Consider the following 72,089-nt stretch of genomic DNA (forward strand, 5'->3'; position numbering starts at 1 on the left):
TGTTTGTTGAGGTTGATATGACCCCTTGACTAAAGCCTAACCTTGATTGAGCCTCTTGATTGTGTATAGTGTGTGCTAATTGATTGATTGTGATTGTTTGTGCTTACTTTGCATATTGTTCTTGCATACTGCTTTTGCATGTTGTTGCATATTGCTTTTGCATTTTCTCTTTGCTTTTCTTGAGGAGTCAGATGTAAGACCATTGATTGGCCATCTGTTTCCTGTTCCTATTGGGGAGCTAGATTTAAGACCATTTATTGGCACTCCATTTCCTTTGCTATTTTGTTTTTGTGGAGTCAGGTGTAAGACCATGGATTGGCTACCTGTTTCCTATTTTGTTTCTTTTTGTGGAGTCAGGTGTAAGACCATTGATTGGCTACCTGTTTCCTATTTCATGTTGCTTTGTGGAGTTGGACGTAAGACCATTTATTGGCCATCCGTTTCCATCTTTATCTCTTTTTGAACCTAGCTTGTTTGCTTTGCTTGTTGCCTTTTCCAAAGGAATCACTTGGATCATCTACATATGATCTCAATAGGTGAACTCCTAAGAAGTTTTGCTCTTCATCCTCCCACCTTTTTGTTCTTTAAACCTCCATTTGCATGTTAACCCAAACCAGAAAACTATTGTGCAAACATTTTCACCTGTTTTCAAAACTAGAAACCTAGGCCCTAGGCCTTTGATTTTCAAACTTCATTTTTATGATACTTCTTGTGAATTGAATTCTAATCATACTTTGACTTCTTTTTGTGAATAATTCTAATTGACTAATTCCACTCATTCAATTGTTTTGTGGCTTTGTCCATTCTTTAATCAAGTTTTCATACATTAGCCATAGATCTTAGTTATCTTAGTGGTTGATGTGAATCTCACCTTTTGTCCTTAGTGATTGAATTGTAAGACTTCCTTGCTTCTTATAGGGCATTGGTCCCTCACTAGCAAGTTGAAGCTGTTCTCACATGGTGGACTTGTGGTTGTATAGGTTGAGTTTTCTCCCGTGGATAACGAAAGACCTTAGGGCTTTTGTTTTAAAATCAATTCACCCATGTTTTGGAAATCTTTTAGCCGAACTACGAGGTTTTGATCCTGTAAGGGTACGTAGGCAATGGATCTTTCCATCCAAACACAAAAATAATAAAACTTGCACATTCTTTTCTCATCCCTTCATTCATGTTTGCACAATAAATATTTCATAACAATATCTTTTGCAACAATTTGTGAAAAGGGTTCCCTAGGAATACCTAGGATGCTTTGGGTGCCTAACACCTTCCCTTTGCATAATTACCCCCTTACCCAGATCTCTGTACCCCTTTTATTAGTTTTCTTTGCAAAACTTCTTAGGATTTTGTTCGCTTTTTAGCCATTCCTTTGGATAAATAAAAGTGCGGTGGCGAGTCTACCTTGTATGATTTACCTCGGATCTAATCAATATTTCCGATGGTGACGAATACACCGCTACACATAGGTCATGGGAATAGGATCAAAAGTGACCCTTTTTCCTATCATAGCTTGTGCTGGTTTGATTGTTGTTTCGAGGCTGGTAGGCCTACTATTGAGGACGATGTTGTTGTTGTTGATACTGTTGATGTTGTTGTTGTTGGTTCTAATTATGATGCTGATAATGTTGATTCTCTCTGAAAACAGGTGCTATGTGAGCCACTTGGTGTTGGTTACTGGCTGGACGCACAATCTTCCTCTTCACAGAGGGTCTTCTAGATTTAATATGGTAGGTCACAGCATGTGCCTCACCATCTTTCTTCTTAGCAAACGCCCCAGAATGTTTGGCAGAAGAGCCTTCTTCTCTAGTCAGGCGCCCTTCCCTGACTCCTTCTTCTAGACACATCCCCATATTCACCATCTCGGTGAAGTCAAAAGAAGTGCTAGCAATCATCCGCTCGTAGTAGAATGAGCTTAAAGTCTTGAGAAAGATCTTCGTCATCTCCTTCTCTTCGAGTGGGGGCACGATTTGTGCAGCCAATTCTCGCCATCTCTGGGCGTACTCCTTAAATGTTTCCTTATCCTTCTAAGACATGGCTCTCAATTGGTCCCTATCGGGAGCCATATTGTATTTGTATTGGTTGACGAAGGCTTCACCAAGGTCGTTGAAGGAGCGGATGTCTGCACTCCCTTTGGGTGGTTCTTAACCGAGATTCCATGCTCGTGACTCACAACAAACCCGTGATTCATGGTTGATCCTTTCAGACATCCTTAATATCAGTGGAACCTGGGTGTTGATAAGGTGTAAACCATAATCCACCAAAATGGATGACTGATATTAAGGAGGTTTGACTCGTTCGTATATCGTTAATATCAATGGAACTTGGGTGTCGATAAGGTGAAAACCATAATCCACCAAAATGGATGATTGATATTAAGGATAATACGAGCTATCCCATGACCTTTGTCTGGTGTGATTTGCTTGATCCTTGAGTGTGATTGTTGCATTCATGCATTCATGCATTCATCCGCATCCATGTCATCAGAAAAAGAAAATTTTCAAGGAACTTAAGGGGTTTATTTGAAAAAATTTCAGATATGGAAAGATCAAAAAGGCATACAAAGAAGTACAGCTTCAGACAACCCGATCTGAAAGAGTTAAGGAATCTGACATCTTATGTATTAGATCCCTTGGGTTTCAAAGCTCGTTTTGGGAAGCTTCTGCCTCTGCTGACTACTCAGGTTGACAAAGGGTTGATGGGTACTCTAGTTCAGTTCTATGATCCTCTGTATCACTGCTTCTCTTTTCCAGACTTTCAGCTGTTGCCTACCCTGGAGGAGTATGCGCATCTGGTGGGTATTCCGACTCTGGATCAGGTGCCGTTCAGTGGCTTGGAGAGTATTCCTACTTCTCGAGAGATCGCAGATTTGTTGCACATGGATGAATCCTTGGTTAAAGCTCATATGACAACCAAAGGTGGAATTCAAGGTCTCCCTTCTGAGTTCCTCATTGCTCAAGCTACCGTTTATGGGAAGGCCATGAGTGAGGATGACTTTGAAGCCATATTTGTGCTTCTCATCTATGGGTTGGTATTGGTCCCCAACATCGACAATTTTGTGGATGTTAATGCTATTAGGATCTTCTCTGTTCTTAATCCCGTTCCGACTTTGTTGGGTGATACCTATGTCTCTTTGCATCTGAGGAATGCGAAGGGTGGTGGCGCTATTGTGTGTTGTTTGCCTCTGTTGTATAAGTGGTTTATTTCTCACTTACCTCAGACACTTACTTTCAAGGAGAACAAGGGATGTCTACGGTGGTCTGCGAGGCTTATGTCTCTCACTAATGATGATATCTCTTGGTATGATCGTGCATATGACGGTGTCCAGATTATTGATTCTTGTGGTGAATTCTCCAATGTGCCTCTTCTTGGTACATGTGGTGGGATTAGCTACAACCCTATCTTAGCACGTCGTCAGCTTGGGTTCCCCCTAAAGGATAAACCTAATAACATTCTGTTAGAAGGTGTGTTCTTTCAGGAGGGTAAAGATCCCCAAGGCCTGAAAGCCAGGATGGTCTGCGCTTGGCGCAAGATTCACAAGAAGGGTAGAAGTGAGATGGGTCCGAAGAACTGCATAGCTATGGAACCGTATACTACTTGGGTGAGGAAGAGAGCATCTGAGTATCTCATGCCTTATGATTATCCGAGACCTACACCTTTGGTTGTGGTTGGGCCTTCAACCCTCCCTAATCAAGGCGTAGAGGAGTTGAGAGACGAAGACCTTTCACGTGCCTGGATCCATGAAAGAGAAGAGTTGCTTCAGCAAATCAAGTAGAAAGATGCTATGATCGAGTTTCTCGAGCATCAGGTCATTGACGATCCTGATGATACATGGACGGCTCTACTTTCTCAGTCTTCTAAGTTCTGGAAAAGGAGGTATGACAGACTCGCCAAAGAGAAGGCGGATATGGAAGCAGCATATGAGAGAGAGGTGAAGAGGCTTCGAGCAGCTTATCTTCCGGCATCCCGAGCTTCTAGGGATCCATAGGATGTTTATTTTCCTTCTCTCTTGTAATGATTGACAATGTTGTACTTCTTTTCTCAAATATATTTGATGAGATATTTTCCATATGCGATTAAATGCTTAATATTCAAAATTGTTTTTGCAAATAATACCCTAAAAGTTCCTTCGAAAATAAAAACAAATCATATGCACGAGCATTGCATGCACCATTTGCATAAGCAGGTTTTGTTCCGGTCTTCTTGTCTGTGGCCTAACTCTGTGCTCTTCATTTATTTTGAAGACAAGCTGACTCATCGGTATTACACCAGAGCCAACTCTGCAAGATTGATGGATCATCTCGAGCAAGAGAATCGTGAGCTAAAAGAGGAAGTCGCTAGACTGAGCGTTCTGATGGAACAATTCCTAGCTGCTCAGAATCAACCGTCTCCAACACCTGCAACTCCTCCCCAGAGGACTGTTATTTCTGAGGTTGTTTCCTCAACAGTGCCAGCTGCCAATGCCCATTTCGTGCCAAGAGCCATGCCATCCGGGTTTCCGTGGGGTATGCCTCCTGGTTTTATGCCTGATATTCCCGCACCAACTTTTGCCTCTCTGCCGGCATCTAGCCTGGTCATTGTTGTGCCTCCTCCTGTCGTGCATACCGTTCCCAGGGTAGACGACACCATCTATCATTCTGAGCCGTCTGAGGGCCCAGATGTTAATGAGAAGATGGATGCAATGAATGACCAATTTCTTGAACTCCGCAAGGAATTGAAGACCCTTCGAGGAAAGGATTTGTTCGGCAAGTCTGCAGCCGAGCTCTGTTTAGTTCCCGGTGTGAAAATACCTGTCAAATTCAAGGTCCCAGACTTTGAGAAGTATAAGGGGAACACCTGCCCGCTCAGTCACCGGGTTATGTATGCCAGGAAAATGTCTACTCAAACGGATAATGATCAGCTGCTGATTCATTATTTCCAGGACAGCTTATCTGGTGTTGCACTAAGATGGTAAATGAGTTTGGATAGTGCAAACATTCGTTCCTTTAATGATCTTGGCGGAGCTTTCGTCAAGCAATACAAGTACAACATGGATATGGCTCCCGATCGGGATCAGCTCAGAGCCATGTCCCAGAAGGACAAAGAGACATTTAAAGAGTACGCCCAGAGGTGGCGAGAGCTGGCAGCTCAGATTACTCCTCCGCTGGAAGAGAAAGAGATAACCAAGATCTTTCTGAAGACCTTGAGTTCATTTTATTATGAGCGGATGATTGCTAGCGCTCCTTCTGATTTCACCGAGATGGTGAACATGGGGATGCGTCTAGAGGAGGGAGTCCGGGAAGGACGTTTGACCAAAGATGAAGGCTCTTCTAGCAAGCGATATGGGGCGTTTGCGAAGAAGAAAGATGGGGAGGCACATGTTGTGCAATCCCATATCAAACCAAGAAGACCCTCTGTTAGGAGGAAGCCTGTGCGTTCAGCCGGTAATCAGCACCAGGTGGCTCATATAGCACTTGTATTCAGAGATAACCAGCAATATCATCAGCAGCATAATAATCAGCAACTAACTCAACAATATCAACAACAACATCGTCCTCAGCAACAGGCTTACCAGCCTCGCAACAACGGTAATCAAGCTAATACGAGTTATGAGAGGAAGAAGATCACTTTCGATCCGATTCCGATGTCATATGCGGAGTTGTATCCCTCATTGATAGAGCGGAAATTGATTACTCCCAGGGACCCACCGGTTGTACTTGCTAACCCTCAGTGGTGGTATAAGCCTGATCAACATCGTATTTATCATTCGGGTGCTCCCGGCCATAATGTGGACAACTGCTTTTCGTTGAAGACTAAGGTTCAAGACCTTATGAGGTGCAGAACTTTGTGCTTTGAGGACGTTGGTCCCGATGTTAAGAAGAACCCATTGCCCAAGCATGGGAAGTCTGTTAACATGGTCCAGGGTTGCCCTGGCAAATACAAGGTCAAATATGTTAGCCATATTCGACAGTCACTTGTTGAGTTGCACCGGTTGCTGTGTCAGTACAGTCATCTAGAGCATGATCATGATAAGTGTCGTATCTGCTCGGTTAATAGATTGGGTTGTCGCCTAGTGCGAAAAGATCTGCAGGAATTGCTGGATGAGGGGACCATTGAAATCCTTCAAAATAGAAATGTTGATGAAGATGAACCTGAGGTGAATGTGATTTCTCCGGTGTTCAGGATCCCTGGGCCTGTTGTCATTCGATATGATGGTAGCAAGCAAAAGGTTTCTCCTGCCCTGATTATCAAGCCTGCTGGCCCTGTGCCTTATTCTTCTGACAAAGCAATTCCATTCCGCTATAATGCCGTCGCTGTTGAAGATGGGAAAGAAGTGCCCTTGCCTTCTCCCTCTGTTGTGAACAAAGCTGATGTGAGCGGGTTGACCCATAGTGGTCGCATGTTTTCACCTCCGAAGCCTCAGGCTGTAGCTGACTCTGTTGCGCGTTCGGTTGGGAATGTTGTTAATCCTCCGAATCCGGCACTTGTTGTTAAACCCTCCTCTGTACAAAAGACTCCTACTTCTTCTGTTGGCCCTAGTGGCATTGTGAATGAAGACTGTGATGAGATGTTGAGGCTCATCAAGAAGAGTGAGTACAACGTTGTAGACCAGCTTCTACAAATACCGTCCAAAATCTCTGTGTTATCTTTGCTTCTGAATTCAGAACCGCATAGAGAGGCTCTGCAGAAAGTTTTGGACGTGGCTTATGTTGATCATGATGTCACTATAGAACAGTTTGACAGCATTGTTGCGAACATTACTGCTTGCAACACTTTGAGTTTCTGTGACGCTGATCTCCCTGAGGAGGGAAGAGACCACAACATGGCTTTACATATATCCATGAATTGCAAGAGCGACGCCATGTCCAACGTGCTGGTGGACACAGGGTCATCTTTGAATGTATTGCCGAAATCCACTCTCTCTAGATTGTCATATCAAGGGCCTCCCATAAGGCAGAGTGGAGTTGTTGTGAAAGCTTTTGATGGGTCGCGTAAGACCGTGATTGGGGAAGTAGATCTCCCAATCAAGATTGGACCAAGTGATTTCCAGATCACCTTTCAGGTTATGGATATTCACCCATCATATAGCTGTCTCCTTGGTAGACCATGGATTCACGAGGCTGGCGCCGTGACATCCACCCTACACTAGAAGCTGAAATTTGTTAAGAACAAGAAACTGGTTGTGGTAGGGGGAGAAAAGGCTCTCCTGGTTAGCCACCTGTCTTCTTTCTCATACATTGATGCTGAGGATGAAGTTGGAACTCCTTTCCAAGCTTTATCTATAGCAGAGCCTGTTGAGAAGAGAACTCATTCATTTGCTTCCTATCGAGATGCGAAACTGGCCATTTAATATGGTGCAGTTGATAGTTTAGGAAAAACGATCGAGCTTGAAGATAACAAATCCCGGGCTGGCATTGGCTATTCATCTGGGGTCTTCAACGACAAAGGGCTGTTCACGAGTGGAGGTTTCATCCATGCCGATCAAGCTGAGGAAGCTGCTGCTATTTTGGAAGAGGATGCAGAGGATACTGACAACTTTGTCATCCCTGGCGGGGTCTGTCACAATTGGGTCGTTGTGGATGTTCCTACAGTCATTCATAAGTCAGCGTAATATGTTCACTTTGTTTAAAAACCCTTCTCCCATGCCAAAAGGAGAAGTGATGACATTGTTGGCAACATTTATACAATGATATTTCATTCAATAAATTCATGTTAAATGTTTGTTTTTCCATTTTGTTTTCACTTTTTGCTTTTTTGCATGAAATTGGTGATCACAAAAAACCCTAAAAACAAGAATAAAAGCAATCTTTTCATCTGCATAATGATTGTCTTGTGTGTTTTCTAAAAAGCTTTTATATCAAATCATTATGCAGGTTGATTCTTAAACCCATTGAACATAATGATCCAACGCCATCTCCCAATTTTGAATTCCCTGTATTCGAGGCAGAGGAAGATGATGTTGAAGAGATTCCTGATGAAATTACCCGTCTGCTTGAGCACGAAGAGAAGATCATTTAGCCGCATCTTGAGAATTTGGAAACAGTCAACTTGGGGTCTGAAGATTGTGTTCGAATAGTGAAGATTGGGGCACTCCTTGAAGAGTCTGTTAAGAAGGGGTTGATCAGTTTGCTACGAGAATATTCCGATATCTTCGCTTGGTCGTATGAAGACATGCCGGGTCTAGATACAAATATTGTGCAACATTTCCTGCCTCTGAAGCCTGAGTGTGTGCCTGTGAAGCAGAAGCTCAGAAGAACTCATCCCGATATGGCAGTGAAGATCAAGGAGGAAGTTCAGAATCAAATTGATGTGGGGTTTCTGGTGACTTCTACGTATCCTCTATGGGTGGCCAATATCGTGCATGTGCCTAAGAAAGACGGAAAAGTCCGTATGTGTGTTGATTATAGAGATTTGAATAAAGTTAGTCCGAAAGATGATTTCCCTCTACCACACATTGATATGTTGGGAGACATTACAACTAAATTCAAAGTCTTCTCGTTTATGGACGGATTTTCCGGATATAACCAAATCAAAATGGAACCCGAGGATATGGAGAAGACAACATTCATCACATCATGGGGAACATTCTGTTATCGAGTGATGCCCTTCGGTTTGAAGAACGCTGGAGCCACGTATCAACGAGCTATGACTACTTTGTTTCATGATATTGTAAGACCCCAATTTTGTCCCTAAGATCCCTCATGGCATCATATCATATCATATCATTGCCTCAAGGATCATTGTGCACCTTGCCTTCTTCCCTGTGGGTGGGCTATCTTTTGAGAGTGGTTCTTGATCACCAAGCATGTTTTACATATGTATATCATTGCTTTTCATTTGTTTACTAACCAAAAGTACAAAAATATGTCATCTAACCTTGTTACTTGCAGATGAAGCAACACTAGGTCAAACCAGTCAAAGGCATTCATTGAGCCATAGATGGTGGCCATTCTTGAGAATTTGGGCACCATGATCATTCATAAGAAGTTCATATGAGTTGTGACATCATTTGGAATCAAGATCTCAAGTGATAAAGGCTTGAATTTCATCAGAGCATAGCCAGGTCAACTGAAACCCTAGAAAAGTCAACACAAGTCAACTGTGCATTTAATCATGGATTTGAAAGTGGGAGATGGTTAAAGAGGCCTCACTCATGTCCATACAAGTCTCATATAACATTCCAAACATCAACATTGAAGAATTTGAAGTCAGATGAAAACTTTCCAAAAATAGTAAGTGACCTGTAATTTCAAACTGCCAAAAATAGAAAGGTTTTCTCCTCAAGATTACATGACCAAGCAAGCTTCAAATGAAATTTTGCCCAACATTAAAGTTGAAGATCTTGCTCTCACCTTTCCAAAAAGTCCAAGAACATCCATTTCTCATGTGTGGTTAAGAAATTATGATCAAATCATGGCCAAGCAAATTTGAACTTCAAGAAGGCATAACTTTTGAACCAAAAGGCCAATTGAAGTGGTTCTTTTTGGAACATTTCTCTCTTGAACTCTACTATCCAAATCATGCATTACATTTCATAAATTCTCATCACAAAAATATTGGCATTTTCACTTGAATTTCATTTGAATTTTGGAGGGAAATTTCCAATTTGAAAAATATGCATTGCCTTTACATTTTTCCAATGGCATTTGGTTCTAAGCAGCATTTGCAAGTGAATTGGCACAAAAATCGTGCACTGTAGCATTGCCATGCACATGTAAGGGTGATTTTGCCATTTTGCATCAACACTTGAATTTCACTAATCCATTTGCATTTGGCTTAATTGTGATTAGGAGCTTCATTAACAGATGGTATATATAGCTAATCATAACAGAAAATCACAACAACAACTTCATAATTGCAGATCTGAAAATTTTCTCCACTTTGCTCTCAAACTTTTTCTTCAATTTTCTTCATAAACATTGCTTGGTTCGTGGTTTGTTCATCATCTACAAGCATCATTGAAGACTGTTGAAGCAAGATCTTGAAGAATTCATCAAGAATTGTGGACTGTTGAAGCTTATGCATATCCATGGCAGTTGAAGTTTCTGGATAAATCAAGCATTGTTGAGCTATTCTTTCTCATCCATTCATTCATCTAAGCTTTGAGGAGGATCTGTTTCAGCTTTTCCAGACTTGAATTGCACGATTCCACTTCTGTTTCTCCAGCAAGGTTAGAATTCGATGCTCATAATTCTTGAAATTGATGTATGCATCTTGTAGATCTCTCATTGGTGGTTATGCTGAGCTTTAGATCTCTTAATTTCATGCCGAATTGAAGTAGTTATGTGGATTTTAAGTTTGACATGTTAAACTTCTTTTGCTCGATCCATTCATATTGTTGAGAATTAGGTCAAATTAATACTGGATTATTGGTGTGTGATGTAAGATGAATCCATTGGTATGCGTATGGTGAATTTCTGTGCATGATTGTTCTTGATGATGATGAACACGATGAACATGATGAATGTTCTAGGTTTTCTGTTTCCAGAATTCTTTTGATCTTGCCTGGCCCTGTTTGCATGTGTTTAAGTGTTATTGTCCATGTACTGGACCACGTGTATTGCTTCGCCTTGCCACGCGAGATTAATGAAATGGCGCGTTTCATATAATAAGCGCCAAGTTTAAATACATGCACGGTTCGATTCTGGTTGTGAACAATTCCAATATATGCCTTGCCTTTTATTCCATTTTCTATCCATGTTCATGCCATGCCTTTCTACATGTTTTTTTATTTTTTCTCTTCATTTAAAAATCCATAACTCCATGAATACTCATCCAAATCACATGAGATTTTTTGTACCTTGTTCCTCATGATGTCTACTTTTTTATGGATATTTTTCCAGAATTTGTGCTCGGTTGGAATTTTAATTTGCCTAGGGTTTGTTCATTCATATGCTATCTTGTACCTTGCTTGCCATTTTAATTGTGAAATGATGATGGTTGATCCAATGAATGTGAAAATTGACATTCTTAAACTAGACATCCTAATTGACATTTTGGTATTGAGTTTGCATTTTTCTCATTTCTGGTTGTTGAGATATGATCTGATTAATGTAGGTGTGACAATGTGTGTCACACCTTTGCTTGCTTGATTTGCTGATTTTCTTTACCATGCCAAATAAATGCCAAATCATCTGAATTTTTGTGTGATACTTGATATACATGTTAGGTTTGACCATGAGTGTTTGTGGAAGTTTTGGATCCATTTCTGATTTGTTTGAGATTTTCTTTGCTGGTTGGTCATGTTTGGACTTTTGATGAGTGTTGAACCTCAATGATTTGGGAAATACTTATGCTTTATCAGATGGACTTGAAATTTTGCACATTGATTGTTGACATGTCGAAGTTTATTGTGGCTTTGGTTTGAGTCATTTATCACTTGTCATTTCTGTTTTAGGATTGCCTTAAGTTGATGTATCAATTTGTGCCTCCTTTGAGCTTGTTTGTGCTTACCTTGACTTAGTGAATTTCTTTGACATGCTTATACTTGTCCAAATGCCTTGATTTTTGGTGTGTTGATCATTTGATGTGTCCTGTTTAGCCATGATTTTTCTTGGAATTTATTGAGCCATTTTTGAATTGATATAGAATTGTTCATTCTGTTGCTCCAATGTGCTTCCAACTTGCATACTTTGACATGATTTGTTTGTGAAATAAAATTGGTTTATGCTATTGATATGAGACCTTTTGGATGATGTTCTCAATTGATTAATCTTGATTATTGTCAATTTTCATGTTCTTTTTTGGATTATTTCTTTTTCTTTGACCCTAGGCTTTGTCCTAGTGGTTTGCTTCTCATGTTTGAGCTTGTTTTCAGGTTAAGAAGTACATGACCTTAAGGAGATTAATTCACATTGCTTGAGTTGGTTTATTTGATTGATAATGACTAACCTTGACTTGTTTTGTAGGATGCTTTTAGCTCATTTGAGTTGATCTTGTGCCTTGCACATTGTGGCCTTACTTGTTTGATTGTGTATTATCTGTTGACTGTTGGATTATCTGTTTAACTTTTTGAATTGAGTACTGATTGGGTTGGATTGTTTTCAGGTACATTAGTTGCTTAAGTTCATTTTGAACTTGCTTTTGCTTGGTTGCTTAACCAATTAGGTATAACTTCTCTTCTTCATGTAGTCTGGAAGACCTGGCCTGTTATTTGGTCAGGCACCTGTCTGAAGTCCTCCTTAAGAGGCAATGCTTGTGTTTGCTTATATTTGTCCCCAAGCAGGAAAAGTCCTTTGATAAGGAAATTGGTAGATAAAAGAGATGTGTAGTCCATCTCCTACTATTCAGTGTGTCATCCCTTTGCTCACATTACATGTTGTAGCATTGTGGATATTAACCCAAGATCTATAGAGTCATTAACTTGTGGAGAGAGTTCCAACTTTCTGAACTCCCACACCTTCTATCATTTGAAGCTCTCCCTGACCAGGGATAAGAGCCATGAGGCACACCCCTCATATCCTTTTCATCTGCTTCACCTTAACTCTCAATGTTAAGGTTAAGAGCACCATCTACCCCATTCCAGTTGACTTTAAAGTCTAACCTTGTTTGAGCCTAATTGCTTGTGTATAGCGTGTGCTAATTGACTTTGTTTGATTGATTGCTTGATTCATCTGTACATGTTTGCTTGTGTGCTTTGTGCATTTATCATCATTAATTGCTCATTATTGCATGATCATCATTTCATATCTTTGTGACATCTTTGTTTGTCCATTGAGGAATCAATTGTAAGTCCATTCATTGGCCATTGTTCCTATGATTTGGAAGGGATTGAGTGTAAGACCATTCATTGGCAACTTGTATCCTCTTTGCTTATTGCTTCTGTTTGCTTGTTGTATGTGAGGATTCAATTGTAAGTCCATGCTGTTGGCATTTGTATTCCTATGATCATCCTTTGGAGATTGGTATAAGTCCAGATAGATTGGCATCTGATATCCATGTTTTGTTTTGCCTTGGGAGATTGGAGTAAGCCCATATATTGGCATCTGACATCCCTGTTTGTTTTGGTCCTTTGGAGATTGGTATAAGTCCAGATAGATTGGCATCTGATATCCATGTTTTGTTTTGCCTTGGGAGATTGGAGTAAGCCCATATATTGGCATCTGACATCCCTGTTTGTTTTGGTTCTTTGGAGATTGGTATAAGTCCAGTTGATTGCCATCCGATATCCACCCCTTTTGTTTTGTTTTTCTTTAGGAGATTAGTATAACTCCATTGATTGGCATCTGATATCCTTGTTTGTTTTAGGAGATTGGTGTAAATCCATTGATTGGTATCCGGTATCCACCTTTGTTTATGAGATTGGTGTAAGTCCATTGATTGGCATCCGGTATCCATTTGCTCGTTTACTTGTTATTGCTCATTGCCTATTCCAAAGGACATACTTGAATCATCTTCTATATGATCTCAAGAGGTGAACCTCTAAGAAGTTTTACACTCCTTCATCCACATCTTTTTGGTCCAAAATCCCTTTTCACTTGTTGCTTTTAAAACTTGAGATAGTATTGTGCAAACATCTTCATGTCATTTTCACATTAGAAACCTGGACCTTAAGTCCTTGATTTTCAAACTTCACTTTTGATAATACTTCTTTCTGAATTGAATCTTAATCATACTTTGACCATCTTTTGTAAATACTCATAATCAATTAACTTCACCCATTCAATTGTTTTGTGGCTTTGTCCATTCTTGATAAGCTTTCATACATTAGCCATAAGTTTGATTTATCCTAGTTGGTTGATATTAATCTCACCTTTTGTCCTTAGTGATTGAATTGTAAGTCTTCCTTGCTTATTATAGGGTTAACCCCTCACTAGCAAGTTGAAGCTTTTCTCATATGGTGGACTTGTTGTTTGTATAAGGTTGAGTTTTCTCCCATGGGTAACGTAAGACCTTAGGGCTTGTGTTTAAAAATGAATTCACTAACTTTTGGAAATCTTTTAGCCGAACTACGGCGTTTTGATCCTTTACCTTTTTATGGAAAGGTACGTAGGCAACGGGTTCATCCGTTCAAACACAAAAATAATAAATTGTACATTCTTTTCTCATCATCCCAATCATGTTTGCACAATAAATATTTCATAACAAATAACATTTTCATTCAACAAGTGTGAAAAGGGCTCCCTAGGAGTACCTAGGACATTTTGGGTGCCTAACACCTTCCCATTGCGTAATTTACCCCTTACCCCGATCTCTGATCTTTTCATTAGTTTTCTATGTGTAAAACTTCTTAGGCTTTTGTTCGCTTTTTAGCCATTCCTTTGGATAAATAAAAGTGCGGTGGCGACTCGATTTCTTTGTATGCTTTGCTTTTGGTTTAATCAATAAATCATAAAGTGACGAATACACCGCTACAGAAAAGTGGCGACTCTGCTGGGGAGGAGATCCTTGGTGGTATTGCCTACTTTTCACCCTTGTTGTGTGATATTGTTATTTGTTATATGACATATTTTTGTACAATTTGGGATTACTGTATTGATTGTAATGTTTGAATTGCTTGATATACAATTGCTGTTTGCTTGGTGATCTCTGTGAGATGAGTTCTATACCCGAACTCGAGTGCACTCTAGGATAGGAGAATGGCATAGTCTTGTTGACTGGTGTGGAGTATTCCTTAGCCAGTTGACTTGCGAGTCCATTCACTTGGTGGAGGTCATGTTGGATTAATAATGTCACACAGGTTATTTGTGGTTAGGCATTATTCTTTCAATCATGTGCCGTAGAAGCCAAGGACCGTAGTTTACCAAGCCCATCTTGGCCTATTTTTAGGACGTAGTGCGGAGGTCGTCCAGATGTCAGTTCTGATGCGATTGTTACGCGATACTACACTCATAAGAGTCTCTCTTGAGAATATTTTTGGAATACGAGTATTCGTTCCTCCGATAATATCCGAAAGATGGGACGATGATTATGGGAACCTCTGGTAGAACATGTCTGGCAGGTTTAAACCCTAGTACACTCCCTTTGGGTGGTTCTTAACCGAGACTCCATGCTCGTGACTCTCAGCAAACCCATGATTCATGGTTGAGTCGTTCAGACAACCTTAATATCAATGGAACCTGGGTGTTGATCAGGTGTAAAACCAAAATCCACCAAAACGGATGGTTGATATTAAGGATGTTTGAGCCGGTTCATGTACCGTTAAAATCAATGGAACTTGGGTGTTGATCAGGTGAAAACCATAATCCACCAAAATGGATGATTGATATTAAGGATACAATGAGCTTTCCCATGACCTTTGTCTGGTGTGACTTGCTTGATCCTTGAGTGTGATTGTTGCATTCATGCATTCATGCATTCATCTGCATTTCATGTCATCAGAAAAATCAGAAAATTTTCAAGGAACTTAAAGGGTTTATTTGCAAAATTTTCAGACATGGAAAGACCAAAAAGGCATACAAAGAAGTACAGCTTTAGACAACCTGATGTGAAAGAGTTAAGGAATCTGACTGTCAAAGGTTGATGAGGGTTTGATGAGTACTTTGGCACAGTTTTATGATCCTCTGTATCACTGCTTCTCTTTCCCGGACTTCCAGTTGCTGCCTACTTTGGAGGAGTATTCTCATCTTATTGGGATCCCGATTCTGGATCAAGTGCCGTTCAGTGGCTTGGAGAGTATTCCGACTGCTCGAGACATTGCAAGCTTGTTGCACATAGATGAAGACTTGATTAAGGCTAATCTGACTGTCAAAGGTGGAATTCAGGGTCTTCCTTCCGAGTTCCTCATTGCTCAAGCTACCATGTATGGGAAGGCCAGGAGTGAGGATGCCTTTGAGGCTTTATTTGTGCTGCTCATCTATGGTTTGGTGTTATTTCCCAACTTCGAAAAATTTGTGGATGCGAACGCCATTAGGATCTTTTCAGTTCTTAATCCCGTTCCGACTCTGTTGGGTGATGTCTATGTCTCTTTGCATTTGAGGAATGCAAAGGGTAGAGGAGTTATTGTATGCTGTTTGCCTCTGCTGTATAAGTGGTTTATTTCGCACTTACCGCAGACGGTTGCTTTCAAGGAGAACAAGGGATGTCTACGGTGGTCTCAAAGACTTATGTCTCTCACTAATGATGATATCTCTTGGTATGATCGCGTGTATGATACTGTGCAGATTATTGATTATTGTGGTGAATTCCCTAATGTGCCTCTTCTTGGTACATGTGGTGGGATCAACTACAATCCTATCTTAGCACGTCGTCAGCTTGGGTTCCCCCTAAAGGATAAACCTCATAACATTCTGTTAGAAGGTGTGTTCTTTCAGGAGGGTAAAGATCCCCAAGGCCTGAAAGCCAGATTTGTCCGTGCTTGGCGCAATATTCACAAGAAGGGTAGGAATGAGCTAGGTCCGAAGAATTGCATTGCTTTGGAGCCATATACCTCTTGGGTCAGACAGAGAGCTGTTGTGTACCTTATGCCGTATGATCATCCGAGACCTACACCTTTGGATGTGGCTGGGCCTTCAACCCTCCCCACCCAAGATGTAGAGGAGTTGAGAGAAGAAGACCTTTCACGTGCTTGGATCCGTGAAAGAGAAGAGTTGCTTCATCAGCTTAAGGAGAAGGACGCTCTGATTGAGTTTCTTGAGCATCAGGTGATCGACGATCCGAATGATACTTGGACTTCTCTGCTTCCTCAGTCTTCCATGTTCTGGAAGAGGAAGTATGATCGACTTGCTAAGGAGAAAGCGGATATGGAAGCAGCCTATGAGAGAGAGATCAAGAAGCTGTGTGCATCTCGTCTTCCAGCATCCCGAGATTCTAGGGATCCATAGGATGTCTATTTTCCTTTTCCCTTGTAATGATTCAAAATGCTGTACTTCTTTGTTCCAAATATATTTGATGAGATATTTTCCATATGCTATTAAATGATTAAATATTCAAAAATTGCAAATAAATACCCTGAAAGTTCCTTGAAAATAAAATTAAAGCATCTGCACAAGCATTGCATGCATCATTTTGCATAAGCAGGTGTTGTTCTTGGTCTTCTTGTCTGTGGCCTAACTCTGTGCTCTTCATTTATTTTGAAGACAAGCTGACTCACCGGTACTATACAAGAGCCAATTCTGCAAGAGTTATGGATCAGTTGGAACAAGAGAACCGTGAACTGAAGGAAGAGGTCGCTCGCCTGAGTGCTCTAATGGAGCAGTTTCTGTCTGCTCAAAATCAACCTTCTCCGCCTCCTGCAACTCCTCCCTAGAGGACTGTTATTTCAGAGGTCGTCGCTCCGACTGTGCCAGCTGCTAGTGCTCACTTTGTGCCCAATGCCATGCCAGCCGGGTTTCCTTGGGGTATGCCTCCGGGTTTCATGCCTGATATTCCTGCTCCAATATTTGCTCATATGCCGGCATCTAGCCCGGTCCTTGCTGCTGCTCCTCCTATCGTGCATACCATGCCTAGGGTAGACGACACCATCTATCATTCTGAGCCGTCTGAGGGCCCAGATGTCAATGAGAAGATGGAAGCAATGAATGATCAATTCCTTGAGCTACGTAAGGAATTGAAGACCCTCAGAGGGAAAGATCTGTTTGGCAAGTCTGCTGCTGAACTTTGCCTTGTTCCCGGTGTTAAGATTCCAATCAAGTTCAAAGTGCCTGACTTTGAAAAGTATAAAGGGAACACCTGCCCTCTTGCTCATCTGGTCATGTATGCCAGAAAAATGTCTACGCAAACAGATAATGATCAGCTGTTGATCCATTATTTCCAGGATAGTTTGTCCGGTGTGGCTCTTCGTTGGTATATGAGCCTTGATAGTGCAAACATCCGATCCTTCAACGATCTTGGCGAAGCCTTCGTCAAGCAATATAAATATAATGTTGATATGGCGCCTGACCGTGATCAACTCAGAGCCATGTCCCAGAAGGATAAAGAGACATTCAAGGAGTACGCCCAGAGGTGGCGAGAGTTGGCTGCTCAGATTACTCCTCCGCTAGAAGAGAAAGAGATGACTAAGATCTTTTTGAAGACTCTTAGTTCTTTTTATTATGAGCGGATGGTAGCGAGTGCTCCCTCTGATTTCACCGAGATGGTGAACATGGGGATGCGACTGGAGGAAGGAGTCCGTGAAGGACGGTTGGCTAGAGATGAGAGCTCTTCTAAACGATATGGGGCGTTTAAGAAGAAAGATGGGGAGGCACATGCTGTGCAATCCTAGGCTAAACCTAGAAGACCCTCTGTTCAGAGGAAGCCAGTACGTCGTGCCAGCAGTCAGCACCAGGTGGCTCATATAGCACCTGTATTCAGAGATAATTCTCAGTATCAGCAACCTCAGCATCAGCATCAGCAGCAACAACCGCAGTATCAGCAGCAACACCGTCCACAGCAACAGGCTTACCAGCCTCGTGGCAGCACCAGTAACCAAGCCAATTTGAATTATGATAGGAAGAAGATCAGCTTCGATCCCATTCCTATGTCATATGCTGAGTTGTATCCTTCCTTGTTGGAAAGGAAGCTGGTTACTCCCAGGGATCCTCCTGCTGTGCCCGTCAATCCTCAGTGGTGGTACCAGCCATACCAACACTGTGTTTATCATTCCGGTGCTCCGGGTCATAACATAGAGAACTGCTTTCCGTTGAAGACCAAGGTGCAAGACCTTATGAGATGCGGTATTCTGAGCTTCGAGGACTCAGGCCCCAATGTTACAAAGAACCCATTGCCCGAGCATGGGAAATCAGTAAACATTGTCCAGGGGTGCCCTGGGAAAAATAAAGTCAAATATGTCAGTCATATTAGACAGTCATTGGTCGAATTACATCGTTTGCTGTGTCAGTACAGCTATATGGAGCATGACCATGACAAATGCCGCATCTGTTCGGTTAATCGTCTGGGGTGTCGCCAAGTGCGCAGAGAGCTTCAAGAACTGCTCGATGAAGGAACCATAGAGATTCTTCAGAATCGAAATGTTGATGAAGATGAACCAGAAGTGAACGTTATATCTCCTGCGTTCAAGTTGCCTGAGCCTGTTGTCATCCGTTATGATGGTAGCAAGTCGAAGGTCTCTCCTTCATTAGTAATCAAGCCCTCAGGCCCCGTGCCTTATTCTTCTGATAGAGCTGTTCCGTTCAGATATAATCCCGTTGCTGTGGAAGATGGGAAAGAAGTGCCTTTGCCTTCAACTTCTGTGACCAACATTGCTGATGTGAGCGGGTTGACCCGTAATGGTCGTGTGTTTTCGGCACCCCCAAAGGCTCATGCTGTTTCTGATACTGTTGAGCGTCCGGTTGGGACGGCTGTTAATGTTCAGAACCCGACACTTGCTGTTGCCAAACCCTCCTTTGTACAAAAGACTCCTGCTTCTTCTGTTGGCCCGAGTGGTATTGTGAATGAAGAATGTGATGAGATGCTGAGGCTCATCAAAAAGAGTGAGTACAATGTTGTAGACCAGCTTCTACAAACGCCGTCCAAAATCTCCGTGCTATCTTTGCTTTTGAATTCAGAACCCCATAGGGAGGCTCTGCAGAAAGTTTTGGATCTGGTGTATGTTGATCATGATGTCACCATAGAACAGTTTGATAGTATAGTTGCAAACATCACTGCTTGCAACACTTTGAGTTTTTGTGACGCTGATCTCCCTGAGGAGGGAATAGACCACAACATGGCTTTACATATTTCTATGAATTGCAAGACCGATGCCATGTCCAACATGTTGGTGGACACTGGATCATCTTTGAATGTATTGCCAAAGACCACTCTTTCGAAGTTGTCATATCAGGGGCCTCCCATGAGGCAGAGTGGCGTTGTTGTGAAGGCGTTTGATGGGTCGCGTAAGACTGTGATTGGGGAAGTTGATCTCCCAATCAAAATTGGACCAAGTGATTTCCAAGTTACCTTCCAGGTAATGGATATCCACCCATCTTATAGCTGTCTCCTTGGTAGACCATGGATTCACGAGGCTGGCGTCGTGACATCCACCCTACACCAAAAGCTGAAGTTCGTGAAGAACAAGAAATTGGTTGTGGTAGGGGGAGAAAAGGCTCTCCTGGTTAGCCACTTGTCTTCTTTCTCATATATTGATGCTGAGGACGAAGTTGGAACTCCGTTCCAAGCTTTATCTATTGATGAACCAATTGAGAAGAAGTCTCCTTCATTTGCTTCCTATCGTGATGCAAAACTGGCCATTGAATGTGGTGCAGTTGCTGGTTTAGGGAAGATGATCGAGCTTGAAGACAATAGATCCCGGGCTGGAATTGGCTACTGTTCTGGGGCATTCAACGAGAAAGGTTTGTTCAAGAGTGGAGGATTCATCCATACCGATCAACCTGAAGAGGCTGCTGCTATCTTGGAAGAGGATGCAGAGGATCTGAGCAACTTCATCATACCTAGTGGGGTCTGCCACAATTGGGTCGCTGTAGATGTTCCTACAGTCATCCATAGATCAGAGTAATGGTTCACTTTGTTTAAAACCCTTCTCCCATGCCAAAAGGAGAAGTGATGACATTGTTGGCAGCATTTATACAATGATGTTTTCATTCAATTAATGCATTATTAAACATTTGTTTTTCCATTTGTTTTCACTTTTTGCTTTTGCATGAAATCAGTGATCACAAAAAACCATAAAAACAAGAATAAAAGCAATCCTTTTTCATCTGCATAGTGGTTTGCTTGTTTAAATTCTAAAATTTTTCATTAACCAAAATCATTATGCAGGTTGATTCTAAAACCCATTGAACATAATGATCCAACGCCATCTCTAAATTTTGAATTCCCTGTATTCGAGGCAGAGGAAGATGATGTAGAAGAGATTCCTGATGAGATTACCCGTCTCCTTGAGCACGAGAAGAAGATCATTCAGCCGCACCTTGAAGACTTGGAAACAGTCAACTTGGGGTCTGAGGATTGTGTTCGTATGGTGAAGATTGGGGCACTTCTTGAAGAGTCTGTCAAGAAAGATTTGATCAGTTTGCTACGAGAATATTCAGATATCTTTGCTTGGTCGTATGAAGACATGCCGGGTCTGGATACAGATATTGTGCAACATTTCCTGCCTTTGAAGCCTGAGTGCGTGCCTGTGAAGCAGAAGCTCAGAAGAACTCATCCATATATGGCAGTAAAGATCAAAGAGGAAGTTCAGAAGCAAATTGATGCGGGGTTTCTGGTGACTTCTACATATCCTCAATCGGTGGCCAATATTGTGCCTGTTCCTAAGAAGGACGAAAAAGTCCGTATGTGTGTTGATTACAGAGATTTGAATAAAGCTAGTCCGAAAGATGATTTTCCTCTACCACACATTGATATGTTGATAGACAATACAGCTAAATTCAAAGTCTTTTCGTTTATGGACGGATTTTCCGGTTATAACCAAATCAAGATGGCACCCGAAGATATGGAGAAGACAACATTCATCACACCTTGGGGAACATTCTGTTATCGAGTGATGCCCTTCGGTTTGAAGAACGCCGGAGCCACGTAACAACGAGCTATGACTACCTTGTTTCATGATATGATGCACAAGGAGATAGAGGTCTGCGTTGATGACATGATTGCTAAGTCCCGAATGGAAGTTGAACATATTGAGCATTTGTTGAAGCTTTTTCAGCGTCTGAGGAAGTTTAGACTTCGTCTGAATCCGAACAAATGTACATTTGGAGTCCGTTCCGGATAGTTGTTGGGTTTTGTTGTCAGTGAAAGAGGTATTGAGGTTGATCCTGCAAAGGTCAAAGCAAACAAGAGATGCCTGCACCCAAAACTGAGAAGCAAGTCCGAGGTTTTCTTGGCCGCTTGAATTACATTTCCAGATTTATATCCCACATGACTGCCACATGTGCGCCAATATTCAAGCTCCTCCGGAGAGATCAGTCTCATGATTGGACCGAGGATTGCCAGAAAGCTTTCGACAGTATTAAGGAGTATCTGTCTGAACCTCCGATCTTGTCTCCGCCTGTGGAAGGAAGACCTCTGATTATGTATTTGACTGTTCTTGAAGACTCGATGGGTTGTGTACTCGGTCAGCAAGATGAATCAGGGAAGAAAGAATCTTCTATATACTACCTCAGTAAGAAGTTTACTGATTGTGAGTCTCGGTACTCAATGCTTGAGAAGACGTGATGTGCTTTGGCTTGGGCCGCTAAGCGTTTGCGCCAGTACATGATAAATCATACAACCTAGTTGATATCCAGAATGGATCCGATTAAGTATATCTTCGAGAAGCCTGCTTTAACTAGGAGGATTGCCCGTTGGCAGATGCTGTTGTCTGAGTATGATATCGAGTATCGAGCTTAGAAAGTTATCAAAGGTAGTATCTTGGCTGACCATTTAGCGCACCAGCCGATTGAAGATCATCAGTCAGTTCAGTATGACTTCCCAGATGAGGAGATTCTGTATTTGAAAATGAAAGATTGTGATGAGCCTACACTTGATGAAGGTCCGGAACCTGGTTCCAGATGGACGATGGTGTTTGATGGCGCTGTTAATCAATATGGAAATGGAATTGGGGCAGTAATCATTACTCCTCATGGTACGCATATTCCGTTTACAGCAAGGCTAACTTTCAAATGCACGAATAATATGGCTGAGTATGAGGCCTGTATTATGGGACTTGAAGAATGTATTGATTTGAGAATCAAGCATCTTGATGTGTATGGTGATTCGGCCCTCGTTGTTAATCAGATCAAGGGTGAATGGGAGACGAATCAGCCTGGTCTCATTCCGTACAGAGATTATGCAAGAAGGATTTCAACGTTCTTTACAGAAGTTGATTTTCATCATATTCCTCGAGAGGATAATCGGATGGCAGATGCTCTTGCTACGCTTGCTTCAATGATTGTTGTGAAGTATTGGAATGAAGTTCCCAATATTGCTGTCATGCGCTTGGATAGACCAGCTCACATATTTGCAGTTGAAGAAGTGAAAGATGACAAGCCTTGGTATTTTGATATCAAGAATTTCCTCCAGAACCAGGTCTACCCGCCTGGGGCATCTGTGAAAGATAGGAAAACTTTGAGAAGGTTGTCAGGCAGTTTCTACCTCAGTGGTGAAGTGCTGTATAAGAGAAATTTCGACATGGTGTTGCTCAGATGCGTGGATAGACACGAAGCAAGCCTGTTGATGACTGAGGTCCATGAGGGTTCATTTGGTACTCATTCCAATGGACATGCCATGGCTAGAAAGATGTTGAGAGCAAGCTACTATTGGCTGACAATGGAGTCTGACTACTGCAAGTATGTGAAGAAATGCCACAAGTGTCAGATTTATGCGGATAAGATTCATATTCCTCAGACACTTCTGAATGTGATTTCATCACCATGGCCTTTCTCTGTGTGGGGAATTGACATGATCGGTATGATTGAGCCGAAAGCGTCCAATGGACACCGGTTTATTCTCGTAGCAATTGATTACTTCACCAAATGGGTTGAGGCCACCTCGTACGCGAATGTGACCAGACAAGTGGTTGTGAAGTTTATCAAGAACCAGCTGATTTACCGTTATGGTGTGCCAGATAAGATCATTACTGATAATGGATCTAATCTGAATAACAAGATGATGGATGAGTTGTGCGCTGAGTTCAAGATTGCACACCATAATTCCTCTCCTTACAGACCTAAGATGAATGGGGCTGTTGAAGCTGCCAACAAGAATATCAAGAAGATTATCCAGAAGATGACAGTTACGTACAAAGATTGGCATGAGATGCTACCATTTGCTTTGCATGGATATCGTACATCTGTACGCACTTCAACAGGGGCAACCCCTTTCTCTCTTGTTTATGGCATGGAAGCTGTTCTCCCAGTAGAGGTGGAGATCCCATCAATGAGAGTCTTGATGGAAGCCAAGTTGACTGATGCTGAATGGATTCAGAGTCGTTACGACCAGTTGAATTTGATCGAAGAGAAGAGATTGACTGCCATGTGTCATGGTCAGTTATATCAGCAGAGAATGAAGAAAGCATTCGATAAGAAGGTCAAGCCTCGTGTGTTCCGAGAAGGTGACCTCGTGCTCAAGAAAGTCTTGTCTTTCGCGCCCGATTCCAGGGGCAAGTGGACTCCAAACTACGAGGGTCCATATGTTGTTAAGAGACCATTTTCAGGCGGTGCTTTGATGCTTACAACAATGGATGGGGAGGATTTCACTCGTCCTGTGAATTCAGATGCCGTCAAGAAATACTTTGCCTAAAAAAAAAAGAAAGTATATGCAAAAAAAAAACAGAATAGCTCGCTAAGTTGAAAACCCGAAAGGGCGGCTTAGGCAAAAATGAGCGTCTCGGTGGAGAACCCGCGAGGGTAATCCAGGAAAAAGTTAGAGACTTGAAAAAAGATATTTGCATCCCGCTAGATTGAGTACCTCACCCTGGGGCAATCTATGCAAAAATTAGGGATTTGGCAAGTAACTGCATCTTGACAAGACTTTATGTTCCGCAGCTGTCTGTTCGTCAGAGATTCTTGATTCGTCGTCAACTGAAGCTTCGAATACATCGAGATTCAAATTGGTAGAGAAAGGATCATTATGTTCAATGTAGCCCTCTTCCAATATATATCACTGATTTCAAATTTGTACAGATCTATGGAGTCTTGCCATTTGCAGGCTACCATTCCATCAAATAAATTTGAGCTTTTTATCCAATTATTTGCACTCTTATTTGTTTCTATTCAACAAATGTTTTGCATGTTTTAATTGATAAGATGTCATTGTTTTAAACAAAGAATTTTTTCAAATTGTTGTTTTAAACAAAGTGAACATTCACAGTGATGAAAGGATACTTAAGAATTTCTCAGTGCTCTCCTGAGTGTGGCATGATTTCCAACAGGTAAGACATTTGTTCACATTCCTGGTTTGGTTGTATCCTCTTTATCCCGATCTTTGTTGGGGTTGTTCCCCAAGCAGAGTGGTTGCTGTGGGTTGTTCCCAAGCAGAGTGTTGTTGAAGATCCAGTTTTGCTTCTCCAGCAGCAGTCCCTCCCCGGCATGGATGTTCTCTTTGAAAGATTCAGTTAGTGGGTTGACATCCCCATACTTTGTCTATCTCCTCAGCACAGTCGCAAGCGGAGTTGTTGTTTTCTCTCCGTCAGAATGCTTATTCCCTTCAGCAGAGCAGTGTTTATTTTCCTAGCCAGCGGTTGTTGGATTCCTTTGGAATATTCAGTGGTTGATTGGGTTGATATCCCAGTATTTCATCCATTTTCCCCAGCTTAGTCTGCAGAGTGGTTGTTGTGGCAGTTTCTGCCTATTGAAAGCTCTTTCGATCCCCAGTAGGGTCGGTTGGTGATCTGTCATCCATAGATTGGGTTGATTCCCTGATTGCTTTTGATCCCAAGTAGAGTGGCTTATGTTGCAGAATCTACTTGTGTGATCTGCTTTTCCTCCAGGGGGTGTATCCCTGATCGAGATGGCTGTTGTGTGTTCTCCCCGAGTAGAGTGGCTTATGTTGCAGAATCTACTTGTGTGATACATTCTCCCTAAGTGGGTTGTTCCCAGCGGAGTTATGTGAAGTTGCTTTTACAACAGTTCTTACTTGTGCAGTGAACTTTTGTTTCTCAGTTGATACTGAGATCCCCTGCAGAAACTTCGAGTTTTCTCTTGTTCCCCGACAGATTGGTCTTGGTGGCAGTTTTGCCTGTTGGGACTTTCTGTGCCCTGGTTGGGTTGTTTGTTGATCCATCACTCAGAGATTTGGTGTTTCCTGATATCTCTAATCTTTTAGCCTCCCCGCAGATCTTTGCTTTCTAGCATGTGGATCTCCAGCAGATTGGCTTTCCAGTTGGTTTTCCCCTAGATGTATAGTACCGGGCGTTTGATTCCTGGACCTGTTTGTGTTAGACATGTCTATTTTGTCAGCATTCATCAAACATAAATTACGCATGTTCATGCATATTCATAAACATTCAAGATATTCATGTGGCATTGTTTGCCATATATCTTTTGTTTGTCGTTCTCCTGCTTTTGGGTAATATAGATCTCTTTATAGATCTTCCCAAGCAGATGTTGGGTGTTTAAATCTCTCAATATAGAGTCAGCCCCATAAGCAGAAAGCGTCTGTCTTTCCTTCTGCAGTTCCCCACTGAGATATGTCCTCGTGGATGACGGTTGTTTCCGTTTCCTCCCAACACATATATTGGGATGGATTTTTTCCTATTGAGTTATATCCTCATTAGGACGAGTCTTGATTCCGTCAGTCTTTTCGGATCGATCCTGATTTGACTATTTGTCAACTGTTTCTTGTGCTTCCCTGTGGAATAAATGAAGGAATTGCCCAGTAACAGACAATAATTCTTTTATCCCCAGCGGACTTTTTTTGGGCCTCTACCCGGTAACCAGTAGTTGTAAGTCCTATGTTCTTGCTTCTTGGCGGAATTTGTGGTTATACCCTTTATTCCTCGGCAAGAGTTGTTGGTTTTCTACCCAGTAGTCGGTAGTCGTAAATCCTATTTTCTTACTCTCCAGCAGAGTTTGTGGTTTGTTATAAACCCTATTTTTGTTTCCCGTGCGGATTTGTGATTCTTTCATTCCCCACGTGGAGTTGTTGGTTTTCTACCCAGTATTCGATATTTGATGTTGATATTCCTTCCTTGCTTCTGGACAATTGCCGGTTGCTAGCAATTGTATCCCCAGCAGTCTTCTGGATCATTGCCGTATGCTCGCAATGTTATCCCTTTGAAGTCGTTAGCAAGTCCTTGTGGGTAATTGCCGGATGCTTGTAATTCATCCCCAACGGGTCTTCTTTCATTTACCCTTTTTGTTGGTAACGTTGTTGTTCCCTTTGATTGGTTATCATTATATACCTAGTTTTGGTATCCCGATGCCTTTCTTTTCGGTTGATTTATCCTTTGTTAACCCAGTAACCGGTTATGGATAATCTTCCATGCGAGTGTGTTATCCACGTTCTGACGGTAATGGATAATATATCTCATGCACTCTTCAGTCGAAGCCTTTTGTGTTTCCCTAGTCGAGTAAGATTCGTTATTCCTTTGTGGAATCGAATATTCTTTGTTTCTTGGATAATTGCCGGATGCTTGCAATTTATCCCTTTAAGTTGTCTTTCGTTTACCCGTATGCTTGGTATCGATTGTCTCTCTTTGGATAGTCACCTATTATATGCCCTAACCAGTATCTCTGGTGTCTTTTCCTTTCGAGTATATTATTCACGTTCTGACGGTAATGAATAATATGTCTCATGCGCTCTTTGGTTGGAGTCCTTTGTTGATCTTCCCCAATAGAGTAAGATTCGTATTCTTTGTAGAATCGAATATCCATCCTTTAACCAGTTCGTGTTTTGGATGATGAGTGTTTTGGCAGTATATACCAATCCACGTTTTCGGTAGATCACCTATTATATGCCCTAACCGGTATCCCTGGTGTTTCTTACCATGCGAGTATATTATCTACGTTCTGACGGTAATAGATAATATATCTCATGCGAGTATTCTATCCATGTTCTGACGGTAATGGATATTATATCTCATGCACTCTTTGGGTTTGTGTCCCCAGTTGAGTAAGATTCGTTTTCCCGTTGTGGATTCGAATGTCCATCCTGTAAGTCGATTTGCTTTTTTAAGCCCTCCTTTCGGATGATGAGTGTTTTGGCATATATACCAATTCACGCTTCGGTTGATCACCTATTATATACCTAGTAACCGGTATCTCTGGTGTTCCTTCCTTTCTGCTCCCTATTATGACGTTGGTCCCCTGTGGAGTCAGATTTCCCTGAGTTGATGTACCTGTTTCAGGTTTTTCTCAGAGGTTTGGTGGATTTGATATCTCTCACCCTTATACCGGTCTTAGATATTCATTCTTCCTGAGCTTGTTACCCTTATACCGGTAACACCTCATTTTGTTGCTTTCCCCAGGAGTCAGCTTATGTCTTTCCAATGGATGTTTTCTCCTTTGGAATTCTTCTTCTCCCCAGTGTGAGTCCTTCACTTCCCGGTGAGGTCTCTATTCCAGTCGTGTCTTGTTCACGCTGTGTCAGTTTTGTTTTCCTAATTCAGAGTCGTGTCCTGCTCACGCATTCTGTTTCTTTTATTATCCCCATATGAGTCTTGTTAGGGTCTCTGTTCCTGGTGAGCGTATTACTCTGATGGATCGTCTTTTCTTCTGTGAGAATCATACCCCCACAGAGTTTGTGTCTTTTGCATGCATACATTTGCATCATGAGGTCTCTTAGGGACCAAAATTTGTCTCATTACTGTTATTTAAGCCCATTCTACCGCGTCGAGATGAAGATTTCTAAACTTCACTTCTCCGGCTAGAATGACCTTAAATAGGGGCATCTGTAAGACCTCAATTTTGTCCCTAAGATCCCTCATGGCATCATATCATATCATATCATATCATATCATTGCCTCAAGGATCATTGTGCACCTTGCCTTCTTCCCTGTGGGTGGGCTATCTTTTGAGAGTGGTTCTTGATCACCAAGTATGTTTTGCATATGTATATCATTGCTTTTCATTTGTTTACTAACCAAAAGTACAAAAATATGTCATCTAACCTTGTTACTTGCAGATGAAGCAACACTAGGTCAAACCAGTCAAAGGCATTCATTGAGCCATAGATGGTGGCCATTCTTGAGAATTTGGGCACCATGATCATTCATAAGAAGTTCATATGAGTTGTGACATCATTTGGAATCAAGATCTCAAGTGATAAAGGCTTGAATTTCATCAGAGCATAGCCAGGTCAACTGAAACCCTAGAAAAGTCAACACAAGTCAACTGTGCATTTAATCATGGATTTGAAGGTGGGAGATGGTTAAAGAGGCCTTACTCATGTCCATACAAGTCTCATATAACATTCCAAACATCAACATTGAAGAATTTGAAGTCAGAAGAAAACTTTCCAAAAATAGTAAGTGACCTGTAATTTCAAACTGCCAAAAATAGAAAGGTTTTCTCCTCAAGATTACATGACCAAGCAAGCTTCAAATGAAATTTTGCCCAACATGAAAGTTGAAGATCTTGCTCTCACCTTTCCAAAAAGTCCAAGAACATACATTTCTCATGTGTGGTTAAGAAATTATGATCAAATCATGGCCAAGCAAATTTGAACTTCAAGAAGGCATAACTTTTGAACCAAAAGGCCAATTGAAGTGGTTCTTTTTGGAACATTTCTCTCTTGAACTCTACTATCCAAATCATGCATTACATTTCATAAATTCTCATCACAAAAATATTGGCATTTTCACTTGAATTTCATTTGAATTTTGGAGGGAAATTTCCAATTTGAAAAATATGCATTGCCTTTACATTTTTCCAATGGCATTTGGTTCTAAGCAGCATTTGCAAGTGAATTGGCACAAAAATCGTGCACTGTAGCATTGCCATGCACATGTAAGGGTGATTTTGCCATTTTGCATCAACACTTGAATTTCACTAATCCATTTGCATTTGGCTTAATTGTGATTAGCAGCTTCATTAACATATGGTATATATAGCTAATCATAACAGAAAATCACAACAACAACTTCATAATTGCAGATCTGAAAATTTTCTCCACTTTGCTCTCAAACTTTTTCTTCAATTTTCTTCATAAACATTGCTTGGTTCGTGGTTTGTTCATCATCTACAAGCATCATTGAAGACTGTTGAAGCAAGATCTTGAAGAATTCATCAAGAATTGTGGACTGTTGAAGCTTATGCACATCCATGGCAGTTGAAGTTTCTGGATAAATCAAGCATTGTTGAGCTATTCTTTCTCATCTATTCATTCATCTAAGCTTTGAGGAGGATCTGTTTCAGCTTTTCCAGATTTGAATTGCACAATTCCACTTATGTTTCTCCAGCAAGGTTAGAATTCGATGCTCATAATTCTTGAAATTGATGTATGCATCTTGTAGATCTCTCATTGGTGGTTATGCTGAGCTTTAGATCTCTTAATTTCATGCCGAATTGAAGTAGTTATGTGGATTTTAAGTTTGACATGTTAAACTTCTTTTGCTCGATCCATTCATATTGTTGAGAATTAGGTCAAATTAATACTGGATTATTGATGTGTGATGTAAGATGAATCCATTGGTATGCGTATGGTGAATTTCTGTGCATGATTGTTCTTGATGATGATGAACACGATGAACATGATGAATGTTCTAGGTTTTCTGTTTCCAGAATTCTTTTGATCTTGCCTGGCCATGTTTGCATGTGTTTGAGTGTTATTGTCCATGTACTGGACCACGTGTATACCACATGGCTAAATGATTGGTCCGTATTGCTTCGCCTTGCCACGCGAGATTAATGAAACAACGCGTTTCATATAATAAGCGCCAAGTTTAAGTACATGCACGGTTCGATTCTTGTTGTGAACAATTCCAATATATGCCTTGCCTTTTATTCCATTTTCTATCCATGTTCATGCCATGCCTTTCTACATGTTTTTTTATTTTTTCTCTTCATTTAAAAATCCATAACTCCATGAATACTCATCCAAATCACATGAGATTTTTTGTACCTTGTTCCTCATGATGTCTAATTTTTTATGGATATTTTTCCAGAATTTGTGCTCGGTTGGAATTTTAATTTGCCTAGGGTTTGTTCATGCATATGCTATCTTGTACCTTGCTTGCCATTTTGGTTGTGAAATGATGATGGTTGATCCAAAGAATGTGAAAATTGACATGCTTAAACTAGACATCCTAATTGACATTTTGGCATTGAGTTTGCATTTTTCTCATTTATGGTTGTTGAGATATGATCTGATTGATGTAGGTGAGACAATGTGTGTCACACCTTTGCTTGCTTGATTTGCTGATTTTCTTTACCATGCCAAATAAATGCCAAATCATCTGAACTTTTGTTTGATATTTGATATACATGTTAGGTTTGACCATGAATTTTTGTGGAAATTTTGGATCCATTTCTGGTTTGTTTGAGATTTTGTTTGCTGGTTGGTCATGTTTGTACTTTTGATGAGTGTTGAACCTCAATGATTTGGGAAATACTTATGCTTTATCAGATGGACTTGAAATTTTGCACATTGATTGCTGACATGTTGAAGTTTATTGTGGCTTTGGTTTGAGTCATTTATAACTTGTCATTTATGTTTTAGGATTGCCTTAAGTTGATGTATCAATTTGTGCCTCCTTTGAGCTTGTTTGTGCTTACCTTGACTTAGTGAATTTCTTTGACATGCTTATACTTGTCCAAATGCCTTGATTTTTGGTGTGTTGATCATTTGATGTGTCCTGTTTAGCCATGATTTTTCTTGGAATTTATTGAGCCATTTTTGAATTGATATAGAATTGTTCATTCTGTTGCTCCAATGTGCTTCCAACTTGCATACTTTGACATGATTTGTTTGTGAAATAAATTTGGTTTATGCTATTGATATGAGACCTATTGGATGATGTTCTCAATTGATTAATCTTGATTATTGTCAATTTTCATGTTCTTTTTTGGATTATTTCTTTTTCTTTGACCCTAGGCTTTGTCCTAGTGGTTTGCTTCTCATGTTTGAGCTTGTTTTCAGGTTAAGAAGTACATGGCCTTAAGGAGATTAATTCACATTGCTTGAGTTGGTTTATTTGATTGATAATGACTAACCTTGACTTGTTTTGTAGGATGCTTTTAGCTCATTTGAGTTGATCTTGTGCCTTGCACATTGTGGCCTTACTTGTTTGATTGTGTATTATCTGTTGACTGTTGGATTATCTGTTTAACTTTTTGAATTGAGTACTGATTGGGTTGGATTGTTTTCAGGTACATTAGTTGCTTAAGTTCATTTTGAACTTGCTTTTGCTTGGTTGCTTAACCAATTAGGTATAACTTCTCTTCTTCATGTAGTCTGGAAGACCTGGCCTGTTATTTGGTCAGGCACCTGTCTGAAGTCCTCCTTAAGAGGCAATGCTTGTGTTTGCTTATATTTGTCCCCAAGCAGGAAAAGTCCTTTGATAAGGAAATTGGTAGATAAAAGAGATGTGTAGTCCATCTCCTACTATTCAGTGTGTCATCCCTTTGCTCACATTACATGTTGTAGCATTGTGGATATTAACCCAAGATCTATAGAGTCATTAACTTGTGGAGAGAGTTCCAACTTTCTGAACTCCCACACCTTCTATCATTTGAAGCTCTCCCTGACCAGGGATAAGAGCCATGAGGCACACCCCTCATATCCTTTTCATCTGCTTCACCTTAACTCTCAATGTTAAGGTTAAGAGCACCATCTACCCCATTCCAGTTGACTTTAAAGTCTAACCTTGTTTGAGCCTAATTGCTTGTGTATAGCGTGTGCTAATTGACTTTGTTTGATTGATTGCTTGATTCATCTGTACATGTTTGCTTGTGTGCTTTGTGCATTTATCATCATTAATTGCTCATTATTGCATGATCATCATTTCATATCTTTGTGACATCTTTGTTTGTCCATTGAGGAATCAATTGTAAGTCCATTCATTGGCCATTGTTCCTATGATTTGGAAGGGATTGAGTGTAAGACCATTCATTGGCAACTTGTATCCTCTTTGCTTATTGCTTCTGTTTGCTTGTTGTATGTGAGGATTCAATTGTAAGTCCATGTTGTTGGCATTTGTATTCCTATGATCATCCTTTGGAGATTGGTATAAGTCCAGATAGATTGGCATCTGATATCCATGTTTTGTTTTGCCTTGGGAGATTGGAGTAAGCCCATATATTGGCATCTGACATCCCTGTTTGTTTTGGTCCTTTGGAGATTTGTATAAGTCCAGATAGATTGGCATCTGATATCCATGTTTTGTTTTGCCTTGGGAGATTGGAGTAAGCCCATATATTGGCATCTGACATCCCTGTTTGTTTTGGTTCTTTGGAGATTGGTATAAGTCCAGTTGATTAGCATCCGATATCCACCCCTTTTGTTTTGTTTTTCTTTAGGAGATTAGTATAACTCCATTGATTGGCATCTGATATCCTTGTTTGTTTTAGGAGATTGGTGTAAATCCATTGATTGGTATCCGGTATCCACCTTTGTTTGTGAGATTGGTGTAAGTCCATTGATTGGCATCCGGTATCCATTTGCTTGTTTATTTGTTATTGCTCATTGCCTATTCCAAAGGACATACTTGAATCATCTTCTATATGATCTCAAGAGGTGAACCTCTAAGAAGTTTTACACTCCTTCATCCATATCTTTTTGGTCCAAAATCCCTTTTCACTTGTTGCTTTTAAAACTTGAGATAGTATTGTGCAAACATCTTCATGTCATTTTCACATTAAAAACCTGGACCTTAAGTCCTTGATTTTCAAACTTCACTTTTGATAATACTTCTTTCTGAATTGAATCTTAATCATACTTTGACCATCTTTTTGTAAATACTCATAATCAATTAACTTCACCCATTCAATTGTTTTGTGGCTTTGTCCATTCTTGATAAGCTTTCGTACATTAGCCATAGGTTTGATTTATCCTAGTTGGTTGATATTAATCTCACCTTTTGTCCTTAGTGATTGAATTGTAAGTCTTCCTTGCTTATTATAGGGTTAACCCCTCACTAGCAAGTTGAAGCTTTTCTCATATGGTGGACTTGTTGTTTGTATAAGGTTGAGTTTTCTCCCATGGGTAACGTAAGACCTTAGGGCTTGTGTTTAAAAATGAATTCACTAACTTTTGGAAATCTTTTAGCCGAACTACGGCGTTTTGATCCTTTACCTTTTTATGGAAAGGTACGTAGGCAACGGGTTCATCCGTTCAAACACAAAAATAATAAATTGTACATTCTTTTCTCATCATCCCAATCATGTTTGCACAATAAATATTTCATAACAAATAACATTTTCATTCAACATGTGTGAAAAGGGCTCCCTAGGAGTACCTAGGACGTTTTGGGTGCCTAACACCTTCCCATTGTGTAATTTACCCCTTACCCCGATCTCTGATCTTTTCATTAGTTTTCTATGTGTAAAACTTCTTAGGCTTTTGTTCGCTTTTTAGCCATTCCTTTGGATAAATAAAAGTGCGGTGGCGACTCGATTTCTTTGTATGCTTTGCTTTTGGTTTAATCAATAAATCATAAAGTGACGAATACACCGCTACAGATATGATGCACAAGGAGATAGAGGTCTATGTCGATGATATGATTGCTAAGTCCCGAACGGAAGTTGAACATGTTGAGCATTTGTTGAAGCTTTTTCAGCGTTTGAGGAAGTTCAAGCTTCGTCTGAATTCGAACAAATGTACCTTTGGAGTCCGTTCCGGCAAGTTATTGGGTTTTGTTGCCAGCGAAAGAGGTATTGAGGTTGATCCTGCAAAGGTCAAAGCAATACAAGAAATGCCTGCGCCCAAAACTGAAAAGCAAGTCCGACGTTTTCTTGGCCGCTTGAATTATATTTCCAGATTTATATCCCACATGACTGCCACATGTGCGCCGATATTCAAGCTCCTCCGGAAAGATCAGTCTCATGATTGGACCGAGGATTGCCAGAAAGCTTTCGACAGTATCAAAGAGTATCTGTCTGAACCTCCGATCTTGTCTCCGCCTATAGAAGGAAGACCTTTGATCATGTATATGACTGTTCTTGAAGATTCTATGGGTTGTGTCCTTGGTCAGCAAGACGAATCAGGAAAGAAAGAATCAGCTATCTACTACTTGAGTAAGAAGTTCACTGATTGTGAGTCTCGATACTCAATGCTTGAGAAGACGTGTTGTGCTTTGGCTTGGGCTGCTAAGCGTTTATGCCAGTACATGATAAATCATACAACTTGGTTGATATCCAGAATGGATCCAATCAAGTATATCTTCGAGAAGCCTGCTTTAACCGGGAGGATTTCCCGTTGGCAGATGTTGTTGTCTGAGTATGATATCGAGTATCGAGCTCAGAAAGCCATCAAAGGTAGTATCTTGGCTGACCACTTGGCACATCAGCCGATTGAAGATCATCAGTCTGTTCAGTACGACTTTCCAGACGAGGAGATTCTGTATTTTAAAATGAAAGATTGTGACGAGCCTACACTTGATGAAGGTCCGTAACCTGGTTCCAGATGGACGATGGTGTTTGATGGCGCTGTAAATCAGTACGGAAATGGAATTGGGCAGTAATCATTACTCCTCAGGGCACACATATTCCATTTACAGCAAGGCTAACTTTCAAATGCACGAATAATATGGCTGAGTACGAAGTCTGTATTATGGGATTGGAAGAATGCATTGATCTAAGGATCAAGCATCTTGTTGTGTATGGTGATTCGGCCCTCGTTATCAATCAGATCAAGGATGAATGGGAGACGAATCAACCCAGTCTTATTCCATACAGAGATTATGCGAGGAGGATTTCAACGTTCTTTACAGAAGTCGATTTCCACCATATTCCTCGAGAGGATAATCGGATGGAAGATGCTCTTGCCACGCTTGCTTCTATGATTGTGATCAAGTATTGGAATGAAGTTCCCAATATCACCGTGATGCGCTTGGATAGACCGGCTCACGTATTTGTAGTTGAAGTAGTGAATGATGATAAGCCTTGGTATTATGATATCAAGAATTTCCTCCAGAACCAGGTCTACCCGCCTGGGGCATCTATGAAAGATAGGAAAACTCTGAGAAGATTGTCAGGCAGTTTCTACCTCGATGGCGAAGTGCTTTACAAGAGGAATTTTGACATGGTTTTGCTCAGATGCGTGGATAGACACGAAGCAAACCTGTTGATGACTGAGGTCCATAAGGGTTCATTTGGTACTCATTCCAATGGACATGCCATGGCTAGAAAGATGTTGAGAGCAGGCTACTATTGGCTGACAATGGAGTCTGACTACTGCAAATACGTGAAGAGATGCCACAAGTGTCAGATTTACGCGGATAAGATTCATATTCCCCCGACACTTCTGAATGTGATTTCGTCACCATGGCATTTCTCTATGTGGGGAATTGACATGATCGACATGATTGAACCGAAAGCATCCAACGAACACAGGTTTATTCTCGTAGCAATTGACTACTTCACCAAATGGGTTGAAGCCACATCGTATGCTAATGTGACCAGGCAGGTGGTCGTGAAGTTTGTCAAGAATCAGCTGATATGCCGTTATGGTGTGCCTGATAAGATCATTACTAATAATGGATCTAACTTGAACTACAAGATGATGGAAGAGCTGTGCGCTGAGTTCAAGATTGCACACCATAATTCTTCTCCTTACAGACCCAAGATGAATGGGGCTGTTGAAGCTGCTAATAAGAATATCAAGAAGATTATCTAGAAGATGACAGTTACGTACAAAGATTGGCATGAGATGCTGCCATTTGCTTTGCATGGATATCGTACATCTGTCCGCACTTCAACAGGGGCAACCCCTTTCTCTCTTGTTTACGGCATGGAGGTTGTTCTCCCAGTAGAGGTGGAGATCCCATCAATACGAGTCTTGATGGAAGCCAAGTTGACTGATGCTGAATGGATCCAGAGTCGTTATGACCATCTGAATCTAATTGAAGAGAAGAGATTGATTGCCATGTGTCATGGTCAGTTATATCAGCAAAGAATGAAGAAAGCATTCGATAAGAAGGTCAAGCCTCGCGTGTTCCGAGAAGGGGACCTTGTGCTCAAGAAAGTCTTGTCTTTCGCGCCCGATTCCAGGGGCAAGTGGACTCCAAACTACGAAGGTCCATATGTTGTCAAGAGAGCCTTTTCAGGCGGTGCTTTGATGCTTACAACAATGGATGGGGAGGATTTCACTCGTCCTGTGAATTCAGATGCAGTCAAGAAATACTTCGCCTAAAAAAATAATAAAATAAAAACAGAATAGCTCGCTAAGTTGAAAACCCGAAAGGGAAGCTTAGGCAAAAATGAGCGTCTCGGTGGAAAACCCGAAAGGGCGATTCAGGCAAAAATTAGAGACATGAAAAAATGAATTTACATCCCACTAGATTGAGTACCTCACTCTGGGGCAATCTAGGCAAAAAGTAGGGATTTGGCAAGTAACTACATCCTGACAAGACTTTCTGTTTCGCAACTGTCTGTTCGCCAGAGATTCTCGCTCAGTCATCGTCAACTGAAACGTCAAATACATCGGATTCAAATTGGTAGAGAAATGGTCATTATGTTCAATGTAGCCCTCTTCCAATATATATCACCGATTTCAAATTTTGTACGGATCTATGGAGTCTTGCCATTTGTAGGCTACCATTCCATCAAATAAATTTGAGCTTTTATCCAATTATTTGCACTCTTATTTGTTTCAATTCAACAAATGTTTTTCATGTTTTAATTGATAAAATGTCATTGTTTTAAAAAAACAAATAAATTTTTCAAATTTGTTTTAAACAAAGTGAACGTTCACAATGACGAAAGGATACTTAAGAATTTCTCAGTGCTCTCCCAAGGGTGGCATGTTTTCCAATAGGGTAAGACATTTGTTCATATTCCTGGCATGGCTGTATCTTCTTTCTCCAGATTGTTGTTGGGGTTTCTCCCCAAGCAGAGCTTCTGTTGAGATTTTGTTTCCCAAGCGTGGTATTTGTTGGGATTTTTCCTGAGCAGATTATTTTGTTGAGCAGAGCCTTTGTTAGGACTCTCCCCATCAGAGTGCTTGTTGAGGTTTTCACCTCTTATCCCTTCAGCAGAGCAGTGATTATTTCCTCCTCAGCAGTTGTGGTTTCCTTTGGAAGGTTCAGTATTTGGTGGTTGATCCCTAGTTCTCCTTCTCTGCCTCAGATAAATCCCCAGTAGATTTGTGGTATGGTAGATTGTATCTGTGATGATTCCTCCCATGCAGAGATTATATGATTTCCTGATGTTTCTGATCCCCAGTAGAGTTGCTTGTGTGGCAGAATCTACTTGTGTGATCTTTTCTCCCTCAGTGGGTTTCCCCCCAGTGGAGTTGTTTGGAGTTGCTTTCGTGGTAGTTTTCGCCTGTGCAGTGAGCTCCTTTTTCTCAGATGAGACTGATGATCCATCCTTGCAGAGATCTTGTTGTTTCCAGATCCCGACAGATTGTTTATTCTCCGGTGGTCCTGGCTGTCTCTCCTGTGGTGTAGTACCGGGCGTTTGATTCCTGGACCTGTTTGTGTAAGATATGTTTGTTTTGTCAGCATTCATCAAACATAAATCGCGCATATTCATGCATACTTTCAACATTCAGATATTCATGTTGCATTTTTTTTGCCATATATCTTTTGTTTGTTGTCTCCTGCTAATGGTGATATAGATCTCCCCAGTAGATCTCCCCAAGCAGATGTCGGGTGTCTAATATCTCAATATAGAGTCAGCCCCTTAAGCAGAAAGTGTCTGTCCTCTCCTTCTGCATTTCCCCACTGAGATATATCCTCGTGGATGACGGTTTTTTCCGTTTTCTCCCAACACACATATTGGGATGGGTTTTCCCTTTTGACTTCTTTCCTCATTAGGACGAGTGTTGATTCAGTTTGCCTTTTTGGATTGATCCTGAATTGGCCTTTTTTCAACTGTCTCTTGTGCTTCCCTGTGGTATAAATGAATATTTGCTCAGTAACCGGCAATCATTCACTTTATACTCAGTGGAATTTTGGGCTTCTACCCAGTATTCGGTAGTTGTCAGTCCTATCCTTTGTGGTTTTCTACCCAGTAACCGGTAGTTGTAAATCCTATATACTTTTTTTCCCTCTTTGCGGAATCTGTGATTGTTTGCCCAGAGACTGGTATTTATGAACCTTTTGTTCCTCAGCAAGAGTCAGTGGTTTTCTACCCAGTATTCGGTAGTTGTAAATCCTATTTTTCTTGCTCTCCAGCAGATTTGTGGTTTTCTACCCAGTAACTGGTAGTTATAAACCCTATTTGTTTTCCCCGTGCGGAGTAGTGATCCTTTCGCTCCCCACGCAGAGTTTTTGGCTTCTACCCAGTATCCGGTAGTTGTAAGTCCTATCTTTGTTGGTTTTCTACCCAGTAACAGGTAGTTATAAATCCTACTTTCATCTCCTAGCAGAGGTAACCTTTGTGGTTCATCCTGGTTGATGGCGGATTTTGTGGTCTTCTACCCAGTATTCGGTAGTTGTAAATCCTATGTTGTTGTTGTCTCCCTAGCGAATTCTGTGCTTCCTTGTGGAATAGTTGGATAATTGCTCAGTAATCGGCAATCATTCACCTTCTCCTCAGCTGAGTCTTTGGTCTTCTACCCAGTATTCGGTAGTTGTAAATCCTATGTTCTCCCCCTGTGCAGAGTTAACCTTGGTGTCCATCCTAACCGATGATGGTTACTCTTGGTGGTTATCAATATCCAGTATTCGATGTTGATCTTTCCTCACCCTCTTCTGGGTAATTGCTCTGAGTAAGCAATTGTATCCCCAACAAGTCTTTTTGTGGATAATTGTCGTATGCTAGCAATTTTATCCTCAACGGGTCCTTTCACCGTTTGCCAGTGATTTGTTCCCCGGATCATTGATTTTTTTATCAATGCATCCCCGGTGAGTCCTCTTTCATTTACCCTTTTGTTGGTAATGACTGTTGCTCCCTTTGATCGATCATCTTTATATACCTAGTTTTGGTATCCCGATGCCTTTCTTTTCGGTTGATTTATCCTTTATTAACCCAGTAACCGGTTGTGGATAATCTTCCATGCGAGTCTATTATCCACGTTCTGACGGTAATGGATAATATATCTCATGCACTCTTCAGTCGAAGCATGTTGCGTTTCTCCAGTCGAGTAAGATTCGTGTTCCCTTTGCGGAATCGAATATTCATTTCCTCCCCTTTTTGAGCATATCTCCAAGTAACCGGTGATATGTCTCCTGGATAATTGCCGTATGCTTGCAATTTATCCCCAGTGAGTTATCTTTCGTTTACCCTATTGTTGTTGATAACGATTGTTTCTCTTTTCGGTCAGTCACCTATTATATACCCAGTAACCGGTATCCCTGGTGTTCCTGCCATGCGAGTATACTATCCATGTTCTGACGGTAATGGATAATATATCTCATGCACTCTTTGGTTGAAGCCTTTTGTCTTTCCCCATTTGAGTAAGATTCGTTTTCCCGTTGCGGAGTCGAATGTCTATCCTGTAAGTCGATTTGCTTTTTCAAGCCCTCCTTTCGGATGATGAGTGTTTTGGTAGTAAAAACCAATTCACGTTTTCGGTCGGTCACCTATTATATACCCAGTAACCGGTATCCCTGGTGTTCCTTCCTTTCTGCTCCCTATTATGACCTTGATCTCCTGCGGAGTCATATTTTCCTGAGTTGATATACCTTTTTCAGGTCTTCCTCAGATGTTTTGGTTGATTGATATCTCTCACCCTTATACTGGTCTTAGATATTCATTCTTCCTGAGCTTGTTGTTCTTTCACCCAGTAACTGGTGTTCAGATCACATGTCTCTTTGAGCTTGTTACCCAGTAGCCGGTAACATCTCACCCTTTCGCTTCCTCTGGAGAGTCTTTGTTAGACATTCGCCAGCGGAGTTTCTGTTGTGATTCACCCTTTTGTTGTATTGGCGTTTTCTCCAATATATGCAGTTTTCCCCGGCAGGAAGGTTCTGTGTGAATTTTTTCCTCAGTCTGAGTCCGGATTTTTATCCAAAGTATCCTTGTGGATAGTTTTGCTATATTGGTGTTTTCCCCAATACACGCATCTTTGAGTCAGCTTGAGTCTTTCCAATGGATTTGTTCCCTTTGGAAACTTCTTTTCCCCAGTGTCAGTCCTTTACTCCCCAGTAAAGTCTCCAGTCGAGCCGTGTCCTGCTCACGCAGTGTCAAGTTCTTGTTTCCCCTAATTCAGAGTCGTGTCCTGCTCACGAATTCTTTTTTCTTATCCCCCTGAGAGTCCTGTTAGAGTCTCTGTTCCATTAGGAAGTGCATCATTCCTGTGGATTTGTCTTTTCTCTTGATTTTCTTCTTTGTGGACCCATATTCCCCACAGAGTTTGTTTGTTTTGCATTCATACATTTGCATCATGAGGTCTCTTTGGGACCCAAAATTTGTCTCTTTGTTGTTATTTAAGCCCATTCTACCGCGTCGAAATGAAGATTTTAACCTTCACTTCTCCGGCTAGAATGACCTTAAATAGGGGCATCTGTAAGACCCCAATTTTGTCCCTAAGATCCCTCATGGCATCATAGCATATCATTGCATAAGCCTCAAGGATCATTGGACACCTTGCTTCCTTCCCTGTGGGTGGGATCTTCTTGAGAGTGATTCTTGATCACCAAGCATTGCTTGCATTTGTATATCATTGCTTTTCTTTTAATCACTAACCAAAAATGTGCAAAAATATGTCATCTAACATTTGTCTTGCAATCTAAGCAAGCATAGGTCAAGTGCATCAGGTGAATCCATGGTACAAGAGGTGATGGTATTTCCTTGGTATGAGGACCATATGGCATTATATTGAGATAATGCGAGTTATGGGCCCATTTTGGAGCCAATTCCCCAAGTGGCACAGGCCCAAGTTCATTAGAATATTTTCAGGTCATCTAAGGACCAATGCAGTCAACTGTGGGTTTTGAGTGTGAGAATTGAGCTTCTTCATCCCATTCATGTCCAAATCATGCTTATTCATCATACCAAACATCAATGTTGAAGAATTTGAAGCCAGTGCAAAAGTTTCCAAAAATGGAAAGTGACCTATAATTTCAACTTTCCAAAAATGGCAAGTTTTTGGTCCAACTTCAACTCAACTTTCCAACATCAAAGAAGCTTCAAATGAAATTTTGTCCAATATGAAAGTTGAAAATCTCTCTCTCCCATTTCCAAAAAGTCAGAGATCATGATCATCTGATGAATGGTTGAAGAGATATTATCCAATCATTGCCAAGTGTGCATGGAACTTCAAAAGGCCATAACTTTTGACTCATAACTCCAAATTGAGTGCTCCTTTTTGCAAAATTCTTCTCATGACTTGAACTTTCCAAATCATTCATCACATTGCATTAAATCTCATCATATGATCATTTGTTCTTTCATGTCAATTTTGGAGGGAAAATGGAAAATTCAAAATTGGTGCATTGTATGGACAAAATACCATTACCATTGTGTTGATAAAATGATTTTGAGTGAATTTGACCATGCACATGGTACTGTTCACGTTTGGATTTGCCATGCACCCTCCATTTTCATTTTTTGGTCACACACCTTGTTTTTGCTAATCACAATTAACCAAGCTTAATTAAGTTTTTCAGCATGATTAGGAGATCATATAAATACCAAAGCATAACAGAATTGTGAGGATTTCACCATTTCTAGATCTAAATTCTTCTTCCCTCCAAATTTCACTCTCCATTGAAATTCAAATTTCTTCCACATAGCATTGTGATTTTCTTCCATATTCTTGTTCTGTGATATTGATTTGGTATAGATCAAGCTCTTAATTGCAATTTTTGGCCAAGATTCGTGTGGTGCAAGCTCAAGAACACAAACATGGAAGTTCAAATCTGAGCTAGATCTGAGCAATTTCAAGCTTCAATTCACACATCAAGCTTCATAACATCAATCTAGGATTGGATTTGCAGCTTGCCAGACCTTAAATCGTGCGTTTACTCATACTGCTCTTCAAGAGGTAGGTTTTTTGAACCTCTTAATTCTCCAAACTTTTGCCATGATAGTGTAGATCTTGTGTTGCTGATCAATCTGCTGAAAATTTCGTGTGAAATGGTGGCTTATTGGCTGAGATATGCTTGATTGAAGTTTTGTACATCAAACTGTTTTGATTCGATTTGCATTTGTTGTGATGAATTAACATGAATTGATACTGGATTCTTGCTGTACATAGCATAAGCTTTCGAATGGTATAGGTATTATTGAATTCTGGAAAAAAAAATCTGGTGATGATACTGTTCATCCACCGTCTTCATGGGGAAGACGGTGGTTTCCACCGTGCACGGCCAGGCTAGGGTTTACTGGTTCGTTTCATGGATTGGTACTGTAGAAGCACCTTTCAGGTTTAGGTAGCGAGTTCGATTCTTCCATTTCGCATTTGTTTGTTTTAATTCATTCTGACTCACTGCTTGCGTGTGCATCTGTTGGCAAAACTATTGGCTGTTGTACCTTTGACTTGTCCACGCCATGCTTGACTGTTGATGTGGCTTCCACGTCAATTATTGAAACGAAGCATTTTGAGGCGCGCTTCATTGAGCCTTAGTACCTGGGTTCGAATCCATGTAGTGTGCATTTCCACTTTATTCATTCATTTCATTATTTCTTCATGTTTTTACATTTTATTTCATTTTCATGCATGATATTCAAAAATTCATAAAAAATTGAATAATGATCCAAATAATTCCAGGTTTTTTTCTACATGATCCTTGAAATGTCTTCTATTTTTTGATGTGGATTTCTGGAATTGTGCATGGCTGGATTTTTAATTGTGCTAGACTCTTTGAACATGTATGCCTTTGTACCATGTCTCATTCATCCTATCATAAAATGCTCATACATGATCAAAATGCCATGAAATTTTGCATGATGATTCTTAACATGTTGATGGAGTTGTGTGATTTTATTTGGCATTTTTTGCTATTTCCTTCTCTGTTTGGGACACGTGTACTTTAGGTGTGACAATTTGTGTCACACAATTGGATGTCTAGCTTGTGCATTTTTGTATCCATGTCATTTGAACGCTGATGATTTTGATTTTTGGTATGATGATTGCGTTTGGTGTGTTGAATGCTCATAAAAAATTCCATAATTGTTTGAGTCATTTCTGTTTTGATGTGGAATTTTCATTCTTGATGATCAATTGTATGCACCTCTTGCTTGCCTTGCCTTCTCATGCTCATGAAATGATGTTGCTTGTTGATTTTGACTTGGTCCTTTTTAGGACATGTTCTTACTTGTTTAAACATGCTTCATGTTGAATTTGGGTTGCTGTTTTGGCTTTTTGATTCACTTTTGACCCTAGGCTTTGCCCTAAGGGTTTGGACTCACATTTTTAGCTGTGCATTTCAGGTTCAAGCAATAAGTCCTAATGGATGATGTTGATCTCATGAGTTGAGATGCATTTTGTTTTGTTTAACTAATGTTGATTGTGTTGTAGGTCCTTGGGAGGCTAATGCACTTGAATTGTTGACTTACATTTGTGTATATTGGTTGCCTCACTGTTGACTGTTGACTGTTGTCTGTTGATTGTTTGTCTGAATGTGAATATTGACTTGTTTGATTTTCTTACAGGTACTTTAGTAGCTTTTGTAAGAACAAAAATTGTTCTACAACAGATTCCATGATTTTGATGATAACAAAGGATGAAACCAAAAATGGCACCCTAACGAAAAGTTTCTAAGTGTGCAGGGTTCTAAAGAAAGAAGAAACAAATCTGATGATGTCATCAGATGCAAAACAAGATCAGATGCAAAATCTCAAGTATCAGAAGCATCTAAAGTGGAATCTCATTCAAGAAGCTCTGACTCTGGACAAAACTACAAAGTATCAGAAGCATCTGAATATGAAGTAAAGTCTAGAAGCTCTGACTCTGAATTAATGCCTTCTGTAAACTCTGGAAGTTATCAGCGCCATCTGAACTTTCAAGAAATAACATCAGAAGCAAGATTCTCCAGATACACGAAGACTCTAATCAGAATTGTTAATCATGATGAAGTAACGTTTAAGCCAAGTTAAAGTTCTGCAAATGGATTTCCTCAATTAGAAAGAGACGTTAATCTCCACTTCCAAGAGAGAAGATACTACTTGTGGTAAGTAGTCACTTCTAAGAGAAAAAATCTACTGCAGAAGCTATTAATGGAATGGCGTAACTACATCTCAATATCCAACAGATTCAACGCTACTTCAACTCTATTTCAACTCCTATAAATAGAGAAGAAATCTCATTCAGTAAAAACAAGAAATCACTAGCCAAAACTATACTGAAATTATATCACGCTCAAGAAAAACATCTTTGTTCTTCAAAGATTTTCACTAAGCTTTTGCTTATCAAGTGAAAAATTTGTTCTTAAGTTTGTAATATTTGCTTTCTTAGAAGCACTCTAGATTACACATCTTGTATCTAATTTTTTATTTGATTTCCTCAAGTGACTCTTTGCAGTCTGTAGACTTGAGAGGACTAAGAGATTTTCTTCTCTCTTAGGGGTTGTTTGTAATCTTTCAAGATTAGTGGATTAAGTCCTTGTTGAAGGCGAAATCACCTTGGCCGGGTGGACTGGAGTAGCTTTGTGTTATAAGCGAACCAGTATAAAATCATTGTGTGATTTCATTTTGCAAAAGCGCTTATTTTTCAAACAATTCAAACCCCCCTTTCTTGTTTTTCTCACCTTCAATTGGTATCAGAGCTCCGGCTCTGTTATTGATTTTCAAATCAAACACTTAACCGTGTAGAGAGATCCAGTGCGAGAAAAACAAATGGCTCACTCAAATGAAAGAGATTCTTACAATGCTAAACCTCCTGTTTTTGATGGAGAAAAATTTGATTACTGGAAAGACAGAATCGAAAGTTTCTTTCTGGGTTATGATGCTGACCTCTGGGACATTGTCACAGATGGATACAAACCTCCAGTCTCAAATGGAGCTGAAGTTCCCAGAAGCAAAATGTCAGAAGATCAGAAACGTGAGTTCAAAAATCATCACAAGGCCAGAACAATACTTCTAAATGCTATATCATACAACGAATACGAAAAGATCACCAACAGAGAGACGGCTAAAGATATACTTGACTCTCTGAAGATGACCCATGAAGGAAACTCCCAAGTCAAGGAGACGAAGGCTCTGGCGCTGATCCAGAAATATGAAGCCTTCAAGATGGAAGATGACGAAGCTATAGAAGCTATGTTTTCCAGATTCCAAACTCTTATTGCAGGTCTTAAAGTGCTAGACAAAGGATACACGACTGCAGATCATGTTAAGAAGATTGTCAGAAGTCTGCCAAAGAAATAGAGACCAATGGTTACTGCTCTGAAGTTATCAAAGGATCTGAACAATATCAGCCTTGAAGAACTTGTTAGTTCTCTCAGAAGCCATGAGATAGAACTAGAGGAGGATGAGCCTCAGAAAAGGAACAAGTCAGTGGCGCTGAAGTCCAGACCTGAAAGACGGAAGTCAGACAGAACCAAAGCCCTTCAAGCAGAAACTGCAGACACTGATGACTCTGAATCTGAAGACTCTGATGATGAAGAAGAACTGTCCCTACTAACCAGAAGAGTTAAGCAACTCTGGAAAAGGAGGAACAACAACAACTTCAGAAGATCAAGACCCAGAGGGGATCGATCAGAGTCAACTTCAAAAGGTAAACCTAACAAAGATATTACCTGTTTTGAATGTAAAGAAACAGGTCATTACAGAAATGAATGCCCCAAGCTGAAGAAAGATAACTCTAAGAAAGAAAGCTTCAAGAAAAATACCTTCAGAACAAAGAAGGGATTAATGGCCACCTGGGACGATAGTGAATCCGAATCATCAGAATCTGACTCTGATGAACAGGCCAACGTAGCTCTTATGGCTACCACATCCAGCAGCTCAGATGAAGAATCTGAAGAGGTATTTTCTGAACTTTCTAGATCTGACTTAGAATCATGTTTATCAGAAACTCTTACCTCTCTTCAGAAATTAAAACAAAAAGTTAAAAACATTAAAGGCCTTCTTAAAGCAAAATCTGAAGAGTGTAGTAAACTTGAGACAACAATTCTAGCAAGAGATGATACAATCACATCTTTAACGTTAGAAAGAGATGAAGCTAAAACGAAAAGCTTAGAATTAGAAGAAGTGTTGTCTCAAGCACCACAAACTTCAAATGAAATTATTTATAAATATGAAGAAGCCTTTCAACAATTTCTGAAGAATGGGATAAATAGGAGTATTATGGCATCCATGATTTATGGAGTAGGTCAGAATAATAAAAGGGGAATTGGGTATGATTCTGAGGAAAATAAAACCTCTACCAGTAACCAAATTAAATCGCCTTTTTCATACCACTACACACACACACAAGAACACAAATTTAAAAATGCTAGAAGACCCAAAGTTGTAAGAAACTCTGGGAAAACTAATCTGAAAGGACCCAAGAGATTCTGGGTACCGAAAGATAAGATCATCTATGTTGCAGATATCCTATGCAGCAAAGTTCAGACACCAGTCATGGTACCTGGACTATGGATGCTCGCGACATATGACGGGAAGAAAGTCTATGTTCCAAAGCCTGGAACTTAAAGACGCTGGATTTGTAGGCTTCGGAGGAGATCAGAAAGGAAGGATCAGAGGCTCCGGAACTATTGGTAACGGTATTCTTCCCTCTATATCTGATGTTCTTTATGTAGAAGGATTAATGCATAACTTGTTATCCATAAGTCAATTAAGTGATAACGGTTATGATGTAATCTTTAATCAAAAAACGTGTAAAGCAATTAGTCAGAACGATGGCTCTGTCCTTTTCACAGGCAAGAGGAAAAACAACATTTATAAAATAAATCTTTCTGATTTAAAAGATCAAAATGTTAAATGTTTAATGTCAGTTCACGAAGAGCAATGGGTATGGCATAGACGCTTAGGCCACATTAGCATGAGAAAACTTTCTCAGCTAACTAAACTTGAGTTAGTCAGAGGCTTACCTAAACTGAAGTTTTCTTCAGATGCTCTGTGTGAAGCTTGTCAGAAAGGAAAGTTTTCAAAAACATCTTTTAAAAAGAAAAATGTTGTTTCTACCTCCAAGCCTCTGGAGCTTCTTCACATTGACTTATTTGGTCCTGTGAAAACAGCATCAGTCAATGGAAAGAAGTATGGACTAGTAATCGTTGATGATTACAGCCGCTGGACATGGGTAAAATTCCTAAAGCACAAGAGTGAGTCTCACTCTGTATTCACCAGTTTCTGTTCTAAAGTGCAAAAAGAATTTGACTCTAAAATTGTTAGAGTCAGAAGTGATCATGGTGGAGAATTTGAAAATAAAGATTTTGAAGAATTATTTGATTCTAATGGAATATCCCATGATTTCTCCTGCCCTAGAACTCCACAACAAAATGGAGTTGTAGAGAGGAAGAATAGGACACTCCAAGAAATGGCCAGAACCATGATCAATGAAACAAATGTAGCAAAGCACTTTTGGGCAGAAGCTGTAAATACAGCGTGTTACATTCAGAATAGAATCTCTATTAGACCTATTCTGGATAAGACTCCCTATGAACTGTGTAAGGGAAGAAAACCCAACATTTCATATTTTCATCCTTTTGGATGCATTTGTTTTATATTAAATACTAAAGAACATCTGAACAAGTTTGATTCCAAAGCACAGAAAGGTATTATGTTAGGATACTCAGAACGCTCTAAAGGCTATAGAGTATACAACACAGAAACCAAAATTGTGGAGGAATCAATTCATGTTAGATTTGATGATAAGCTTGACCCTGAAAAGTCAAAGCTAGTTGAAAAGTTTGCAGATTTAGAGATCACTCTGGTAGAATCTGAGAAAACTCCAGAAGCAACTGTCACTCCAGACTCTGAAGAAATTAAATCTCCAGAAATTCCAAGGAAAGTTAAAAGTCGCATTAACGTATCTGAAGATTTGATCTTGGGAAACAAAGATGAACCTGTTAGAACCAGATCTACCTTCAGAACTTCTGAAGATATTCCTCTGGGACTAGTGTCTCTGATTGAGCCTACGTCCTGTGATGAAGCTCTTCAAGATAACGATTGGGTGGCAGCTATGCAAGAAGAGTTAGATCAATTCTCCAAGAATGATGTCTGGGATCTCGTTCCAAAACCCAGAGGCACTCATGTCATTGGAACCAGATGGGTTTTCAGAAACAAACTGAACGAGAAAGGAGAAGTTGTCAGAAACAAAGCACGACTGGTAGCTCAAGGTTATAGTCAACAAGAAGGTATTGATTATAATGAAACTTTTGCTCCAGTCGCGAGGTTAGAATCTATTCGTCTTCTTGTATCTTTTGCTATTAATCATTCTATCAAATTATACCAAATGGATGTCAAGAGTGCATTTCTTAATGGTTATATTTCAGAAGAAGTGTATGTTAATCAACCTCCAGGCTTTGAAAATTCAAACTTTCCAGAACATGTTTTCAAACTTAAGAAATCTTTATATGGACTTAAACAAGCTCCCGGAGCTTGGTATGAACGTCTGAGCAATTTTCTTCTGGAACAAAATTTTATCAGAGGGAAAGTTGATTCTACACTCTTCTGTAAAAACCTTAATAATGATCTCATGATATGCCAAATTTATGTTGATGATATTATTTTTGGTTCTGCTAATATCTCTGTTTGCCAAGAATTTTCTAAGTTAATGCAGGCAGAATTTGAAATGAGTTTAATGCAAGAACTAAAGTTCTTTCTGGGAATTCAAATCAATCAAACCCCAGAAGTCACGTACATTTATCAAAGCAAGTACATTAAAGACGTTCTGAAGAAGTTTGATATGACTGAATGCAAATCTGCAAAAACTCCTATGCATCCAACTTGCATTCTGGAGAAGGAAGAGGTAAGCAACAAGGTTTGTCAGAAGCTCTATCGAGGTATGATAGGCTCTCTTCTCTATCTGACTGCTACTCGTCCTGATATTCTCTTCAGCGTCTGTCTTTGTGCCAGATTCCAATCAGATCCTAGAGAATCTCATTTAACAGCTGTTAAGAGAATTCTTAAGTATCTGAAAGGAACTCCTAACCTGGGCCTGATGTATGAGAAAACATCAGAGTATAGGCTTTCTGGTTATTGTGATGCAGATTATGCAGGAGATAGAATAGAACGAAAAAGTACTTCTGGAAATTGCCAGCTTCTGGGAAACAACTTAATCTCCTGGGCTAGCAAAAGACAGTCAACAATTGCTCTATCAACTGCAGAAGCAGAATACATCTCAGCATCACTGTGCACAACTCAGATGCTCTGGATGAAGCATCAGCTAGAAGATCTTCAGATATTTGAGAGTAACATTCCTATCTTTTGTGATAATACTGCTGCTATTTGTTTAAGTAAGAATCCCATTCTACATTCCAGAGCCAAACACATAGAAATAAAACATCATTTTATTAGAGACTATGTTCAGAAAGGGATAGTAACGCTGAAGTTCATTGATACAGAACATCAATGGGCAGATATCTTTACTAAGCCTCTAGCTGAAGATAGATTTCTTTTTATCTTAGAAAATCTGAACATTAAAAATTGCCCTGAGTAAAATTTGGCTCTGAACATGTAAAATGAGACTCTGATAAAAACAAATACACTTCTGCCTCTGACTCTGATACTTCTACCAAGTTAAGAAGATATCTGAGTTAGAAATCTTCAGAAATCCTTTGGTATTCCTGAAGATCAGATACATCAACACGTGGGGAACATGCGTCTAACCCTAGAACTTCTAGACAGCTGTCAAAAGAAATCAAAGGTCAGAACGCTTGAAATCTCCTCGAGCAGTGTGCTTACTGTTGGGATTAGACATTCATTAATGAGCTGTAATCATTTTTCCCCCAAACGTGCTATTTTGGTTTTTGTGCTAACGCTGGTATGTGTGTCGTTTTGCATGTGTTTTTACCCTTAGTATATAAACACTTTCTCTCACTTTTCACACTTATCACTCTCACTCACTCTAAAACCCTAAACCCTTCTCTGAAAGTTCTCTGCAAGTTCTTCATCTTCTTCAATCTCCATCATCTTCATCAACATGGACGCTCAACAACAAGAACTCTTCAACCATTCTCAACAAGTGGAATCCAGTTCTAATCCTCAAACCTCAAACACTCAAACACCCACTGTTACAGGCGTTACCACGACCCCAGTCTACAAAGAACCTCACATTCTTGACCGTGAACAACACATAAACCTTTCAACTCCCTTTGAAGGTTTAGATGTACTGTGTGAATCGCTGGTAGATTTTGAGAACTTGAGAAGAAATGGCGTTGATTTAACTGGAGAACTGCGTCAACAAGGATGGGAGAATTATTTCCAAAGATTGTATGGTCCAATCTATCCTCTTCTGGTGAAGGAGTTCTGGAGATGTGCAGATGCTGATGACCAGTTCATTGTTTCTTTTGTTCTGGGAGTGAAGATAGTGATCACAGAAGGATCCATTGCCTCTCTGTTGAATATGGAAAGTAGTGGAGGTAAAAGGATTTACAACATTCCTCCAAGGTCAAAGCGCATCACTGAAGTCATCAACCCTACAATCTTCAAACCTAATGTTGAAGGAAACCCCTCTAAGAACAAGGAGCTTCATCAGAACCTCCGAGTTTGGCTGAAGATCATTCTGGGAACAATCCATCATCGTCCAGCCTCCAACTCTTCAGATTACATAAATGCAGATCAGAAATGCATTTTGTACTGCATCCAGAAAGGTATCAAGATCAACCTCCCTACTCTTCTCTTCAGATATCTGAGAGATTCAGTCAGAGAAACGAGGAATAATATGAAGCCCAGATCCTACATTCCTCTGGGAAGATTGCTCTCTGATGTCTTCATTGAGCATGGCTTGGTAGATGATCTGGAGAAGACCAGATGTATGGATGATCTGGCAATTGACGTGGGAAAGCCTCTGAATGCCAGAAACCTGAAGAGTATGGGAATCATCAAAGACATTAGAGTCAAGCCCACTATGGATGTGTCCTGGGAATGTCTAAAAGATCAGAGGAAGATGCCTCATGGCCTGGTCAGATTCTTCAAGGATGAGCCCAGAGACGCTGTTGCCCTCTATCTTCATCGTATGCTGGAAGAAGGTGTTGATGTTTCTGATTTCCGCCTTGAAGACTGTCTGGACTCTGTAGAAGATCTTGTCAGATACAAGAGAGGTGTCTCTGAGAAACAGATAGCTGCTGAGGCAAGGAGAGCAAAGAAAGCCAGACTTGGAGAAACTTCTGGCAGCAAAGCTTCAGCACCTCTGAATGTCTCCTCTGGTATGTCTATTCCTCTTACTACTTCTGTTCCTATGATGGCCTCTTCTCATCCTCTCACAACACCCCCCTTATACACCACCTCTGAAATACCACCCTCAATCACCAGAACCTCCCAACCAACACCAGTTCTAAACATTGCTAGAACCTTCATTCCTCCCTCTCAACCTATACAAACCCACCAAAGCACTTCTTCTTCCTCATCTTCTGAATATGAATCACCCCCTTACCTTTCCCCTTCTTCTGACCAAGAGTTATCTGATCATGAGTCCTCTGATCAAGAACACTCTGACCCTAAGTCCCCAACAATAGCTGAAATTTATGCTAAAAATTTCGCTCCACAACCCACAAGACAATCTGAAGTAACCTCACCACTCCAAACTTCACTTCCACCACAACAAACAACAACTCTCCCCTCTGAAACTCAACCATCTGATCCCATCACCTCTTATATCACCCCACCAAGTATTCCCGCTGTACCTGGACCAGACTCTGACCCATTAGACCTAAACCCACTCTATGCTTCATCCCCCAGTCTTCAACCAGAACCAGATTCTGAATTTCAAGCAGAATCTGAACCTCAACCAGAATCAGAAACTGAACCTCACTCTCTAAATCTCAGCCCTCAAAACTCTCCACCTCATTCACCTGAACCTGAACCTGAACTTACCATACCTACCCTTGAGGAGGCCATTATACAGGTTGCAGAAGCTTCAGTCCAGAAGATCAAGTCTCTGGCTAGAAACTCTGAAGTTAGTGATGATCCTAAATCTGTTAGGACACACTGGAACAGAGTCATTAGTTGGATGACCTCTGAGTCTTATAGGCTGAAGAGTATCTCTGAACAAGTCAGAAATGGCTACATCAGAGACTCTGAGGAAAGACTCCAAGAGAGACTGGCTAGAGAAGCTGAGGCCAGAAGATTAGAGGAGGAAAGATTGGCTAGGGAAGCTGAAGAAGAAGCAAAGAGGTTGGAAGAAGAACGACTGGCAAAGGAAGCAGAACTTCTAAGGATTCAGGAAGCTGAAGCCAAGGCTCAGGCAGATGCAGAAGCCCAAGCTGCTGCTGAAGCTGAAGCTCAGCAGGCTCTGATTCAAGGGGAGTCTTCCTCTGCGATCCCTCTGATTCTTAACACTCTGAAAGAGATAAAGCAAGATCAGCAAGAGATCAAGAAAGATCAGAATGAGCTTCGTGCCAGGATGGACAAGCAAGATGCTCTGAATGAAAACATCCAGAACATGTTTGCCATGTTGCTTCAGAGACTTCCTCAACCTCCAAACCCTTAGGCACTTAGGATTTATTTTGTTTGCTGGCCTAGTCTTTTTGCTTCTGTCTTTTTTAGCTCTGATATTCTGTTGAATCTGATGTTTTGACTGCTGTTTGCCTTTGTGTTTTTTTATTGAAGTGTTTTTCTCTTTATTATTCTTTTTATTTTTTTTATGCCTTTTTGATTATGCCAAAAAGGGGGAGAAATTATTAAATAGCTCTGATGAAAATTATGTCTAAAACCTTAAGCATTCTGCAACAATTATAGAATAGTTCTGATAAAAATAGCTCTGATTAATTAATAGCTCTGATTAAATAACTCTAACATTAAATTTAAGAATTTGCAGAAAGTTTCAGAAATCTCATTACTTGAAAAGCTCTGGTAAGAACTTCTGAACTCCCTAGTACTAACTCAGGGGGAGCTTTTGTCTATCTGATCTAATATTTTTCATGTTTCATCTGATAATTTTATTTGTTTTGTCATCATCAAAAAGGGGAGATTGTAAGAACAAAAATTGTTCTACAACAGATTCCATGATTTTGATGATAACAAAGGATGAAACCAAAAATGGCACCCTAACGAAAAGTTTCTAAGTGTGCAGGGTTCTAAAGAAAGAAGAAACAAATCTGATGATGTCATCAGATGCAAAACAAGATCAGATGCAAAATCTCAAGTATCAGAAGCATCTAAAGTGGAATCTCATTCAAGAAGCTCTGACTCTGGACAAAACTACAAAGTATCAGAAGCATCTGAATATGAAGTAAAGTCTAGAAGCTCTGACTCTGAATTAATGCCTTCTGTAAACTCTGGAAGTTATCAGCGCCATCTGAACTTTCAAGAAATAACATCAGAAGCAAGATTCTCCAGATACACGAAGACTCTAATCAGAATTGTTAATCATGATGAAGTAACGTTTAAGCCAAGTTAAAGTTCTGCAAATGGATTTCCTCAATTAGAAAGAGACGTTAATCTCCACTTCCAAGAGAGAAGATACTACTTGTGGTAAGTAGTCACTTCTAAGAGAAAAAATCTACTGCAGAAGCTATTAATGGAATGGCGTAACTACATCTCAATATCCAACAGATTCAACGCTACTTCAACTCTATTTCAACTCCTATAAATAGAGAAGAAATCTCATTCAGTAAAAACAAGAAATCACTAGCCAAAACTATACTGAAATTATATCACGCTCAAGAAAAACATCTTTGTTCTTCAAAGATTTTCACTAAGCTTTTGCTTATCAAGTGAAAAATTTGTTCTTAAGTTTGTAATATTTGCTTTCTTAGAAGCACTCTAGATTACACATCTTGTATCTAATTTTTTATTTGATTTCCTCAAGTGACTCTTTGCAGTCTGTAGACTTGAGAGGACTAAGAGATTTTCTTCTCTCTTAGGGGTTGTTTGTAATCTTTCAAGATTAGTGGATTAAGTCCTTGTTGAAGGCGAAATCACCTTGGCCGGGTGGACTGGAGTAGCTTTGTGTTATAAGCGAACCAGTATAAAATCATTGTGTGATTTCATTTTGCAAAAAGCGCTTATTTTTCAAACAATTCAAACCCCCCTTTCTTGTTTTTCTCACCTTCAGCTTTAACTTATTACTTGAGTTGCTTTTCTTTGCTTGTGGTTGGCATACCACTTAGGTAAATGCCTATTCTCCATGTAGTCTGGAAGACCTGTCATGTTCTTTTGGCAGGCACCTGTCTGAAGCCCTCATTAAGAGGCCATGTATTTGATTGTTTATATTTGTGCCAAGCAGGTTAAGTCCTCTTAAGAGGTAATTGGCAGATAAAAGGGATGTGCAATCCATCCCCTGCTATTCAGTTGAGTCTTTCATTATGCTCACACTACGTGTTGATGCTTTTGAATCTAACCCAAGATCATTGTATATAGAGTCAGTCATGTGGAGTAGAGTTCCTCATTCTGAACTCCCACACTTTCTTTGATTCAAGCTCACCCAGGCCAGGGTTAAGAGCTATGAGGTCTAATCCTCATTTCCCATTTCATCTGCTTCACCCTAACTCTCAATGTTAGGTTTAAGAGCTCAAAACACCCATACAGTACCGGCTTGTTTGTTGAGGTTGATATGACCCCTTGACTAAAGCCTAACCTTGATTGAGCCTCTTGATTGTGTATAGTGTGTGCTAATTGATTGATTATGATTGTTTGTGCTTACTTTGCATATTGTTCTTGCATACTGCTTTTGCATGTTGTTGCATATTGCTTTTGCATTTGCTCTTTGCTTTGCTTGAGGAGTCAGATGTAAGACCATTGATTGGCCATCTGTTTCCTGTTCCTATTGGGGAGCTGGATTTAAGACCATTTATTGGCACTCCATTTCCTTTCCTGTTTTGTTTTTGTGGAGTCAGGTGTAAGACCATGGATTGGCTACCTGTTTCCTATTTTGTTTCTTTTTGTGGAGTCAGGTGTAAGACCATTGATTGGCTACCTGTTTCCTATTTCATGTTGCTTTGTGGAGTTGGACGTAAGACCATTTATTGGCCATCCGTTTCCATCTTTATCTCTTTTTGAACCTTGCTTGTTTGCTTTGCTTGTTCCCTTTTCCAAAGGAATCACTTGGATCATCTACATATGATCTCAAGAGCTGAACTCCTAAGAAGTTTTGCTCTTCATCCTCCCACCTTTTTGTTCTTTAAACCTCCATTTGCATGTTAACCCAAACTAGAAAACTATTGTGCAAACATTTTCACCTGTTTTCAAAACTAGAAACCTAGGCCTTATGCCTTTGATTTTCAAACTTCATTTTTATGATACTTCTTGTGAATTGAATTCTAATCATACTTTGACTTCTTTTTGTGAATAATTCTAATTGACTAATTCCACTCATTCAATTGTTTTGTGGCTTTGTCCATTCTTTAATCAAGTTTTCATACATTAGCCATAGATCTTAGTTATCTTAGTGGTTGATGTGAATCTCACCTTTTGTCCTTAGTGATTGAATTGTAAGACTTCCTTGCTTCTTATAGGGCATTGGTCCCTCACTAGCAAGTTGAAGTTGTTCTCACATGGTGGACTTATGGTTGTATAGGTTGAGTTTTCTCCCGTGGATAACGAAAGACCTTAGGGCTTTTGTTTTAAAATCAATTCACCCATGTTTTGGAAATCTTTTAGCCGAACTACGAGGTTTTGATCCTGTAAGGGTACGTAGGCAATGGATCTTTCCATCCAAACACAAAAATAATAAAACTTGCACATTCTTTTCTCATCCCTTCATTCATGTTTGCACAATAAATATTTCATAACAATATCTTTTGCAACAATTTGTGAAAAGGGTTCCCTAGGAGTACCTAGGATGCTTTGGGTGCCTAACACCTTCCCTTTGCATAATTACCCCCTTACCCAGATCTCTGTACCCCTTTTATTAGTTTTCTTTGCAAAACTTCTTAGGCTTTTGTTCACTTTTTAGCCATTCCTTTGGATAAATAAAAGTGCGGTGGCGACTCTACCTTGTATGATTTACCTCGGATCTAATCAATATTTCCGATGGTGACGAATACACCGCTACACATAGGTCATGGGAATAGGATCAAAAGTGACCCTTTTTCCTATCATAGCTTGTGCTGGTTTGATTGTTGTTTCGAGGCTGGTAGGCCTACTATTGAGGACGATGTTGTTGTTGCTGATATTGTTGATGTTGTTGTTGTTGGTTCTAATTATGATGCTGATAATGCTGATTCTCTCTGAAAACAGGTGTTATGTGAGCCACTTGGTGTTGGTTACTGGCTGGACGCACAATCTTCCTCTTCACAGAGGGTCTTCTAGATTTAATATGGTAGGTCACAGCATGTGCCTCACCATCTTTCTTCTTAGCAAACGCCCCAGAATGTTTGGCAGAAGAGCCTTCTTCTCTAGTCAGTCGCCCTTCCCTGACTCCTTCTTCTAGACACATCCCCATATTCACCATCTCGGTGAAGTCAAAAGGAGTTCTAGCAATCATCCGCTCGTAGTAGAATGAGCTTAAAGTCTTGAGAAAGATCTTCGTCATCTCCTTCTCTTCGAGCGAGGGCACGATTTGTCCAGCCAATTCTCGCCACCTCTGGGCGTACTCCTTAAATGTTTCCTTATCCTTTTGGGACATGGCCCTCAATTGGTCCCTATCGGGAGCCATATTGTATTTGTATTGCTTGACGAAGGCTTCACCAAGGTCGTTGAAGGAGCGAATGTCTGCACTATCCAGGCCCATGTACCATCCCAAAGCGGCACCGGACAGGCTGTCTTGGAAATAGTGGACCAGGAGTTGATCATTACCGGTCTGAGTCGACATCTTGCGTGCATACATCACAAGATGGTTGAGCGGGCAAGTGTTTCCTTTGTACTTTTCAAAGTCAGGCACTTTGAATTTGATATGAATCTTGACATTAGGAACAAGGCAAGGCTCCCCAGCAGAGTCGCCACTTTTCTGTAGCGGGGTATTCGTTACCTTTAGATTTATTGACTAAACCAAAAGTAAATCATACAATTGAGTCACCACCACACTTCTATTTATCCAAAGGAAAGGTTAGAAAGTGAACAAAAACTGAGCAGTTTTATCAAATCAAAAACTAATAAAAATGTCAGAGATCTGGGTAAGGGGGTTGGTTATGCAATGGGAAGGTTTTAAGCACCCAAAACATCCTTAGTACTCTAAGGGAGCCCTTTTTACAAATGTTGTAAGGTAGGTTGGTATTTGTGAAAATTATTTGTGCAAACATGATTGGGGAGATGAGAGAAGAATGTGCAAATTATTTACAATTTTGTGTTTGAATGGATAAACCCATTGCCTACGTACCATCTTAAAAAGGTAGGATCAAAACCTCGTAGTTCGGGGTAAAAATCTCAAAAGAAGTTGGTGAATTGATTGGTCAAAAGCCTTAAGGTCTTTTGTTATCAAAGGGAGAAAACTCAACCTAAAACCATAAATCCACCATGTGAGGAGAGCTTCAACATGCTTGTGAGGGGTTAACCCTATAATAAGCATGGAAGACTTATAGCCCATCACTAAGGATATAGGTGAGTATTATATCAACCTCTAAGATAACTCAAACCTAATAGCTAATGTTTATGAAAAGTTTTGGTAAGAAGTGGTCGTTGAAACCACAAAAATAATTGAGTGAGTTATATTTACCAATGAAAAGTATTTACAAAGTAAGGTCAATGTTGACTTAGAATTCAATTCAAAATAAGTGTTATGAAAAGAGTTTGAAAAAAATCAAAAGCATAGTGCTTAGGTTTCTAATTTTTGAAAACAATTTTAATGTTTGCACAAAAGTTTGGCTTGGGTTAGAGTGGGGAGAAGAAGAGAATGGCTAGGTCCTAAATATGCCAAGATGAAGGAAGAGAAATAAAACCACATGGAGTTCCCTTCTTGAGATCATAGTGATGATCCAAGTTGTTCCTTTTCCTTTGGAATTAGCAAGCAATAAGCAAATAACTTAAGCAATCAAGCAACAATCAATCAAGCTCCTAGGAATCTTTCAATTGGATTTTGTATCTCTCACTTTGGATGCTCATGACAATGGTTCTTCTACTTGGCTCAAGTTTAGGATCCGTAGCACACAAGAACACACAAATCAAAAGGTTCCACAATGCAATAGAAAGAATGGACAAGAGGGAGTTTAGAATTAGGATCCTTTCAAGGTTGTCTTCAAGATTAAGCATTCTAAAGGCATGAGGCCTAGTTGCTCTTTACAATTTTTTCTTCTTTGTTTAGCATTCTAAAGGCATGAGGCCTAGTTGCTCTTTGGCTCCATTTTTGCATAGGTAAGGTCCTAAAATCTAAGTCCTTTTCTCCATTTGCATTGGGTTTACACAATCAAAACAAAACAAGCACAATAGTATATACATAATTATGTGCTCAAGTGAGCGAAAGGCAAATTGCATTAACATAAACATGAGATCAAGTGAGCAAAGGGAAAAAGCAAATGAATAATGAGCAAGAAATTAAATTGCATTAAAGTAAATTGCAAGAATTAAAGGCTTGAATTAAAAGTTAGTCATTAGTAGTTAGTGTTAGTGTGCCATAAGGCAATTTAGCGCTACGTTAAGCAATGGTAAGTGGACTAATGTAGTAGTCACACCTATCTGAGGCCGGTCAATAAAACTATAGGCAACAAACACAAGTTAGAGACCATGACTAGTAAGCCAAGCTTCTACAACTTGCCATGCCAAAAGAAAAGAAGAATGATCTTGTATGGATTTAGGTTTTTTGCTTGACCAAGAAACAACCTATCTCTAATGTAAAGCCATTCACTTGATATTCGATCAAGATGAATTAGATTTTAATCAAACAAAGTTAAGCCCCTCATATGTCAAGGCTAACCATCAATCATTAACTCATTAATCAAAAAAAGAAAAAGAAGAAGAAGAAGATGAGGATGGAAATGTACATAAATGGAATTCAAATGAAACAACCGACACACATTGATCAAACATGAATAGAATCAAAGTCAATCAATGGTAAACAGAAGCAAAATGAAGCTTAGAAGTCAAGAAACAATAAAAATGTTTTTGGTATTTTTGAGAATTAAAATAATACTTGAATTAAAATAAACAAATAAAGGTCAAACTTCAAATCCATTTCAAATCAACTTGGAAAAGTCCAAATGGATCATCCTAAGTTCAACATGGTCAAACAAGGTTTGACAAAAAATTTCATCATTTTTAGAAACCAGAAACTAATTTTAAACAATTAAAAACGAAGAAAATATAACATAATTGAACTAAAATCTCAAATAAATCTCAAATAAATTAAAAAATTTGATGAGAATATTTTTCATAGATTCATCATCATTCAAAGATATTAAGAAAATATTTTTGCATTTTTTGAATATTGGAAACTATTTAAAATGAAATAAAAATAACCAGAAAATAGAAAATTCACAAAAAAAAATTAAATGACATTATAAAAAATATTAAAAATCAGTTTTAGAAACTAGAATTAAAAAGAGAAATAATGCAATTGGTCTCATATTTTTTGGATTTAAATTGAAGAAGATATGAGATTTTGAAATAAAATGAAACTTAAGAAAATAAAATAGAAAATCAGAAATTGCAAAAAGCCTGGAGTGTCTGATCATATTCATTAAATGATGTGGTGAATCAAGAGGTTGTAAAGCGCGCGCTCACCAAAGGCCTTGGTCAAATGAGAAACACGAAGCATTTAAAAAAGTCATAACAATCGAAGGCCATGATTCAATCTGGAAACAACAACCAACGGTCCAGATGCAATCTGGCATGGGGGACGGTGGTGTACCCCACCGTCTTCTCCGCCGAGCAAGCCAGCTCCGGCCAGAGTTGCAGGTCTTAAAAAGTTTACCAAAACGCACGATCCTCATATCATTGGAAAGCTAGGGTGATGTACATCACCCCTGTGCCATTGGTTTCTACTCTAAACTCTCATAGAAGGAGAAATCAGAGGTAAAAAATAATGGAGTTCAAACTGAACTTGATGAATTTATGAAATTAACTGCACAGATCAATTGCCTCTTATGAGAGGACTTCAGAGGAACCAACAAATACAAGAAATGAGCAAGATCCAGGGAGATTCGAATGGAAAAAGTTTGAACAATAACCTTTGAAGTGTAGCTCTATAAGGCACTATCTCTTCCAATTCTCTGTTGCAGTGTGATCTTGAGATGGAAATGAAGTTAGGCTAAGGAATTGGAGTTCAATAATCAACCAAGGAAGTTGAAAATTGAAACTGAAAAATTGAAAGACAAATGAAAAATTCCTTTAGGTGAAGGGTGGGATTCCAATTCTGCAGAGTATTAGGCGCCTTAAGGTTGGAAATGAATGAAGTCAGGCATCTTTATTTATAGCAAATGATGAGGCAAGCAATGCAAAGTTCATGTGCATGTGGAATGGGGGCCTCCATGCATGGGCCTGTACAAGCGCATGGGAGGCCCAAATGCAATTGGTTTAGCATGCTGAAGTGTAATTGGGGTGTTTTGGACGTGCAAATGTGATTGAATTGGCTTGTGCATGGAGTTTGGATATGTTATGCATAAATGAACATAAATCTTCATCTCTTCGAAAATGCACTTTGCCAAAATGAAACATGGTCATGTGGGTAATGGTTGTAAAGGTCTTGACATGAGGAACAATTGTTATGTTGAAAAAAATCCATTTGGGATTGGAAAATTTATAAAAACAGGCCATGAATTTCAAAGTACAAAACATGTGTATGAGAATTTTGCCACAATGGACCAACTTCAAGCCCTTCTGTTTCAACGATGCAGGCCTCAAATGACAAAACCTTCAACATAAAAGTTGTAGATCTTTTCAACTAAATAAATTTGTACTTACATTTTGCATCATTTGGATTTTTGATGAGAAAGTTATGGGCACTTGAAGTTGGACTTTTTCACATTTCAATAACTTTGGTCCAAAGTGACCTAAAATGTTTTGCATTATCACATGTATTTCTTTTAGGATTATGAAAATTTGTTCAACATAACAAATGAAGTAGACATCTTAAACTTTACAATGCATTTTATCCCACCTCAAAATCATGAAAATGAAGGAGTTAGGTCCTTGGGAAGTTGACCCAAAATTAGGGTTTCAGTCAAAATGACCTATAACATTTTGAAAATAATGATAACCTTCCAAGCTTTAAATAAATTTTTGTTGAACATAAAAGTTGTTTATATGGTTCTTAAGAACATTTTTTCTCTTGGGGTCATCTTCATTTGACAAACACATCTAAAGTTAGGTCTAAGTGGATTTCAAAATAGTCAAATGAGTTGACTTATCAACTTCTCAAGTCCAAACTTCAAATCTTGATGAATTGATGATTGAGCACACTCACATAAGCTCAAATATGCATAAAATTATGAATGAAAGAACTTACCTTGATTGTATTTGATCATGGGTTGAGGTTTCTTCATGAGCAAGGCACGGTTGAATTAGGGTTTCCTTGGGAAACAATTCTCAAGCCCTTTGGTTTGCTTTGATCAAATTGACAAATTGAGGTACTTGAGAGGCATATATGATGATTGAGAGATTTGCGAACCATTGTCATGCTTGCTTTCAACTTCATCTGGCCACATCAATGAGCATAGGGACCTCCTAGGAGCCTTGGATCACATGATTGCTCAAGCTACAAAATAAACAAAGTTAGTGACATATTTTTGTGCTTTTGGTTAGTAAACAAAATAAGAAAAGCAATAATATACAATTCAAGCATGCTTGGAGGTCTCAAACCAACTCACAAGTCCCAACCCAAGGGTTAAGGAGCCAAGATGCTATGATCCTTGAGGCAAATACAATTTGCAATGATATGATGCCATAAGGGATCTTAGGGTCAAAATTGGGGTCTTACAGTAGGTCCAAATGTGAAGAAGAACCCATTGCCCGAGCATGGGAAGGCAGTTGTTAATATGGTTCAGGGATGCCCTGGCAAATATAAAGTCCTTTATGTGAACGACATAAGTGTCGCATACGCGAAAAACAACCGGCGGGCTGAAACAAAAACAACACAGAGCCGCCACCGTGCGTTATTTATCCCAAAAGAGGGAAAGGAAACGCTCAGAGTAAACCTGGGAAAAGCATGGTCTCGCGACCAAAGAGAAAGGGTACGGGAGTCGGTTACGCAAGGGGAAGGTATTAGCACCCCTCCCGTCCGTCGTACTCGACGGGATCCACGCTCTAGAAGAAAGAAAAGGTTGCTAAATAAACACCACACACACACACTGAAGACCACACAGGTGGGGTAAAAGAGGAGGGGGCTCGCTAGGATATCGCATCCTATGCCTACGTATCTCGTCTGGAACGAGAATCAGAGCTGCCGTAGTTCGGCTCACGCACGCCAAACAAGACACACACAAAAACGGGCAAACCTGGAACCCGAATGCCAATCGCTGGGCTTACATCGGCTTCCGAACCAAACAAACACACTCAGGATACGGACAGCCAATCGCTGGGCTTACATCCATATCCTGACACACAAGAAAAACAAACAACAAGTTACTAAGGAGTCGGGAACTCGAGCCTAGCAACTGTCAAACAAACACAAACAAACTACTAGGGAGTTGGGAACTCGAGCCTAGCAGCTGTCAAGCAAACACACACAAAAAGAAAAAGGGTGCCCGGAGAGACCTCGCACGGTCTCCTGCCTATGTACCTCATCTGGTATGAGGATCAGGGCGACGTAGTTCCCCTGAAAGGGAAAGAAATCCTAGCCAGAAACCAAGGGGAGACACACTACTAGGGAGCTGTACTCGAGCCTAGTGTTATCCTGCATCATTGCCCTATGTTGTGGTTTCTATCTACTTGCACAACAGCAAGCTAATCCTAACCAGGAACAACAAGCATGCAAGCATCAATCAAAATAAAGCAAACATTCACATAGCACACACTATATCCAGTCAAGTGAGGCTCAAACAAGGGTGGACTGCCGAGGCAAGTCATCTGTACAAGGTAGTGTTCGCTCTTAACCCTGACATTGAGAGTCAGGGTGAAGCAGATGAAAGGTGAGTGAAGATTAGACTTCACAGCTCTTATCCCTGGCCAGGGAGAGCTTCAGACAAAGGAGCGTGGGTCCAGAATGAAGGGACCCTTCTACGCTCAAGACTCTGACTCGACTGTGCAACAACACAAGATCTTGGGTTAATGTCCCAATGCATCAACACAGTGGTGTGAGCAGAGGGACGACTCAACAGAATAGCGGGGGATAGATTGCATATCCCTTGGGTTCCGCCAATTGCCTCATAGAGGTCTTCACCTGCTTGGGGACAAAAGTAAACAATCACAAACATCGCCTCTTAAGGAGAACTTCAGACAGTTGCCTGGCTAAATAACAAGCCAGGTCTTCCAGACTACATGGAGACAAGAGAGTCTACCTCAACTGATTTATACAACCAAGCAGCAGCACAACAAGTTCTTAAAGAACTCAAGCGACTATGGTACCTGGAATCAATCAAACACAGTCAGTATACCAGACAAACCCAAAAGTAAACAACAAATGTTAATCTGTACAGTCAAACACAAGTTAATGCACACAAGTGCAAGCCATGAGCTCAAACTCAAGCATCAAACCCTACAACACAAAACAAGTTAGTTTACAACATCAAACAAACTCAATTTAATCAACTTGCACTTTTCTCCTTAAGGCCTTTGCATCTCAACCTGAAAATCCAAACCAAACATGAGAAACAAGACCACTAGGCCAAGCCTAGGGTCCAAAGGAGATGAAAAAAATCAAAACAGCAAGTGAAAATTATCCAAAATCACATTCAAACAATTTAGAAGCAAATGCAATTGGTCCCATGCTCACACCATTCACCATTATCATTTCATGCACACAATAGTATCAAACATGCAATTTGCAACTTCAAAAGACCAAACAGAATGATCAACATCAAATCCATACCAAAACAACTCAATAAATTCCACAAAAATTCAAGTCTAAACATAACGCATTCAATGAATAGAATATCAAATTTCAGCTCAATTGGACAAAAGGAAGTAGGTCAATGAAAATCAAGAAGTTCAAACAAGTTCAAGCAAGCCAACACATGGTATCCAAACAAACATCAACTTCCAAAAATCATAAAACAGAAATGAAATATGATAAATGAATGGGATCAAAACCATAATGACCTATAATGTGTCTACAATCCACATGTCAAATTTCACACTCATACAATCAATCATGAGAATTTCACAAATCAAATGCCAACATGTGTCACAAAATTTCACAAAATGATCCAACAGAAGAGAAAATCCCAATCAATTAGGAAATGCCATCAATAAATCCAGAAAAAATCACATGTTATCTTAACATACATATGTTCATTCATGCAAAAAATTGGCTCAATCTAACATTCCTAAGCACATCAAATAAAATCATGAAGTTCATCAAGCTTGGTGTGACACAAATTGTCACACCTCTAATCAAAAATACATATCTCCTCAACCAAGTATCCAAAAATTACAAACTCTACATCAAAATCACCATCAGAGTGTCCAGAATATGCACAAACAATTTCATCCATTTCTTTGAAAGCATCATCATTTTATGAAAGATATGGCAAAGCATGTACAAATGTGACACATCCAATCAATCTCTAGACAAATTATTTTCCACATGTGCACAAAAATAATAAAAATCATCATTAAAATCTACACATCACAAGGAGCATGGTGAAAAAAACCTCACTCAATTTGGATAAAAAATGAATCATCTATGAATTTTTAAAGATCAAGCATCAAAAAATGAAATGAAATGAAAAAGAAATAAGAAATAATCAAATTAATTCTGATAATGGCACTCTTGTAATTTTTAAACACCAGACCAAAACGGCGTCGTTCCAAATTAAAGCCATGGCGCGTTTTCATTGGACAGTGGTAGCGGGAAACACATATTCAAAAGCAGGCAAGGGAAATGAAGATCTAACGCGCATCTGGACGAGTTCATCACCAAGAACATCAACAAATTTTCCAGAAAATGAAGAACATCAAATCTCAACCAAATTCTACAAACTCTATATCAAAAGAACCGTCTCAACTAGCACATCACGAATATGTCATTGATTTAACCTAACTCTAAGCATAGCAACGGGATCGATCAAAAATAGAAGTGCACATCAAACTTCAATTCATGATTACTCTCTCAATACTCAACCAAATGGAAAACCACAAGCATCATGTTAACCTACATTGAAAGATCTTCACAAGCCATATGATAGTTCACTCAATTAAGGCATTCGAAAAAATACCTTATGGATGAAGCAGCTGTTGATCTTGATGTTTCCACGCGTGCAAAGGTGAAACAGATGGAGATTGTTGATGAGGAAGGTGAACGGAGAAGCTAGCTTAGCTCGATGATGCTCCAGATGCTTGAATCTTCACTTTGCCATTGATGACCTTGCTTTGGACAGTCCAGTTTCTTGAAGATTTTGGCATGGATTTTGCAAAACAGTTACTCACAATTACATGTAGAGCATGGATCCACGAAGAATCAACCAAAATGATGAAGAATTGATGAAGAAATGTGAAAAAAAGTGATGAAGTTTTGAGAGAATTTGAGAGGTTTTGATGAAAAAGTTTGTTGCAATCTTGGAGAATGTGATTATGATCACCAATTCTATTATGATTAACAATATATACCTTATCCTTAATCCATCTCTTAATCATAATTAACAAAATTGGATGAATTAGTATTAATGTGATTTTAAGTGAAAGTCCAAAAATGACCTTTTCAAATTGGCAATGTAACAGTACCATGACAGTTCCAACAAGTCATATTTGCTATTTGGAGAGTGTTGGAAGTGGTTTCATATGCATAGGTCTTGTAAATCTCAAATTCACATGTTCACACCAAAAATTCAAAAGAAGTCACTTGAAAAATGACTTTTTGCCTTGACCATTTTTGATGAATTTTTATTATGCATCATGAAATTACATGTGAAATGGGGTTTGCTCAAAGAAAGATCACCCAAATTGGACATTCCATGTGAAAGTTATGCCACTTTGATTTTAGGCATTTTTGGAAAATGAATGGACCATAACTTGTCGACCATACATGAGAATTTCAAGTTCTTGGACTTTTTGGAAAGGTGAGAGCAAGATCTACAACTTTCATGTTGAACAAAATTTCATTTGAAGCTTTTTTGGACATGTAATTTTGAAGTGAAAAACTTTCCATTTTTGGAAACTTCCATTACAAGTCACTTTCTATTTTTGGCAACTTTTTGTCTGACTTTATTTTCTTCATTCTTGATGTTTGAAATGCCAAATGAAACTTGTTTCAACATGAATGAAGCGTATCCAACTCTCTCCCACCTCCAAATCCATAAAATCAAGCACAGTTGACCACAATTGACTTTTTCAACTGATAGATGAATTTGGCAATGCACTGATCAAGCTGAGCCTCAAACTCTTGATGAAATGGCTCAATGATAAAACCCTAGCTTCCACAAGCTCAATACAATCACATGATGACCCCCATATCCATTGTAGCCCCCATCTCCTTCACAAGCCCTGATTGGCCCAATGCAACTGATTAGGGTTGACCAGTGGTCAAAACCCTAATCTCAAGGTACCTGATCAATCTCTTGAATCTTCTGGATGATAACAAAACCATGATGATGATGATGTATAATTTAAACCAAGATGAAGATCAATCTCCTTGAGAATCAAAACCCTAATTTGAATCACACACCCTCAGATGATTAATGATCAATTCAATGAACCCTCAGCTTGCATCATGACCTCTTCATCTTCTGACCAAGACTTAGGAGGATGACTTGCACAATGTTGCCACATGATATGCAATTATGCAATGCCTAATGACCTAAGAAATGCAATGCAATATGTTAAGCTAATCCCAAGATAGGAGGGCAAATTTTGAGGTGTTACAATAAGGCAATCCTTAGTCGAGATGCATAAGCTGTTGTGTGAACACAGCCATTATGAGCATGATCATGATAGGTGGCAGGTGTGCACTATCAATGAGAGAGGATGTTGTCAAGTGAGAAGGGACATCCAAGTGATGCTAGATCAAGGGATGATAGAGATACTTCATAATCGTAATGAGGACGAAGTCGATGTTATCACTCACGTGTTTAAAACTCCTGAGCCTGTTGTTATCAAGTATGATGGTAGCAAGAAGAAAGTATCGCCAGCTTTTGTGATTAAGCCAGCGGGCCCTGTCCCATATGTGTCAGATAAAGTTGTTCCCTACCGTTATAATGCAGTCATGCTGGAGGATGGAAAGGAGGTGCAGTTGCCCTCAACTTCTGTGGTGATCATTTCAGATTTCAGTGGAGTGACCCGTAGTGGTCGTGTTTTCTCGGCTCAGCCAAAATCCCATGAAGACGTTGTGAAGAGAACTGTTAATCCTGCAATTCTCGTAGGGACTTCTTCTTCGAATAATTATGTTCCTGTTGTGAAGGTTGTTGACCCTGTTGTTGTGAAAACCAATAATACTCCTATCCTAGTTGGCCAGTCTGGCATTTTGAAAGAGGATGGTGATGAGATGTTGAGGCTCATCAAAAGGAGTGAATATAATGTTGTGGATCAGTTGCTACAAACTCCATCAAAGATATATGTCTTATCTTTGTTGATGAATTAAGAGCCACACCGTGAAGCGTTGCAGAGGGTGTTGGACGTGGCATACGTGGATCACGATGTCACAATTGAGTTGTTTGATAGCATTGTTGCAAATATAACCGCCTGCAACAATTTGAGCTTTTGTGATGTTGATCTTCCCAATGAGGGAAAAGACCACAATTTGGCTTTACACATATCTATGAATTCTAAAGACGATGCTCTGTCCAATGTGTTGGTGGACACAGGATCATCACTCAATGTATTTCCAAAGTCCACTCTCGCTAAACTTTCATATCAGGGGCCTCCCATGAGGCATAGTGGAATGGTAGTGAAAGCTTTCGATGGATCGCACAAAACTGTGATTGGAAAATTAGAACTCCCGATCAAGATTGGACCTAGTGATTTCCAAATCACTTTCCAGGCCATGGATATTCATCCGTCATATTGCTGTTTGCTTGGTAGACCATGGATTAATGAGGCAGGTGCCATGACATCCACCCAGCACCAAAAGTTGAAGTTCGTGAAGAACAAGAAGTTGGTGGTGATAGAGGGAGAGAAGGCTCTCTTGGTTAGCCATTTATCTTCCTTCTCCTATATTGATGTTTAGGATGAGGTTGGGACTCTGTTCCAAGCCTTGTCTATTATTGAGCCTTCGAGGAAAGGACTTTCTTCATTTGTCTCCTATGATGATGCGAAGTTGGCCATTGAGCATGATGCAACTACTGGTTTGGGGAAAATGATCAAGTTGGAAGATAACAAGTCCCAAGCTGGCATAGGGCACTCTTCTGTTGTTTCCAATGACCTTGGGTTGTTCCAGAGTGGAGGTTTCATCCACACCGTTGAAGATCGGGAAGCTGCTGCCGTCGTTGAAGAAGATGAAGAGGAGGATCTTGGCAACTTTGTCATACCCGAAGGAGTCTGCAATAATTGGGTCGTTTTTGATGTTCCAACAGTTATCCATAAGTCAGCGTAATGTGTTCATTTTGTTAAAAAAACCCTTCTCCCATGCCAAAAGGAGAAGTGAAGACATTGTTGGCATAATTTGATTAATACAATGATATCCATTCAATAATCGCATGTTAAATGTTTATTTTTCTCAAATTATTTTTCCTTTTTGCTTTTTGCATGAAATTGGTGATCACCATAAAACCCTAAAAAGAGAATAAAATCAACTTTTCATCTGCATATTTATTTGCCTTGTTTGAATTCTGAAATCTCTTTTATACTCAAAATCATTATGCAGGTTAATCAAAACCCATTGAACATAATGATCCAACACCATCTCCCAACTTTGAGTTCCTTGTATTTGAGGCATAAGAAGATGATGTTGAAGAGATTCCTGATGATATTACCCATCTGCTTGAGCACGAGGAGAAGACCATTCAGCCGCATCTTGAGAATCTGGAAACAGTCAACTTGGGGTCTGAGAACTGCATTCTTGAAGTGAAGATTGGGGCACTCCTCGAAGAGTCTGTTAAGAAGGGGTTGATCGAGTTGCTACGAGAATATGTCGACGTCTTTGCGTGGTCGTATGAAGACATGCCTGGTCTAGATACTGATATCGTGCAACATTTCTTGTCGTTGAAACCTGAGTGTGTACCTGTGAAGCAGAAGCTCAAAAGAACTCATCCTGATATGGCAGTGAAGATTAAAGAAGAAGTTCAGAAGCAAATTGATGCGGGGTTTGTGGTGACTTCTACATATCCTCAATGGGTGGCCAATATTGTGATTGTGCCTAAAAAAGATGGAAAAGTCCGAATGTGTGTGGATTACCGTGACTTTAATAAAGCTAGTCCAAAAGATGATTTTCCTCTACCACACATTGATATGTTGGTAGACAATACAGCTAAATTCAATGTCTTCTCATTTATGGACGAATTTTCCGGTTATAATCAGATTAAAATGGCACCCGAGGATATGGAGAAGACAACATTCATCACACCTTGGGGAACATTCTGTTATCGAGTGATGCCCTTCAGTTTGAAGAACGTCGGAGCCACGTATCAATGCGTTATGACTACCTTGTTTCATGACATGATGCACAAGGAGATCGAGGTGTATGTCGATGATATGATTGCAAAGTTGAAAACGGAAGTTGAACATATAGAACACTTGTTGAAACTTTTCCAGCATTTGTAGAAGTACAAGCTCCGCTTGAACCCGAACAAGTGTACATTTGGAGTCCGTTCTGGCAAGTTATTGGGCTTTATTGTCATCGAGAAAGGTATTGAAGTTGATCCTGCCAAGGTCAAAGCAATACAAGAGATGCCTGCGCCCAAAACTGAGAAGCAAGTCCGAGGTTTTCTTGGCCGCTTGAATTACATTTTGAGGTTTATATCCCACATGACTGCCACATGTGCGCCTATATTCAAGCTCCTCCGGAAAGATCAGCGTCATGATTGGACCAAGGATTGCCAAAAAGCCTTTGACAGTATAAAAGAGTATTTGTCTGAGCCTTCGATTCAGTCTCAGCCTATTTAAGGGAGACCGTTGATTATGTACTTGACCGTGCTTGATGATTCCATGGGTTGTGTCCTTGGTCAGCAAGATAAATCAGGAAAGAAAGAATATGAAATATACTACTTGAGTAAAAAGTTCACTGACTGTGAGTCTCGGTACTCGGTGCTTGAGAAGACATGTTGTGCTTTGGCTTGGGCTGCTGAGCGTTTGCCCCAGTATATGTTGAATCATACAACTTGGTTGATATCCAAGATGGATCCAATCAAGTATATCTTTGAGAAGCCTGCTTTGACTGGGAGGATTTCCCGTTGGCAGATGCTGTTATCTGAGTATGATATTGAGTATCGAGCTCAAAAAGCCATCAAAGGCAGGATCTTGGCTGACCATTTGGCGCATCAACCAATTAGGATTATCAGTCTGTGCAATATGACTTCCCTGATGAGGAAATTCTGTATTTGGAAATGAAAGATTGTGATAAGCCTGCGCTCGATGAAGGGCCAGAGCCCTGTTCCCGGTGGGGTATGGTGTTCTATGGTGTTGTTAATCAATATGGAAATGGTATTGGGGCAGTGATTATTACTCCTCAAGGCACACATTTTCCTTTTACAGCAAGGCTAACTTTCAAATGCACGAATAATATGGCGGAGTATGAGGCTTGTATCATGGGTTTGGAAGAGTGTATTGATCTTAGGATCAAACATCTTGATGTTTATGGTGATTCAGCCCTTGTTGTTAATCAGATTAAGGGTGAATGGGAAACGAATCAGCTTGGCCTCATCCCATACAGAGATTATGCGAGGAGGATTTCAACCCTTGTTGTTAATCTGAACTCTCTCGATCTGATCTAGAATCATGCTTGTCAGAAACTCTTAGCTCTTATCAGAAATTAAAACGAAAGTTTAAAAATATAAAAGGCTGTCTCGAAGAAACATTTGAAGAATTTGGCAAACTTGAGATGACAATTCTAAAACTAGAAGATGAAATCAGATCTTTAACATTACAAAGAGATGGAGCAAATGAAAAACGTTTAGAATTGGAAGAAGCGTTGTCTCAAGCGCCACAAACTTCAAATACAATAATTTATAAATACGAAGAAGCCTTTCAAGAATTTCTGAAAAATGGGATAGGAAGGAGTGTTATGGCATCCATGATTTATGGAGTCAGTCAGAACAATAAAAAGGGAATTGGGTATGATCCTAAGGAAGATAAAACTTCTACTAGTGACCAACTTAAATCTCCATTTTCATATCACTATACACACACACAAGAACAAAAATTTGAAAATGCTAGAAAACTCAAAGTTATAAGAAACTCTGGGAAAACTAATCAGAAAGGACCCAAGAGACTCTGGGTACCAAAAGATAAGATTGTTTATGTTGCAGATATCCTATGCAGCAAAGTTCAAACACCAGTCATGGTACCTGGACTCTGGTTGCTCGCGACACATGACGGGAAGAAAGTCTATGTTCCAAAGCCTGGAACTTAAAGACGCTGGATTCGTAGGCTTCGAAGGAGATCAGAAAGGAAGGATCAGAGGCTCCGGAACTATTGGTAATGGTACTCTTCCCTCTATATCTGATGTCCTTTATGTAGAAGGATTAATGCATAATTTGTTATCCATAAGTCAATTAAGTGATAACGGTTATGATGTAATCTTTAATCAAAGAACATGTAAAGCCATAAATCAAAATAATGGTTATGTCCTATTCACAGGCAAGAGGAAAAACAACATTTATAAAATTAATCTTT

The sequence above is a fragment of the Lathyrus oleraceus genome, chromosome 3, assembly GCF_024323335.1.
Source record: "Lathyrus oleraceus cultivar Zhongwan6 chromosome 3, CAAS_Psat_ZW6_1.0, whole genome shotgun sequence".
Classification (NCBI taxonomy): domain Eukaryota; kingdom Viridiplantae; phylum Streptophyta; class Magnoliopsida; order Fabales; family Fabaceae; genus Lathyrus; species Lathyrus oleraceus.